We start from the raw sequence: 72,089 nt of genomic DNA on the forward strand, positions 1-72,089 counted from the left end.
AATCTCTAACATCTTCAACATACGGGACTCCTTTCAGGACACAGGAAAATGCGCCAATCGAATCATCCAGGGTAGTAATATGTGGATATCGCTTGAAAAAAGGCTTGGGATGGTCCATGACCTCAACAACAGTAGGATTTGTGATAAACATAGGTTCAGAAGATGATCCCGCTTCCATGATGAAAGAAAAATACCTTCCGATCGCTGGTGAAATTGCTCAAGATTATATCAATCGCTCTGAATCATCTTAGACTTCCTCTGAATCGCTTTGAATCGCTCTGAATGCAAAGTGATCAGAAATGAAGTGAATTCATCCTTTTAAATTTCAAGAAACCCTAATCCATCATTGATATAAATGACTTTCGGTGGAAGATACCATATCTCAACTAAACAACTCCATGCCGGATAAGCATCTCTAATGTCTAGAACATCTTCCAGAACCTCTTCCCGAGGCATATGCACTATCTTCATGAATTTTTCCTACCCCTAAGGCATTTGCCTTAGTTACCGGATGAGCTTCCTGTCGGTGCAAGAGCAAGCTCCTCTGTCAGTTGAGTAACTGATGCAATTCCATCTGCTGATTGTTCTTCTGACTTCGTTACCCATCTCTGGGTATGATCTTACCAGATTTCACTAACCTTCTCTTTCCATTTCTCATTTGATCCTTCATTACCAACCAGTGGATTTCCGCTTCTACAGAACTTAGCAATATGTCCAACCTCATTGCATGCATAGCATGTAGCATTGTTCTTTTGAATTGTTTTGCTAAAACTGGTATAATTGCTTGATCTGCACTGATTAGCCATATTTCCAAATTTTCCACATGCATAACATTTAACATTCATTCTGCAATCTTTTATCTTATGACCATACTTATTACATTTAGAACATTGACCGGGAGCAAAATCAGGGTTTTGATTTGCTCTATTTCTATACTACCTAGCCATGTGACCAAATTTATTACAAACAAAGCATCTACTATTAAATTTATAAGCATTAAACTTCCTTACCAGTGCCTTATGGTTTTGATCTTCATTTGTAGTACCGGAACTCTGACCTTGTTCAAATCCAAGTCCACTGGAATCTCCATTCTGCCTTTGTCTTTTCAATAACTCATCAAGCTATGCTGAACTAATCTTGAATTTTTCTTTATACTCACTTGCAATAGTCAGATCATGTATCAGAATTATTATTTGTCTCTCAAGCTCTTGTTCATTACCCTGGGATTGTACTAAATCAGTTCTCAACATATCATTTTTATGAACCAACCTTCCACATTCTTCAAATTTTTTCTTTAGAGATACATCGAGATTGTCTTCCTTTTTCTTTCGGTCCTCAATCTCTTTAGACATCCTCATAGTTATAGCTTGTATTTCATTCCTCATAACCATGTTCTCCTGACTCAGCTTTAGACATCTCTCATTATTTGCATCTTTCTCTTCATTATCCTTATTCTACAAATGTTCCTTCCGTCTAGCCTGAACAGGTGGCAGTATCTCCCGTAGGAGAAGAAAGAATTCCTGAGCAGAATTCAATCCATCTTGTAACTTCAAGTTCTTCAACCTTTCATCATCATAATCTTCAAGTGCCACCTCAAGTTGCTTCTCCAAACTCATATCCATGGATTTTGGATTTTGGATCTTCCTCAAGTTGTTAAACTTCCTCCTAGGCACAAGGCTCTAATACCAATTATTGGAATCCAAGAACACTGAGAGGGGGAGGTGAATTAGTGTTCTACTAGAATGTTCAATTTTAGCCTTATTAAAACATACATTCACCAACTGGTATATAGGTACATATAGAATTGAAAGAAGTAAAGCAACCAATAAGCCAGTCACATAAATGAATACCATAACATACAAGAACTATAAGTGGAAAACCTCAAAGAGGAAAAACCATGGTGGGGTTTGTGACCCACAATATTAATCCACTGGCCATATGAAGAGATATTACAAAATATAGGGGCTTGCACTTGTAGGAAGGCTTACAGCCTAGAGCACACTACTCAATCACAAAAGGAGCCTCACTGACTACATACAAATTCCAGACTACAATCTGGAGAAATGATTGAACTACTAAGATAGCATCTTCTATGCCTAAATATAGTTTCAGTTAAGCTCTGTCTGTTCTGGTCTAAAACCCTAAACCCTTACCGGAATACCCTCTTACATAAACTTCGCATTGCAAAACATTATCACATTCTCCTATCCTTTCATATTACAAAATGATCTAACCAGCTAAACTATATACCCTTTACAAATCATCATGCCTTATGTTAGCTTACAAAGATAATTACAATATCAATATACATGTTGGCTCAATATCATAAATACATGAATATGAAAAACAATTGTTGATGTCGGCCTCCAATACCGATAACCTGAATGTGAACCATGTTGGCCTGCAAATGCCGGTAACCAAAGAATTCCTTCCAACCTGTTGGTGCCAGTGTCGGTTCTAGTGAAGTGTCTATCGGTACATAACTAAACCAAAATATGAAGCCAGAACATGTTGCCATCAATGACAACATATTGAAACCAAAAAATTGAGTATCATTTGCTAACAATAACATGACACATTTATGCAAAACCTTGAGATAATAACCTGTCATGATTTTAATGAATATTATTTTTTAGAATGTGTATCTGACCAAATCATTTTTTAAATTTCCTTTTTAATATCTAGCTTGATGCCAATGTTGGTTAAATCTTAGCTTCTCCAAGAAATTATTGCTTCTTTATTATTAGCTCTACTTCTGTCTGGTCTTTAAATTTTAAATTATATGGTCTAGATAAGGATAACTATGAAATTAAAAGATATTTCATCTCTCAACATAATCTTCATACAATAATGAAAGAAGATATACTAGGGTGCTATAAAACCAAGGATTGAACATAAAAATATACATTCTAGGAAATATAGAGAAAGTACATGAAGTCTTAAGCATGGGCTAATTTCTACACAAAACAAAGTAAAATTACATACAAAGAGGAATACAGAAAAGTTGAACAAGCCTAACATAAGATAATGATAAAATAAAACATGAAGAACATAAACTGGCTAAATGTAGAGATTAGATGAATTATAAAGATCACATATAGGAAAAATATGAAATTTGCGTACCACATAAAAGATAGATCAAGCCAATTTTTATACTAGGTAAAGACATGGTACTAAAAAATTAAATTAGAACTTAGGTATATGATAATGAAAGAATGAAGAACACAACTCCCATTAAAATAAAGATTGAACCAATTTGCACAAAGAATAATGAGCCAAAAATGAATAACAAGAAATAAATCAACACACTAAACCAAATTTATTGACAAAACATTATTGACAAGATATTAGGAAAATATACACTAGGAACAAATTAGATTCTATTGAAAAGAGTATTGGCCAATTTCACTCTTACAACAACTCTTCATACACATTATTTAAATTCTCAATTACATGAACTACATAAATTTGATTAAGCCATTGTAGAACTGTGTGGATTTCAAATGAATCAAGCACCTCCACTAACCAGATCCTTGAATATCTAAAGTTGTGACTAGCAACAAATCAGTTCCTTGAATACCACCATCGGCCTTTTTAATAAAAATTTGTGGTCCACAATAAGAACTACCTTGACAATTTTTCCAAATTAATCCTTCTATGAAATGATTAATTGCAATTGCTTAATCTAGGTTGCACTCTAGAATCTCCTAGGCTAATACCATTTATGTGCCTTTCTTTAAAGAAAAGTAAGCTTTTGCAAATTTCTACCAAAGAATTTAATTTTTCAAACATACGAAGCCTTCATTTAATATATAAAAATAACACAATTTTAAAATGAAATAAAACACAACACACAATGATCTTGCCGCATACAGATTCCAAAAAAATACACTCATTGGAACCATGGCAAATGACTTACCTCAAGACTGTGAAAAAATCATGTTTGCTACCAACGATGTCGATGAGAAAAAATGAGTAGAGTTTAGTGGAAAAATATTATGATGAACCCTACCAAAGCAAGAATTATGAACCAAATATAAAGCATAAAGAAAATCTCTATACAACTACCTCAATCTATTTATAATAATCTTAAAGCAAATCTAAAAATGATTTGATTCTTGAGTTGGAGACAAGATGAGATTTGATTACCCAATCCAAATCCAATTTGATTTGATTAGATTTGATCTGCAGTGTGAGACAATATCCACCTATTTTAGGGTGAAGTTAACCATCAATGATAGAGGTTTTATGAGGCCTATTTTCTATGGAATTTTACTGGGAATGAGAGAGGTTTGGCAACGTGAGACATGTCTGAGTGAAAACTCCATGCTAAATCACCCATTAGCTAAAATATGAGATTGTTTGAATTTCAGATACATATAATAGTTATCTTTTATATTTAATTTTAGGGATCATTCTTTTAAAAGATTAAATTAGAGATCATACAACTTAAAGAGTTAAAAATATTTAAATTGTGTTCAAGGTAATAGGAAAAATGTGCAAGAGTAGTCATGAAATAGAAAAAAATACATAAATCAAATATAATTTTTTGAAAGAGATAATACATAATTACTAACATCACAATTTTTCCAATACATCACAACCAATAATATTTATTTCATATGAAATTAAACAAGAAACCCAATCTACACCATCACCGCCAATTGCTATTGATTTGGTATTAATGAAAGCGATGTCTCCAAAATTGGCCAAAGTAAGAAATTGAATATCATAAATTACTTCTTTCTTCTATTACACTTGAACTAGATAAAATCTACTTAGTGAAGGACAAATATAGGCATTATTTGTTTCCAACATATCCCTTTGTTGATCCACTAAGACATGCATTATCATCATTGATAGGCCACATCAAAAGTCTATTGAATCAACATCAAATACGAAAGTCATAGGGGTAATCACTTTTACAAACCACACCCAAACATTTATCAAACTACAATTCTATCAAACCCATATGCTTCTCAAACTAAACTAGGTACAATATTGCTCATCTACACACGTGGCCAATGGAATTTATAATTATAATTTCTCCTTAAAAATCATGTTCAATAGCCTAATTTTACTATGCACACAAATTAATTCATCCTTCTATTACACTTGAACTAGATGAAATCTACTTAGTGAAGGACAAATATAGGCATTATTTATTTCCAACATATATGTTTGATGATCCACTAAGACATGCATTATCATCATTGATAGGCCACATCAAAAGCCTATTGAATCAACATCAAATACGAAAGTCATAGGGGATAATCACTTTTACAAATCACACCCAAACATTTATCAAACTACAATTCTATCAGACCCATATCCTTCTCAAACTAAACTAGGTACAATATTGCTCATCTACACACATGGCCAATGGAATTTCTAGTTATAATTTCTCCTAAAAAATCATGTACAATAGCCTAATTTTAAATGAGTCAAAATTTATGTTATATTGATAATTACAACATACTATAGAAGAATGCAAACATATAGAGTCATGGATTATGATAGTAATATATAAGATATAGAAATGTAAATACCACAATTCACTTAAGGGTGGCATACTTTCCAATTTAGTAACCTTCAACCATACACAATGCACAGGTAGTAAGAGACTTTTCTTACATGATATAACTCATTACAAGGTTTAAAAATGGTTAGTGAAACATATCAAACTTATCCGATGACATTAACCAGGGGAGATAAGGTATTCCTTACCTATTGCATGATGCAATTAATTGATTGATTGCATAGCTCGAATGTAATGAAGAAAATGATTAAAGAGAATCATTCTAATCATTTAATTTAAAAAAGCATATATCTTGGTTGAAATATAGAGAGGTTAATATTTCATCCTTGATTTAACCTACATAAGAAAAGGATCACTAGGGAGGCTCACTAAATTACCTAGTTGACACAAGACACTCATAATTCCTACATAAAAATAATATAATTTTGATTTGAAATATGTTTTGATGAGGTAAATCGGGAGACAACTTGAACCCTTATATAATAGCTTACTAGAAAGGAAAGAGGGATATCACGAGTTGTGAGGCTACCAAATATAAAGCAAAGACAAATATTTTGGTGAGAGCTCTAAATGGTAGCAAATAGAGGTCTCAAGCTCAAACAAAAACTACTCTTAGTTACCTCAAGGAAAAGGGAGATAAGAGGACACATGACCTTCTCTTTGTCTATGGACCATATTCCAAGCAATATAATCATTTAGAATCCCACTAGCAATGTATTTATACTCACTTGGGCTTCAATTTAGTGTTCTATCTTTTATTCCCTAGTTATACCTAATTATGCTCACACCAATGCCAAATTTTTTATCTTTTCTCTCTACTTTGCCTCCTAGACCTTGTTTTAACCCAGATGGACTGGGCTATTGAAATCCTAGTGTTCTTTTCCTCATAAACTATGGCACTAGGTGTTGTAGTCCAAGCCAAAAGGGGCCAAATTTTAATACTCTCATGATTAAAAAAAAATTCAACATGTTTCATGAGGATAGGTATAAAAGGAAGTTTTATCCACTAATTTGAAACATCTATCATTAAGGAATTCACTCTACATTAAGCATTTGAAAGTGAAAAGGAAATCAAGCATCATTGAGGAGTGAAGGAGAGCTCAAGTATTTAGGTTTCAAGCATTCAAGATGGCATCCATGATCAAGTATTTATGAAGACATACATGAATTCTACATGACAACATCAACCTTTTTATGTATAGTTTAAGAAAAAGGAGATTCATAGTGGAAGGTATAACATTTAAAATTAGCATTCATTTCTAGATCTAGCCTCCGTCCTATAAGTGTAAGCTCTATTTTTCTATTTATTTCATCATAGGATTAATTTAGTTAATTATAATCTTGGTGTTTGAGCTAGGAAAACCCTTATCAACCCAACAACATTTTTCCTCTCTTGTGCATGCAAGTGATAGGTTTAGAGAAGAATGAATAGAAATCTAGAAATTACAAATTGAGACAAAGATATCCAAACTTTATAGAAGCAAAAAGGCCTAGACATTGGGTGCACCTAATGTTTGACACTTTATTGATAAAATTTTAGGAGGATATCTTGAGCGACATCCTAATCTAAAATCCATTTTCAGTATTTGCATTTTGATAACTTGACGACTAGGATGCCTATATAAATAGTCCAACACTTTTAGGCTCAAATTTCATATTTAGGTTCCTCTTTGACTCTCATTTCCAAATATGTACTTGAAGTTTGCATATCTAATTTCAAACCCTCTATATATGCTAATTACTCTCAAATTTGCATCTTTGGCCCTATTTCTTGATTTTGATTAATCTATCTTGTCTAATTACATCAATAATATAAAAGGAAACAATCAATCACTATGCCTACTCTTCCAACATGTCTGGAGTTGTGCTAGCTCTTCAATCATTGTTTCAAGCTCTTCCAAAAGGTCTAAATTTGTTCCTATTGGTTATTTCCAAAATGTGATGTTTTTGTGAATGGATTTGATTCTTAGTTTATATGTTTATACTAGTGAACCCTATTTTCACATACTTGCAAACAATATTACTATTCTTGTATGTTAGACTCAAGGGATTCATTTCATGTCAAAACCTATAGAAAATATTTCCTAAAATATGTTCAAGGTGATTTTGGATTAATTTATTTGGGTGATGATGAAACATGCAAAATTATTGGAAGGGGTAAGATATAGATATAATTACCAAAGGGTAACCAATGATTGCTAAAAGAGGTGAGACATGTTCGTGATTTAAGAAGAAATATAATTTTATCAAGATAATTGAGAAGTGAAGGTTGCATAATTATATTTAATCCTGAAGATAAATTTACATCCTTGAGAAAGGATGTGGAGAAAGAAAATAGCTAGTTGAAATTGAAATTTGGAAAGAGAACTGAGATCCTCGATAAGATCATAAGCAATCAAAGGTTGCCGCATTTCAAGCCCAATGCTATATTTGATAAAAGACGGAAGTGTAAGGAAATTGAGTATCCCATGAAGGAAACTACAAATAATCTAGATATGGTTGGCTCCAAATTTTAAAATATGAGGAGAGAAAAATGGTAGAGAACTTGGACAAAAAAAGATGATGGTTTCACTCAAGTTCAAAAATAAAACAAAAGATGAGAAGAAAAATTCTAGGAGGACAAGTGTACCATACCAAGTATAATTATTCTTTATATTCCTATGGTTTTAACTCTAATAATTTTTTTCATAAGGTGGTATATTGTAGAAGATTTCCAACAAGGAGAAATAATGGCACCTCTGTTTGATTTCAATGTTGTTTATTATAAGTGCAGTTCAATTTTGGACATATTACAAAATATTTTGGAAAATCTTTTTTGGATCCTCCTAAGGTGGATATAAAGGACAACAATTCAAAAGATTAGAAGGATGAAACTAAGAAAGTTTTATAAAGGAAACAAAAGGAACAGATATCAGTGACCTCAATGATTGCATAGACCATAATTCATGCTCAAAAGGAGAAGAATTTATTGATCATTCATAGCATGTGTTCCAATCACATGACCAAAAATAAATAAAAGTTTATGAATTTGAATCTTTTTATGGTGGAACTATAACTCTTAGGAAAAATATAGTTGCAAAGATTCTCAAAAAGAGTATCTTTAATCTTGATGGTAGAAGAACTAAACCTTATGATATTCTTTAAGTGGTGGGTTTGAAATATAATCTTTTGAGTATGAGCTAGATGTATGAAAAGGGTCATATTCTTTAATTCAATGCCAATGGGTGTGAGATCATAATTTAAGCTAGGACTAATGAGTTGGTTGTTGAAGGAAGCGAGATAATGAGTGATGTGTATAATCTTAATGAAGTCAATAAAAATAACTTCTTTGCAATACAAAGAGAATAAATTTGGCTATTGCATAGAGGGACAGATCTCATAAATTTAAATGATCTTGTGAGATCATCTTATAGGGAGAAAAAGATACATTTCTAACATCACAAAGCATTTTTCTACTAGCTTCAAACCATAGCATGAAGACAACTAGAAAAGTGTCATGTTTCCTTCCAAGGATTATTTGGCTACAAGAGTATTAGATTTGGTTCGTACAATTTTGTGCAAACAAATGAGGAAAAATAGTCTACAACGTGACAAATATTTTTTGATGATTTTCCTAAAATGTCTTGGATTACCTTTTTAAAAGAGAAAAATATTTTGAGAAATTGAAAATATTCAAGGATATAGTAGATGAAGTTGGCAAGACTATCAAATATTTTTGATCTAATAGAGGTTGGGAGTTTATTTCTGATAGGTTTAAAGAATATTGTAAGGATTAAGGAATCCAAAGGTATTAGTATACTCCTAGGGATCCTTAGTAAAATGGACTAGTAGAAAGAAAGAATAGAACAGTGTAGGAGATGGAAAAAATATGTTGAGCCAAGCTAAGCTACCTAACTAATATTGGAGAGAAGTTGTTCAAACTACAGTCTACAATTTGAACAAAGCACATATTAGAAGAAAAAACCACTAAGACACCATATGTAAGTGTGGAAAAGAATAGCAACATTAGTTAGGTATTTCAATATATTTGGAAGCAATTTCTATATCAATAAGGATAAAGATGACTAGGGTAAGTTTGACTCAAGATCTAATGAAGACATATTTCTTGGTTATTTTACAAGAAGCAAGTTGGATATATATGTTATTAAAAAAAGGTCATGGAGGATAGTTAAAAGTTCTAATGTGGGTATTGATGAGACAATGCAACCTAATGAAGCTTCAAGTGAATATGACAATGATGTATCACTCCATAATAGTGATGAGTCTACTAGAAGTGAATATGAGAATCTACTATTGCAAAGACTCTGCTTAAGTATATTAAAAAAATCACTCTAAAGATTAGATTATTGGAGAAAAAGACAATAGAGCTTAGACCAAGAGGAGTTTAGAAAAGGAAAATGAATATGTACACTTTGTTCAGTTATAAAAATTGAACAAAGTCCTTTTGTGGAAGATAGTAAAGATGAGAACGGGTTAGCAAAAATGGAAGAAGAGCTGAATCAAATTGACAAGAATGAGACCTCGGAATTTGTTCCAAGACCTAAGGACAAGAATTTAATTAGAACAAAATGGGTCTTCAAAAACAAATTGAATGAATATGGAAAAGTAATCAAAAATAAGGCTAGACTTGTATGTATAGGCTACATGAACAAGTGGAAGGAGTTTATTTTGAAGAGATATTTTCTCTAGTAACAAGAGTAGAAGCAATCATTATGTTTCTAATGCTATCAACATTTAAGAACTTCAAGGTATGTCACATGGATGTCAAATCAACAGTTTGAATGGAGAGCTAGAAGAATAAGTATACATTGAACAACCGTAACGTTTTCAATTGCCAGAGAATCCAAAATTTATATGTAGATTAAAGAGATTTATTTATATACTCAAAAAAACCCACATGGCATTCTATTCAAGGCTTGACAAGTATCTGCACCAGAAAGCCTTCAAGAAAGATGATACAAATAGTATTCTCTACATTAAAACTAAAGATGATCATTAGTATTATTGTTGTCTATGTTGATGATATTATTTTTAGAGGTAGTAGTAATAAAATGTGCATGGAATTTAGGGATGAAATACAAAAATAATTTGATATGTTAATGTTTTATGTGTTATCATTCTTTCTTGGTTTAAAAATCTTTCGGATAGATAAAGGCGTATTCATATCACAAACCAAGTATATCAAAGAGATGTTGAATTTTTTTTAAATGGAAGATTGATATCACAAACCAAGTCAAAAAGATGTTGAACAAGTTTCAAATGAAATATTGTAAACCTGTTAGCACACCTATTGTTATTAGGTTTAATTTGAGTAAAGATGGCGAATCTTCTCCAACAAATCAAACTTTATATAGATCAATAATTGGAAGTTTGTTGTATGTGAATTTCTAGACAAGATATAATGCAAGCAATTAATATGGTGGAAAGGTTTCAAGTATTTCTTACCTAATGAAACTCATGTAAATGATATAAAAAGAATATTCACATAATTGAAAGCTACATTCAATTTTGGTATGTGGTACCCCAAGAGGAAGAATATTAGTTTGAATTCATTTGCAAATGTGAATTGGGTTGGAAGTGTTGATCACCAAAAAAGCACAAATGGTAGAGAATTATTTCTTGGTTATATACTTGTGTCATGGTTGAACAAGAAGAAAGATTTAATGTCCCTATCTACTATAGAAGTGGGGTATATTGTAGAAATCTCTTGTTAAACTAAAGTTATATGGATGAAACAAACCCTAAAGGAGATGAAAATTGAGTTTGATGAGCCCATTCATATTCCTTATGAAAATACAAGTGTAATAAGAATCTTAAATAATATAGTAGTACATTCAAGGACAATGCATATTTCAATTAAGTATCATTTTCTAAGAGAGAATGTTATAGAAATTTGAAGAGAAAACGGAGTATGTTGAAATAAAAGAGTGTATATTGTTGATATTTTTATTAAAAAATTTGAACTTCTCAAGTAGAAGTTGGGAGTGTTAACTCCCTCCTCTTAGTTCAATAAGTAGTATAGGTTTAGGGGGAGTGTTTGTTGTTTTATTCGTTTGTTGAGATATCGCATCACACAAAGTGTATATATCTCAAGCTTCATGCAAATACTCCCAACAGATCATTCACAAAGATCGCAACTTATACCCGATCACATCTGGCAGAATAATCACCCAGGTTCCAGCAAATACGATTCTTCTTCTTCACCTTTCTAAGGCCCATGACTAGGAGGAGATTGTACCAAATCCTCTTCTTCCTCCATGACCTCTGTGTTCCCCAATGATAAATCCAATGCTCGTGCAAGATCATCATCTACTTGTGAGGCCTCCATGGTTGATCAGCCATTCCATTGCTAACTCAACACGATTGGACCGCACATGTCTAAGAGCTTCCTCTGCCCTTGAGCTTCCTCTGCCCTTGACCTTGAAAATACCATTTCAACAATCATTGCAATTGCTGATCTATAATATGAATGCCAAAGATAATTTAGAGATATCCTTCAACATAATCGAACATTCCAAATATTCACCGAAATAGTTGAATGTCGATCCTAAAGAATCACACTTGAGCATAAAATGAATGATAATGCCTCTTGCATATCCAAATTTTCGGTGGAAAACCTTATTCTTTGTTGAAACTATCACAAACTTATAATCTAGCGCTTGCATGCAAAGATTTGATTGAAGCGCTAACCTTAACATATGGTACGACCCATATATTAGACATATTACCCTCTTTGAAGATTTCACAGCTTCGGAACAATGATCACAACTAGTGAATATACTGCAAAGAGGTAGAGATCCTAGTGATAATGGTTAATCAAGAACTCACGACAAACTGGTGAAGAAGTCGCAGAGCTCGCACGACTCGATAAATCGAAGAACACAAGCCTGAGAAAAAAATTGTATGGACGTCGATTTACCAGCTACGAAGTACGATCTCTATAGAGGATGCACGGATCTAATCAAAAAATATGGATCTTGCCAAAATTATGTAATCATCCAATCATGTGGACCTGTTCATATGTGCTCTCCTTGGCGACTTGGGTGAAACAAGCATCTCTCATCTTATCAAGCCCTTCAAACACATCATTGCACAACCATTTTTCTCTGGCAAACAGGATCCGGATGCTGATTTTCACAGCGTAAATCCATTTCTTGATCTTTTCATCAAGAAACTTCCATTCCATTTTCCGAACATCTTGTCAGGTCACCTTCTCCATGTCTAGACTGTATAAACTCTCTTCCACCACGAACTTTCTGGTGATAACAGAGAATGCAATACATTCACTCGCATTACCCACTCTTCGCCATGAGCTTCGCTATACTCCGCAGATTCACTACAGCGTCCAGCGGAGCTATGTTCTGTCTATTGACAAGGAGCTAGAGCCCTGACGGCTGCTGCATTAGTGGTCGCTATTTTCTACTTCCTTCGAAGGTCAACTCTGTGATGCCTGCTCTGATACCATGTTGTTTTATTTGTTTGTTGATATATCGCATCAGACACACTGTATATATCTCAAGCTTCACGCAAATGCTCCTAGCAGACATTCATAGAGATCGCAGCTTATACCTGATCACATCTGGCAGAATAATCACCCAGGTTCCAGCAAATATGATTCTTCTTCTTCACCTTTCTAAGGCCCACGACTAGGAGATAAAATACCCGATAGGAGACGTGGACTAACATGTCCCAATCGGAGAGTCATAAGGAAAAGGGTCTGATTATTTATGTAAAACACCCTATACATAATGCACTTGATGAATATTAGTAATCTGCTAACTAAAGGTAACTTAGCAAAAATAAAACTATTGTTATAGTTTAAGAAATAACAGCAATTAAATTACTAACAGAGATCATAAGAAATAATTAAAGGTTGTGACAGTGGTCAGGAGAAAGATATCTCTTGTCGCTATAACATCAACAGTGTTGACTCCCTATTGCAAGAAAGACTTGATGGTCTTGAGGTAAAGTGAATAGTGAAAATACTACTTGATTTGTATCCATCAAGAGGGGAGATGGATCAATGCAAGGGACCCAGTGATTCTATTCCATTGATGTTAAAGGGGGCACTCAGGAAAGAGAATGTATTAAAACTAGATATGCTACATAGAGAATTTGATAGAATTTGGAGTGTTGTTCATATAGGGAGTACTTTCATAGTTTTTCATCAATGACAAAGAGGGAGATTGTTGAGCATTATGTTGTCATTGGTTTCAAAGGTGTATGCCAAATATGTTATCAATATTATCATTTTCTTCTCCTTGATTTCAAGGTATTCAGAAGGTTGTTGTAATTTTAATTAATTTTGTCATGCCATAATAGTTCATCTGAGTGTTGGAAGGGAAAAGTCAAGTTATATTAGATATCTATCTTGTAAAAGGTTATTGATATAATCATATACCGATCTCAATTGTTTATGTAGGTCCAAAAGTGCCTATGGTATGTTTCTAAAGATTTTTTCTTAGAGACTATATGTGCGCTAGCATGATGTTTGGTACCCCATTCTACCACAATAATGTTTCATGAATTATAGTTTAGGAGATAAATAAGGCTACATACAAAGACAAATCTATTCAATACTTAGAGGTGGAGCTCAAGAAAAAGGAAAGTTAAATTTTATAGAGTTGTCACAATACTAGCTCGCTAATTGTATTGATGTTCTTGATGGGCATACTAAAGGATTATAGCATGCACGAGCTTGAGGAAAAATGCAAAGGTTGGTTAGACTACTTTAAGCTCATGTTGGGTTATACACAACATTATCCAACTACTAGTTTAATGTGTTGGCTTTAGGACAGGGCCTATTACATTTTTGGTTTAAGGTATATTAATTTGGCCAACTTGCAGATGTTGTAAGTATGTTCTCATCAAAATTGGGGAAATAATTAATATTGAAGTGTATATATATTGTTCATCCATATTCATTTCAAATGTAGGTTGCATAAGTGAGTAAAAGATAACCATGGAAAAAGTTATGCAAGCTACCTACTCAATTTATGTATATGCGTGCGAATTGAAATAAAAATCTCATGCATACTATGAGAGTATTTTGAGGTAGAATAGATCAGAGAGATTTTGGAGGCTAATCTTTCATGATTTTCATCACATATCTTTCATATATCATATCAATTGAAATTGAGTTTTTTGCGTTATTATATAAGTTGGTTCTTAGTTCTTGGATTAGGGGATTTTTGTTTCATATAGGTTAGTGCCTAAAAATAAAACAAAGGGATTGGTGTCTCCTATAGGTTGAAACCTACAAATGTAATAGAGGATAGTTGCCTCCATATAAGGTTGTAATTCCTATGGGTTCCAATGCGTATAAAATATTGTGTGTTTTTTATCATATTTGTGAGGTTGTATTTGGATAGTAGATCCAAGTAGCCATTCTCACTGTTTTTTCCTTCCTTCTAGGTTTCCATGTATATTTGGTTTTCTTATATGTTGATGTGTGATTGTGTTTATTATTTTCTTAGCATCTTTAATGTTAAAGTAACATTTGGTTATGATCCTAATGATGTATTAGATTTGAAGTTGATATTTGGCATATATTGATTCAACCCCTCTCAATATATTAATGTTTCTAACAATTATATCCAAGGGAATTGTAGAAGCAATATCCCAATCTAGGGGTAGCAATATCACTTTTTTGTGTCGATTTGCTCTCTTCCTCTAGAGTGATTGTGCCAATGTTAAAGTTCACTTCTCTCATCACCTTATAGGCTACCTCCTCATGCTTAGAGGGTTTTAATTCTCCTTTGACGTTTTTTAAAATTTCCAGGTAAAAATTTTAACATGAGTGGTGATGTAAGCATGGCATGCCCTTTGATACCACATGAAACACTTTTGACCTAGAGCTATGAACTAGTGAGGTCACAAATTGGGGACCACAGTCCCACTAAATAATGTTGTGTCTCAAACCCACAAGCACATTGGATCAACAAAGACAAAAGCCTGCTATCATAATGGCCCAATGAGAGTTTTAACCTTGGTGGTCATAGCAACAACACCACCACTTAATCAACATGCTATGGGAAGAACCAAAATTATATGTAAAAAACTCATTTGGCTTTATTAATCCTTTGTTGAAATTGTTCATTTTTTACCCTTAAAATAAAATCTATGATTTCCTAGAGTTTTTTTAAAAGAAAAACATTATCTAAGGTGGACTATAAACAAGCCAAATCCATGATATTATTGTGTTATCATTGTTGTATTAAATATTGATTTTCATTCTACTTGCAAGCATGCTAGCAATATATACCCTTAGAAGTGAGGGCATGAGTTTATTATTATCCTCTTTAACTCCAATCACATTTTCTCTTAAATCCTTTAAATTTTCTACTTCCTCAATACCAGGGGTTCCTACTCAAGTTTTTTTTTTCTTTTGAGGTTGTTTCTAGGGAGAAACATTTTCTTTCTGTTTCTCTTGTTGAACACGTTCATTTATCGTAAGATTCCTTTCCAATTGGAGTGGTAATATGTAGTGGGGTAGGAACTAAAGCATCCCTTTTTGGCAAGTATATTGGTCTTTATAACACTATGAGAGGATCACCTACCAATGCCTCAATATTATATAAGATTTTCATTATACTAGTGATAGGATCTTTAATTTCTACAAAGTCTAGATAGAATAATTGGCACTTTGTCTTCTTCTTTATTCTTCTCCCCTCATCATAGTAACCAACTTGGCTCTTTTAATAGCCACATCATTGTCTATTAAATGATTTCTAATCACATCCTCTTCATACACACTTTCATAGAGGAAGGGTGACCTTTTTGTGCTCAATTTGATTTGATTTATAACCTTTTAAATAAAAAATCCTTATAGGTTCCAACCCTATCCTATAAGATTGTAGAATATGATAGGTCTTTTCTAATCTTTACTTATTTGCACCAGTGAAACCATAAAATTTAGTAGAAGAAAGAAACAAAGATCCCTTCTTTTGATTCCTTAAATAAATACAAATATGCTAATCTTATAGGAACATGTCTTGATAATATATGATTCCTCGCCCTACAACTATATATCCTAATTGTTATAGTATTCGGATGAAGATACCAATATCCCCAATTGTGTTGGATACCCTTCTTAGATACTCTATCTTTTAGTCTCTATAAATCCATTAATTTCATATGAAAATTGACCTCTTGTTCTCCCAAGAAGTTCTAGATTCTCTTGACAAAGCACTCTTCAAAGATTACATGATAAGTATTGTCACAATGTCTATCCCAAATATATGTCCAACACTAGATAGGAAGAGAGGCACCTAAATCCTCAAATATCCTTCACCTACAAGGCCTTATGTCAAACATTTCTTCCTCATATAGAAACATATGAAAAATTAAAAAATACCATTTGAAGTTAACGTCTTTACTATTTGCATTAATAATCATAGACTATTTATGTATATTATGTATTATGAATGTGGCTTAATCAAACTCACTATGTCCATTGCCATGTATATGAGGGGAATTTTCATATTTGTTCTGGCATCTACTTTGAATACTAGACATAATGTATAATAGGTTTTAATGATGTAACCCACACATGGGTCAATTTTCAAGGGCTCAACTTCATGTAGGGAATTTCGATAAGCTTCATACCAAGCCCTCTTAACCTATGTTTTGGAAGAAATGGAGTTTTGTAACTAATTGTGTTTTATTTATACAAGTATCTTTGAGAAACTCAAAATCGATGACCTTATTGGTAGCTAGGCTTAAACTAAATACCTAAAAAATACACTCCTTTGTAACATTTGTTATCTTACCATCATATTGAGCTTGAACTACCCTACTTTGTTCATCATAATGTTGCGTCACGTTTACAATAAAATCCACCTTGATGAACACATTTGTCACCATAACTTTTTCCAAGTCTAGAGTCCATGAATTTGAGATGGGACTACAAGACTATATCTTTATATAGCAATGCTCAAAAAGTGATGAACTAGGGATAGGATTATTTGTATATATATACTATTCAACATTATCAAGCAACCTATCAATCACACCTCTTGGGCCATGAACATGCATTGATCTCCTGAAATATCCTAGTAGTTGCTCTAAAAGGTCCTCATCCAATGGCCTCTTTGAAGAAGATGGATCTAAAAACTTGATTTACTTATTTTATATTTTTGAGGACTAGGGTTTCTAAGATATGCTAGGGTTTGATAATTATGAGTTTAATAACACTTTTTCCTTCTTCAAATTATCACTATAGAATCCTGAAGAAAAGTTTAGAATAAAAATTATGAATTAAAGCTTGAAAGATGCACTTACTTGCTTATAGCATGTAAACCCTAATCTCTTCGAAGCACACCAGAGATCTTAAATTCTGCCAAAAAAAATCATGCACTACAAAATAAACATTATGACAACAACATTGAACTATTTATTTGTTAAACCAATTAAGTGTCCGATAGATAGCAGTCAGTTCCACCATTACCACTCATTTGAGTGAACTAAACATTCGTAGCTAATCATTCCTATCTTTGAATATTGATTGTTGACTTGAATTTCCATAGGCTAGATCAAGAGTGATCACAAGCTTTGACTTGATTCAACTATCCTTAGCTTATAGGATGTGATGCATTAAGATCTATCAACCAATTAGGAGTCATCAAGCAATAGATCAATTTACAAGACATCATTGTAGGGGCCATGTAGAAAGTAACTTCATATGAGTAGCAGATCACATACCACCTTATTGCACCATTGTGGGTGTGGTTGGTGTTAGGATGAAGAAATCGAATTGAAAACAGCAGATAAACACAATTAAATATACACAACACAAACAACAAGAACACACAGATTTATCGTGGTTCGGCAATTGCCTACATCCACACTTGAAGCAGGGGAGTCACTATATTATTCACCAATCTGGTTTACATCTACATAGCTGCAATCAGCTCTGGCAATCAACTTTAGAAAATGAATTACAATCAACTCTTAAAGAGCTTCCAGGAAGAATATGAATAGCCAAGAGTTTTGGTAGCAAACAGGGAAGGAGTCCGTTGGACTTCAACTTCCAACAATCTCCCACTGAAGGCCAACGAACTGCTGCAATAAGTAAATTCCCCCACTTAGTTCTGCTATCAGTTATTGGAAAGGCCGAGAGAAGCTCGGCAAAAATCGAACTTCTCCCACTTAACTACTTTAGTGAGTACATCAGTTGGATTCAGATCGGTATGAATCTTGTCTATATGAAACTTGCCTTCTTCAACCATATGGCGAACATAATGACTGCGAACATCAACATGTTTTGACCTTGGCTGAGATGTTTGATGTTTAGTCATAAAAATTGCAATGTTGTTATCACAAAACAAAGCAAAATCTGATTGCTTCAAACCCAACTCGTTGAACAAGAGTTGCAACCATACCATCTCTTTTGCTCCTTCAAAAAGAGCTATATATTCAGCCTCCGCGGTTGATTGAGCAACTGTATGTTGCAATTTTGAAGCCCAACTAATCGCTGCCCCGACAAATGTGAAAGAATAACCAAAAGTAGACTTTCTTTTGTCTAAGTCACCAGCAAAATCTAAATTAGTAAACCCGTGCAAAACTGCCTTGTCCTTTCCAAACCATAAACAAAAATCAGAAGTGCCTTTGAGATACCTCAAGATATACTTAACTGCCTCCCAATGTGATTTTCCCGAATTAGCCATAAATCTGCTCACCAATCCCATAGCATGAGCAATGTCCGGTCGAGTAGACACCATAGCATACATGAGACTTCCAACTGCAGATTTGTATGGAATTTTATCCATAAACTCCTTATCTTCTTGTGTTTTAGGACACAAATGAGAAGACAACTGAAAATGAGAGGCTAAAGGTACACAAACAGATTTAGCATCTGCCATACCAAATCTGTCCAAGACTTTTTTAATGTAGTCTTGCTGAGATAGTTTGAGTTCTCTCTTTTTTCTATCCCAAAAAATAGTCATTCCTAAGATCTTCTTTGCTGCCCCTAAATCTTTCATGGCAAATTCCTTTGCTAAATGAGTCTTAAGTTCACTCACAATCCTCATGCTTGTGCCGGCTACGAGCATATCATCCACATAAAGGAGAAGAATGACAAATTTTCCATTAGAAAGCTTCTTGTAATAGATACAAGGATTAGACTCGCTGCGAGTAAACTTGTGATCAATCATGAATTTGTCAAATTTAAGATACCACTGTCGAGGGGCTTGCTTAAGCCCATACAAACTGCATTTCAATCTGCAATAAAGGTGTTCCTACCCCTTTTTAATGAACCCTTTCGGTTGATGCATAAATAATTCCTCATCAAGGTCGCCATGGAGAAATTTCGTCTTCACATCTAGTTGTTCAAGTTCAAGATCCCACGCTACAACTAATCCCAATACTACTCGGATGGTAGTCATTTTAACTACTGGTGAGAAAATTTCTTTGAAGTCGAGGTCTTGCTGCTGAGCATATCCCTTTACAACCAGTCTCACTCAAAATCATTTGTGACCATCAGCTTCATCTTTTAGTTTATACACCCATTTATTTCTCAATGCCTTTCTGTCAGGCGAAAGTGGCACCAAATCCCATGTCTGATTCCTCACTAGTGCGTCCATTTCTTCGCACATTGCAGTGTGCTAGTTTTCACTATCTACATTTTTACAAGCCTCTTTGTATGGTGTAGGCTCTGTTTGATCAAAGATGAGCAAAGAAGGTTCAGCCTCTTCACAGAACAATAAGTCATAATCAGAAAATTTTGCAGGAGGTCGCCTCTGTCTGGTTGATTTTCTTAATTGACTCTCTGTTTCAGTAGTTGAGTCATTCAATTTTTGTGTTCCTTGTTTAATCACATTAACATCACTCCCTCTGTTTGTGAGTCTGATAGTTTTACTGGCCTGTGGATTTTTATCCACATTAGATTCAGGCAATTCACGAGAATGTAGACCTTTCTCTACTTGCATTATGGGCGTGTGAAGAAGGTTGGGATCCGTGGCAACATTTTCCATTGCAGGGGGTTGTCGAATGTGTAGGGAGTGGGGAGCTATGGTGGCATCCTCCACGGTCTGCATTGGAGGATGACTCCATGGTGGGGTTGCAGAGGAAAAGTCTGCAGGGTCCCCGTGGATTGGTCTGCAGGCAGGGAGCGCACGGGAGTGGGTCTGCGTTGGAGAAGGAGAGGTTGGGGGGTCGCAGGGAGTCTACAAGGAGGGCCCATGGGGTAGGGAAGCAGGGAGGCCAATAGGGAGCTCGCTAGGAGAGGAGACTGCAGGAGACATGGAGGAAGCTGTGCGGTGTGAGGACTGCGGTGGGTGTGCAGTGTGGGGAAATTTCACAACATGCTGTGAGGAATGTGGGGTGCACAAACCACCATTATTTGCAGTATGCGATGGAGTTGTAAACCACCGTGTGGGTTGCCCAGCCAATTGGGAATAAAATGAGCCAACATCACCGTAAGCATAATCTTCCAAGTTTCCTCCAACATCAATGTTATTTTGAGGAAGGTTCGTTCTGTTTTGCAGACCCCTAAATTCTGAATTAAAAGCAGACCAAACATTTTCATCACTCCCTTCATCATTCTCAATCTGAGAATTATATTCAACATATGTAGATGTCATAGGAGCTCCCACTGAATGAGAGACCAGAGGCAGAGCGCTGGTAGTCGCATTCTGAAATAGAGACATAGGAACATATTCTGTCTCTGATTTTCTTGCATCTTGCAGTGTAGGAAAGGAGGGTTCATGAAAGACTACATCTCTGCTGTGAACAATATTTTTGTGAACTGGATCCCACAATCTGAAACCAAACTGTTCTTCTCCACACCCCACAAAGATACATTTCAACAACTTTGGATCCAATTTCATTTGCTTTTCCTTGGGTATATGCGAGAAGGCTTCGCATCCAAACACATGAAGTTGCGAATACGAAATCCTTTTCCCTTGCCATTCCTCTTCTGGAATACCAAAATCCAATTTAGATGATGGACTTCGGTTAATTAAATACACTGCTGTGTTACACGCTTCTGCCCAAAATTCTTTGCCTAAACCTGCATTAGACAACATACATCGTGCCTTCTCAAGGATTGTTCCATTCATCCTCTTGGCTGCACCGTTTTCTTGAGGAGTGAATGGAACAACCTTGATTCTTCTAATCCCATTATCAGCACAAAAATTATCAAATTCATGTGAACAAAATTCCCACCATTATCTGTTTGTAAGCATTTAATCCTATGCCCAATCTGATTTTCAACTAATGCCTTGAAAATTTTAAATTTTGAAAACACTTCTGATTTCCTGGAAAGCATATAAATCCATACTTTTCTTGTGCAATCATCAAGAAATGTTACAAAATAGTTAGCTCCTCCAATGGAGGTTACCTCGGTTGGTCCAAAAACATCTGAGTATACAAGGTCCAGCGGTGTTGTCTTTGTGTCACACCCACCTTTCAAAAAACTGACTCTCTTTTGTTTGCCATAGAGGCAATGTTCACAAAAGGCTAAGTCCACAAGCTTGAGGCCCAGTAGCTGATTTCTTGTATGCATAACATGGAGACCTTTCTTGCTAATGTGCCCAAGTCTTTGATGCCAAAGATCCGCTTTGCTGTCCTCAATCACCATTGCAGCGCCCACTTCACCATGAGTCTTAAAAATGTAAAGATTTCCCACTTTATTACCATTTGCAATCAGCATGGTACCATGTGTTACTTTCCATGTATCCGGAAGAAAATTGACATTTAGACCTTGACCAAAGAGCTGTCTAATGGATATCAAATTCCGTTTTAATTTTGGGACATGGCGAACATCTTTGAGCAGCCATGCTTTACCACCTTCTAATGGCAGCAATACATCCCCTTTGCCTGTAAATTCACGAGCTTTGTTATCTCCTAAAAAAACATTACCAAATTGCCCTTCATGGTAGTTGATGAATGCTTCAAGACATGAGGTAGCATGATAGGAGGCACCGGAATCAAGCACCCATGAATTCGAAGTAGTGTCGGTTGTTGAAAGGATTAAGACGTTATCATCTTTATTATAAACGGTATTTGCTTCGCTATCCCGCACTCTCTCTTGTGCTCTTTTGAAATTTCTGCAATCCTTTTTCACATGACCCGCTTTGCCACAAAACCAACATTCACCATTTCTGTTTCTAGACTTCGATCTCTTTGCTGATTTTGAACGTCTATGGTAATTATTTCTGCCTCTGTTATGACTTCTACCTCTATTATTGGTGCTGACCACCGTTAAAGCTTCACCGGATGAAGGTTCATCATTCTTTCTTCTCAAATCTTCGCTGAGAAGAGTAGCTGCTACATCATTAAAAACTAATTTATTTTTACCAGATATAGATGTGCTAACTGTTGTTACAACACCATCCCAGCTGCTTGGTAAAGAACACAATAACAAAACAGCCTTGCTTTCATCATCTTGTGTCATCCCCACCGAAGTCGCTTGACTAATCAATGTATTGAATTCATTGATGTGGTTTGCCATAGCACAACCTTCCTTCATTTTTAGTTTGTACAAGCGCTTCATAATAAAGACTTTATTTGCAGTCGATGCCATTTCATACATGGCTGAAAGTCTATCCCATACTTCTTTTGTTGTTGCATCACCTGTGACATTGAAGAGAACATTATTGGACAGCGAGAGAAAAATTGTCGCTCTCGCCTTCTTGTCCAATTTTACAAAATCTTCATCAGCCATCCCAACTGGTTTCTTTGCTATTCCTTCAAGCGCGATTGAAAGGTCTTGCTTTATCAACAAAGCCTCCATCTGCACTTTCCATAATCCGAAGCTCTGACCAGAGAACTTCTCTATCTTCGATTCTTCCATGATTCTGGAAATTCAAACACCAGAATCTAAACAGCGATCTAACCTCGCTCTGATACCAATTGTTAGGATGAAGAAATCAAATTGAAAACAGCAGATAAACACAATTAAATATACACAACACAAACAACAAGAACACATAGATTTATCGTGGTTCGGCAATTGCCTACATCCACACTTGAAGCAAGGGAATCACTATATTATTCACCAATCTGGTTTACATCTACACAACTGCAATCAGCTCTGGCAATCAACTTTAGAAAATGAATTACAATCAGCTCTTAAAGAGCTTCCAAGAAGAATATGAATAGCCAAGAGTTTTGGCGGCAAACAAGGAAGGAGTCTGTTGGACTTCAACTTCCAACAGTTGAGCCCTCTTTTTATATCACTGGATAAATACATCGCCTTGTGGATTGTGCTATCGAAATCCTTTATTCGAACAAGCTTGAGCATATTGGCAAGCATAGTACATGTTGATTGTACTATCGAAATCCTTTATATAAACCCTGAATCCCTTGTTTTCAACTCCAAACCTGTTGCTACAGCAAAGCCTCTTCTTTTTCTTTTCTTGGGTATGACCACAAAAAGAGTCGAAACAAAAAACTATTAAAAATCTAGCGGATACAATTGTGCATGGATTTTAATTTAAATATGTCCTCAAAACAGAGAATGTGAAGGTAGAAGAAATGATGTTTTAATGGAGCACTGAATGCACATATTTCAACTGAAGGGAGAAGACATGGTGATGATGGGAGAGTATAAGAGCTACGGAGGAGTAAAAGTGGTCGTTGGGATTATTTCCAACATGAGGGATGTGACGGGTTCGAAATGATGCCCCATGACTGTCACCCTAGCAGCAACTTGCGAGTGTCCTGAATAACATGCATGCGAAATGTAAAACCGTAGAAAGTGCCACATAATTTGCATCACAGAAATATGGTCTCTAGATTGCAATGATTGCAGGATGTCCATAACATAAGCTTAATAAATAAATTTTAGGAACCTTCAAGCGATGTGATCTAAAGATATGCATGTAGGAATTCATTGATACAGTTTTAGAAACTTAAAGGCCAATACAATCGATAGGTTTAAAACCAAATTCAAGATCGAAAAAAATAAACAAATCGAACGAACCACGTATAGGTAGAGCTAAGAATGAAAGCACAGATTTATTACTCAAAATGAACCATGTATAGATCGAGCTAATTCTGTGTACATACTACTTTTCTTATATCTTAAATTCAGAAACCCTTATACACTCACCCTACCCATTTATGTATTACTCTTATGCTCACACTTAAACTCATATTTTATCAACCAAGATCTCACCCCTTTTTGATGTAATAATAGCATCATCCCACTCTAATTTTAAATTTTATACTCAAATTTTATTGACTTCCATCTTCTAGATTCCTTCTAAGACTAACTAAACACAAAGTTTCATAATATATTACAGATTCAATACATTATTAATCAACAGTTCTTGAATACTTACAATCAACAGCCCCCGTTAAACCACTATTCATGTAGTTCATGCAGTAGCTTGCACCCCCGAGCAAACGGTATGCTCAAGTCAATATAATTTCTGTCGCAGCAATCTGTCCAAATTTTGTAAATCCCTTTCCAATCAGCCAAAGGGAGGGTTTCAATCACATTACTCACTCCCCTGCAAAGCTGGGTCTTTAACACATCCTCCTCCTTGATTTTGATGCGTCCAGGCAGACGTCTACCAGAGTGAATTAATTGTGCCATTACTGGTAACCATGCTGTAAGAAAACTAACACGAAGTTTTCGTTCAACAATTATCTTCCCCTTTCCCAGAACCTCCAGACACCACAACAGAATAGGCAGCATAATTTTCCTGTGTCTGATTGCAGCAGAATACTGGCGCTCTTGCATTTTTATGTCGGCCAGTTTCACTTCTTCACATAATATCTTCACAGCGCCTTCCATTGTCATCCCATCACAGCGTTCAATTAGAGTAAAGGGCCACAGCAGGACAAAACTAATATGCTCCTCATCTGTTGGATTGTTTTCCATATTAGAAGACACAGCGATCGCAATGTTAGCTCTAAACTCATCTAAAATTATATGCCTGCATAGATCTGCAACGCCTGAAGATGCATCTCCCTGCAAATTGTCTACTATAAATTTGCCCACTGCTTCTCGAATATTTGGTTGTTTCTCATCGGGGCGGTCTTCATTGGAAAGAAAATAGATCATTGATTTGACATTCTCTCCGATAAAATCTATATAGCTACTACTCTGTTTATTAAGCCTTGCATTCAAATCGGGCAATATGCTCAAATTTAGAGAAGACAGAAGATTTCTAATTTTAGACTCTTGCTCCGAATTCCAAGGAACAGCCTCCAGATATTCCATGCATTGCTGCATAAGCTTATCCACCAACAATTCCGAAGCAACTGATAAAATTGCTAGGCATTCATCCACATCAGAGAAACGAGCAGGAGAAGAAGAACACATCATCTCAATGCATTTTAAATAGTTTTCAAAGGATTGAGAAGTAGTTACCTCAATTTCCAAGGGTCGGATATCCAAAGACCAGCGATCTGATAACAAAGTCTTAAAGAACTCCGACTTTTGAAGAGTTTGAGAATGAAGATGAAGGGGATTTCCCTCATACTCTTCTCCGTTTGGGCCACATATTTGTAATTTTACATCAGCAGAGTTTGTGACCCCAAATTGACGCCCCTGGTTCGCCATTGCACAACCATTCAAATCCATTGTTGCAAAACTTAATTTGTTCATTAGGTTTTCAATCCAGGTCCTCGCTATAGCCTAAAATGTGATTGGATTATTCTGTTTGGAATCATTGCAACAGCACAAGCACTAACTTCCCCACTTGTAAAGTGATTGACGTATAAATCTTACGATAAACTGGAAATAAATAATGACAAAATGTCGTTGTATGATTGTGAATAATTTGTTAATAGCCGGCAAGGTACATCTTTTCCTTTGCCCCACTTTGTAAAATTCAAGGAAATCGTGACTCATACCATATTTAGTTAAAAATGAGATTGTTTGAATTTTCAGATATACATAAGAGCTATCTTTATATAATTTGAGAGGGATCTGTGGATTATATTATAGATCATATAAAATATATTTAAATTATCTTATAGGTAAAGGTTATAAGAAAAATGTATAAGAATATTAAGGAAATAAAAAACATAAATTAGATTTAAATTTTCAAAGAGAGAATTTACAATTATCAACTTTACAATTCTTGAAATATGCCACAATTAATATTATCTATTTGATATGAAGTTAAACAACCAATCCAACCTACACCACCAACTACTATTAATTTGGTATTAATAAGTGTTGTCTTCAAAATTGGCCAATCTTAAAAATTGAATACCATAAATTTTAGTTGCTCCCAACATAGCCCTTTGATGAGCCATTGATAAATTCATTACCATCTTTCATAGCTCGCAACAAAATCTTTGTTGAATCATCTTTAAATGTGAAGGTCATAGGGGATAATCACTTTGAGAAACTAGACCCAAACATTCATCCAATAGCACCACTTGTTTATGCTTAGTAGAATTGTCAAATTCCATCAAACCTATCTCCTTCTAAAACTAAACTAGGCACAATACTAATCATCTACACACATGGCCAATGGAACTACTAATTCTAATTTCTCCCACAAAAAGCATGTGTCATACACAAAGTTAACTTTGCATATCATGTGTTTGAATTCTTTAAATTGATTCTGGTGATTGGAAACATGTTTGGGCTGATATGTGAGACCTATAGGAAGCATGTGATCTTGTATTTTGGGTCCGGATTATGGTTCGGTGAAATATCTAAGCCGACTTGCAGTTCCACATTTCACATTTTGATAATTGGTGAAGCCAACTTGTGGAAGATTAATTTTTGTATGTGCAGATATATAAGACCAATTTGGATGATGCATTTGGTGTGATGTATGATGTGATAGACTATTTTGAAGCGATTGAGCGCAGTTTCATGTGCACATCTTGATTTTGGCTGATCCGGTAAGCAATTGTAGAGCAAAACGGAGCAGATAAATAGATCAATTACAATGGATAATTTTGCACTTAACCAGAATTGATTTTTGGCATAATCAGATGCTATGTTCCAGTTCACTACTTATTGTAATTAGTTTGTAATCTCTTGTAAGGCAGTTAGCCTTCCTCCAGGGTTGTTGCGCCTTGTTCTTGTAATTGAGCAGTGAGCTCTAGGCAGTTTGCCTGAATGCAAGTGCATTCCCCTTATGTAATATTGTTTTGCTATTGGCCATAGTGGAATAATATTGTGGGTTCAAATCCCACCATGGTTTTTTCCTTTTGGGTTTCCACATAACAATATTGGTGTTATGGTTGCATGGTTATTTGTGTTGTGTTGTTGCACTTTACTTTCTTTCTTATGCATCTGGTGGTTAAAGAATCAAAATAACAAGTTTAAAATCTGCAGAACATTGATTCACCCCCTCTCAGTATTCATTGATTCTAACAATATATACATACATACATAAATAAACAAATAAATTAAATAATATTACCAATAATTTATGTACTTGCTAATTACCTATTCTATAAATTATTACCACTACTTAAAAGTATTGGTTTTTAATAAATTTAGTAGTTGTTAATGGTAGAGAAAACTGACGCATGTTAGATTTGGTCTGCCACTATCATGAAATATAATACATATTTCACTCGATGTAAGTATTGTCATTCAAATTCTGCATAAAGACATTATCGGGCTTCATCTATTAAACATATTTATTAGTTCCTGCCGACAGGCAGGATACTAACGCATCCGTTGGATACATTTTGTTAGTTCCGCGGACCAATCGTATTAAAATATTTTTTTGGCTCTTCTCCTATTTTCTAATGTTTGCTATTTTAATAGAATTAATAATTAAAATGAAATTATTTTTTTCTTTTATCATTGGGTGTTGCCGCTAATTTATTTTTTTTCCCAAAAAAAACTAATTTCAAAATAGTGATAGTTTTATTATATGGATATCAGTCGTAAAGGCAATATCCTCGGGCGGTTTCTCGAATGTTCGACGGTAAAAACAGTTTCTCGAATGTCAACGATAAAAGCAGTTTCTGGAAAGCATAGCCAAATCTGAATAAAGCTTCCCCATTGTCGTGAATCAGATAAGGAAGCCCCAATGCAACAGACAGATGAATTAGGATTAAATGTATTACTAACTTGACCATTGTGATGAATTGTTACTAATATCTTCTCTCTGTTGGTTTTTGTGTGAGGTGCACTCTGAGATCAGAGAAAGGTTATCGTGCAAGAGGGCAAGTTTCCATAAGACATGATGAAAGAGGTAGAAAATTGACAGCAAAACCATTTTCACACACCACCTAGACTTATCCATGCATTGCTAATTTCTATGTCATTTTGGTACCTATCTTTGTTTTGTAATATGCTGATTGACATAATGTTGGTAACGTGCCTTGATTGTGTAGCACCCAAAATGTGCTATCAGAAAACATAATTTTTTCATGGTGTTAAGAATCTAAAGATTTAGATTTATACATATTATCTGCATAAGAGGAATGTGGTTTTACAAAAGCAACAAATAATAAGGAATCCGATAAATAGGGCATCGTCCTGTAATGCCTTTTGCCCTAATCAAAATAATAGAACACGACCCAATGCTCTTCTTTTCCAAATGCTTTCAATATGCTGCTAGGACCATTTTCTGACAGTAGATACACTGAGCTACAAAGAAAATAAAATTTCAATACTTGTAAGCAAAAAGAAGAGACATCAATATCAAAAGTTGTGTATACATAAATAAGAGTATTAAAGAATGAAACTTTGGTTAATTGGCATTATTGATTCAGAATACCCCAAACTGAAATCTGTGCATATTTTCAATTAGAAACAGTGAATAGAATTTGGTCAATTGGGCACAGTTGGCCTGTAATATGCCAAAATTCAAAAACTAGCTCTATATTACATTACAGAATTGGAGAATGAAATTTGTTCAGTTGGGCACACTAAAACTGTAATGGCCTGCAAAATTATACCACAAACAGCTTACAAATCAAAAGAAACATATATATTACATTACAAAATAAAGAATAAAATTGAATTCTTCAATTTGAGACTTGACCTGCAACGCCCTCCTCCCTATTAAATTAGAGGAACAGATTCCAACCAAGTCTTTGAACATTCTAAGCCACGTTTGTGGAAGCACAATGAACTATCTTTATATGATACAACACAAAAAAACTTTCCTTATCCAACACTGAAACTGAATTTTTTTCTCAAACAAGACTGTTACTTGCAGCCTTTGATCTCAAACTATCCCACACTTCAACACCTTGCAAACCCTTCCTAGCAACAAATAGTGTGTTCCCTCCTGCGGTCATTCTTGTTATCCTCTCGCTGCCCTGCTTATTATCCACGATATTTTTCCTTAGAATCTTTGACTTCTCCCTCAGATCCACTTCACACCATGCCTCTATATCCCCTCCCCTGCTAACAAAAACCCGCTTTCCATACCCCAAAATCCTATTTTGTGCCCCTCCAACACCTGGAATTGTATCCCCCAATGCCACCCATGGATTACTGTTGTTGAGCTACCTCAAATCCACCATAAAAGGGCCCCCATTCCTCGCACCTAATTTAAATATGCTACCAAATTTCTCATTAACTGTCACATCAGCAAAACAATCGGAAAGAGAGTCTGATTTTGCCTGATGAACGACAGGTCCCGGGTTTGACTCTCGGCACTCCCAGACAATTTTCTGTGACCTGATGTCCCACAACTTCACATCTGACCTGTAACCGAATGGGCCAACACTAACACTACTATACATCAGTAAATTGTGTGAACCTATCCACTCCAACTTAGTGGCAGGTGATGATTTTGAGCCTCCAAATCCTATCTGACGTCCCAATTCTGCCATGGGGCGGAAGAATTCAACATCAATTAACAGAATCGTGTGAGCATTCTTCCTGCTGGATTCATAACTGCTAAAAATCACATTATTGGAGGGACAAAATTTTGTGCAAATTGTTTCATGTTGTCAGTGATGCCGATGAGAAAAAAAACATAGGCACAGTTTGCAGGTAAAATTTAAGAAACCATGCGGCAACAAAGGCGAAAACTTAGCCTTCCTCACTGCAAAGCCTCAAAAATCCGATGCATGGAATCAAACTGCAATGTCAAACACAAACTTGCATACGCTACAACTTCACCATAAATGAATTAGGATTTTATGTGGAGGGTGAAAAACAATGTATGAATGCAAAATGTGGAAGCATTGACCAGCCACGTGAGCTATCCTAGAAGATGCCATGCACCACAACTACCACCCACGTGCCATCCCTCCAACCAAAGACAGAAAAATTCCTTTCTTGCATGCATACTGACTAAAAAAATTTATTTACAGCTTGATTTACCTCGATTTTATAAATGTTGTATTTCAAGGGTGTTTTATAAAGCAATTTGAACATTTGGGCGACTTAAAGTATGAGAGCCTTTGATCCCACGACCATTATTGATCTGCTTTGTTCCACAGTAAACAACTATATTTGGAAGTGGCACAAACAAAATTTCTATTGTACAAGATTTGTTTTCACCTTGGGTGGGGTCATCTTCATTATAATTCAAATTTAAATAGCTTTTAATATTATAATATTGTTTATTTGTAATATTGAAAACTTAAATCAAAACAAGTTACATATTAATTAGATATTTAATTATGAATTAATATTATTCTAATGAACTTTTTATTAAATTTGTCAAGTTTTATTTTTCTTTTGTCATTATTACTCTTTAATTTGTTGTTTGAATACTATATAAATACATAAAAGAAATATTGTTTTGATGCATATATATAATTTATCCTATTATTGTTAATTTAATCTATATATATTTCAATTTTGTATTTTTCCCTTCACCTTCCAAGGAACACACAATTTGTATAAGTTAAATGCAAATACCTAATTATGACATGAATTATGATAATATTCATATGCAAATGTCTTCTATTTATATAGTCAAATTTGTTACTAAATTTTGTATCCATGTTTCATTTTGTTAGTATTTCATTTGCATCTCATTATTCAACATACAACATATTTGTAAGTGTTACATGCTTTGAGATACATGATCCTCCTAAGATTCACATGCGCCTTAACATGCTCACAAAATGCAATGGTCAAATTGACATATTGTGTTGATTTGGCAATTGTCCTAAATTTAGTTTAATTGCCTCATAAACGACATTGTTGTTCTTTACCGTTATACCTAGCATGTACATAAATCCAAGTTCAAACAATATCAACTTTTCTATTCTATTTTCCATACCTACTGTTTCAATGAACTATATCAAAAAATTGTAAAGCGTTACTTGCCAAAAGCCACCTCGACCTTGCCTTTTCTCTTCTACCTTCCACATTTCTAACTCTCAGTTCCAAAATACATTAATCTTCAGAAATGCTCTCAAATTTATATCATTAATTTTCTATAGTTTATTGACAGATTAATGGTTTGGTGATACTTGTATATATCCAGAAAATGCTAGATTCTCTAGTATCTTTACTGCTGGTACTATATTTTAATCTCCTCGTTAAGTAGCATGAAGTCCACACATGAATTCACATAAGAAGTATATATATGAATGCACATGGTGCATATAAATTCACTTAAGTCATTGAGCATACAAAGCATGAAAAACATATGAATCATATATGGAAAAATATGTAAATCATCCACAAGAATACACCCAAGGCATATTTCATTCATAAGGCATGCAAGCATATACATGCTTGTAAGGCACGAAGTATACATGTTACCTGGGTGAAGCAATAAATACACATCAAACACGTAAAGCATGAAGCAATACTCTACATATCAAACATGTAGTGCAAAAGCATGAAGTTTGAAGCAGTACAAATGTAAACATTAAGTAATATACATAAGGCATGCAACATAGATAGAGCATACATAAAGCACAAGACAATATACCAATGCATTAAGGCATGAAGTATGCACATAAGACATGTAAGGCTTGAAACAATATACCAATACACATAAGGTACAAAAAATATATATAAGGAAGGCAGTCATGGAGTGGACATGCTAAAGACACATTAGTCATGAGATACACATAAAGACACAAGGCATACATGTCAAAAAACATATCAAACATAAAGCAATCACATGAATACACACATGACGTATACCTTAGGAAGGTGCAGGATGTAATCATGTTGAAAACATGACAATGTTAAGCAATCTCATAAGAATTCATAGAAACATACATATATAATGGAGCAATCACGTTGAAGACACATCAGGCATATAGTAAACACATAAATATCTGTAGGTCATGAGTATATATTAGAAAGAAATATACATAAGGCACATTAATACACTTAAAGTGTGAAGTATAAACTTAAGGAAATAAGAACAGACGTAAAACATAAAGTATACACATAGGACATAGAGAATACGCATGAGTATACTTAAGGCAAGAAGCAACACATGAAGTATACATTGTAATATCCCTCTTCCTAGATGGCTCTTATTCTGTCCTAAGTCACAATTCCTTAATTATCAAGAAAGGCTTCTCTTCTTCCTTTGTGGAAGGAGGAACAAAAGAAGCCTCGATAGGTTGAGAGATACAATATGTCGGGTGTGTCATGCCCAAAATTTTACGCTTAGGTAAAAATGCATCCAACAATTATTTTTTTGTAAAAACATTACTATTTAACAAAACCTTAATCTTATTTCCAATGAACTCATACCACATTATAAATTAAAAATATTTTAACATCATTTTTTTTAAACTAAATTACAGGGTAAAATAAAACAAGATAAACCTTCTCTCAATTTTATTTTAGGAAATAAATCATAATATAAAATGTAAATATCTTTAATATCACTTCTTTATTAGTACTTGTTGTTAGACTAGTACTATTGCAATCTGTTGCTATCAATTTTTTTTAACTGATTATTATTCAATCAGTTGTCCACCAATTAGAAACATGAGTTTTTTGTTTGAATATATTTTTTTAATTTTTATAAAGTTAAAATGCATGATGTTTAAGTTTTCAAATTATAGAAATTATTTTTCTGCTGCACAATATTTATTACCCTGCTGGGCAAGTCATACTCCATGGCTTGAAATATGCCAGCATTCTAGAAACAAATGAGTTAATGTTTGTCAGATCTAGACCAGACATATGTTATTTTGGATGCGTCTATTCTGGTTCCAAAAAGACAGTACGGATTGACTAACATGCGTGTTAGTAACGCGTCTTACACCGTCGATTTTGCAATTAACGGCTGCGATTGACTAACCTGTCACTAACATGCTGTACGAAAGATCTGTTTTGAAGCTAGAATAGCCACGACCTATTATTTTACTCTCACCTACTAAAGCATTAATATTATAGTGACTAACTTGATGTCTTTCTCATCTATTTATATTTCTTTTGGCCAGGTGCGAACCATTTATTTTAAGGCTTTATTCAATGTTATGCCTACACACCAGATTTGACACGCCATAGCATTAACCTGACTATCGACCTTATTGGTATCTAAGGGTTTGGTAATTTTTCAAAGCTAAATTGTTTACTGTTTACACATGTAAAATTGATAGACCAAATATATGAGAAGGGTGTCGAATTGTTTCTTATTCTCCTTCAAAAGAAATACAATATAGCTAACAGTTTATATGTTTAGCTATTTCATTACAAAGAAAATTCGATTTACCTTATATGATTCAGGGTAATGTTCAGTTCAGCAGTTATAGCTGTTCATGTTTGCATCCATTTATTTAATTTTTTATTTTTTATTTTTTTTGGGTTCACTCAGAAGTACAAAGTAGCTCGTTACTTGTTCTGGGAACACCACATTTCCATCAACTATATATCATCAAATAAATAAGGTGCTATCTGGGTAATATTAATTTTGATATATTTCATTATATTTGATGTTCCTTCTTAACTATAGCAATTATCTTCCATCCTATATTCTAGTTTTTCTTTTGTTTTCTCTTCATATACTTATTTATTTCTTTTAAGGATATCAGATTTAGCTTGCAAATATTTATTTGTTTCTTCATCCTATTGGAGCTTAGATAAATAGGATCTCTTGGAAATAAATTGGCCTAATTGTTAATATCTATTGTTCAGCTGTACCTTAAAATTGACAACTTATTTAGGCTTATGGGTTGGGTGATTATTCCCCATGCCGCTGAGTGTCTCATATACTAATTAGTAAACTTAGTATTAATTCATCCTATGTCCTCTAGCTGCCTAAACAAAAGGAAAGTATACTTCCATAACGTTTACTAATGCGAACCTTAATTCTACAATTTCAGTGATGAACAATTTAAATTATGTATACATGTCATATTTCTGCAGCCACTGCAACTAGGGCTCAATGTATTTCATTTGGCCTTTATTTATAGGAATACAAGGTAAAGTAAAAGAAAATAAATACGTTTCCGTTAATGCAAGCAAGATATACGAGTGAATCTGAAATGAAATACAACTACGTACCATATATTCTAAGGAGGCTTTCTTATAGATAGTTTTTTTACTACTTTATTCAGTTATTCATACACTAAGCACCATATTTACATTTACTTTGCCTCTGTGCTCTTCTACCTTCTAAGGAGGATTTTCACATGTACAGGAGGAATGAGCCTTTCCATTCCTCTCTCTATATATATATTATATTGTAACTTCAGATGTTAAACACAATGTTGTTTTGTTTTGTTTGTTTTATTTTTGGTTTAATGAACATAAAATTTCAATTATCTCTCATTCCTCTCTTTCCAATAACAATATTTCAAACAATCATTCGAGGAAATCTAAAGCTCTCAAGCTTTCTTCAAAACTTTGTTAACAATAGGATTTATGTCAAACCAATGGAATAGAGCTTACTCGTCTATTACACAATGAAACTCTTAACCAAAATATAATTTAATATCTTTTTACGCAATCACCTCAAAACAACCATAAGATTATCATTAGAGATATGTCAAAGGAAAGAAACAACAAAATGTCTTGATCTTACTCAATAAATTTTCTCATCCAAAACACCATAAACTAGCAGTTGCAGGGGGAGTGCTTGCAACAGGAGGCCGATAGGTGGGTTTGTAAAAGCATCATAGAGAAAGAAAGTGATTAAAGGAAAAGATGCAAGGAATTAAAGGAATAGAAAAGTGTGGTGGCTTTGTAGAAGCATCATAGAGAAAGAATTCAATTAAAGGAAAATATGCAATGAATGAAAGGAATAGAAAAGTGCAATCTTTATATATATGTAAATATGTAACTGTACACAACCCAACCAATATTTTTCAGTTGTTCCCAAAATCTGAAGTTAACCACCCACCAACCCCCATGCTGCTAAAGGCAGCATGATGTACAGTATGAAAGAGCAAAATAAAGTAGTTATTACAAATGTTTTTTATTTTTTTTAATTGTAAGAGCTATCAGTATGGGGATAGCGCCCTTGTATTGCTTTAAAAGAAAATATTACAGGCATCTTCACTGCCCACAAGCAGGTTCATATACAAAAACTGCTATTTGTAGTGATTACTATTACCTACCCACCCTATTGAACAATAGATACTAGTAGTGGCATACTTGGTTATGCATATTAGTGATCCCCATTGAGGGTCTGCATGATAACCCCAACAAATTCCCTGATGTTGATTACATTGGTAGTAGCTCCAGCCGCGAACCTCCATGTTTCTGAGTTAGTTACTCTGTGAAAAGAGGTCATGTTCCCGTTCTGCATGGCACACCTAAACACTTCCCAAGCGTTTTCCCCAAATGTTCTCATCATCTCCTTTAACTCTTCCCTTTCAACAAGTCTACACTCTGCTCGGATTTTTTCACTGTCATCTGATTCATTGCTCCCATCATTTTCACTCTCCTCTTCTTCCTCTTTAGAGTCTGATGGCAGAAAGTAACTCGGCTAGAAGTAAGTCTTGAGAATGCTAATCCATTCATTCTCTGGCAGACTCGGGATGGAGTTTGCGATGCTGTTACCGTTGACTGGCTTGACAAAGCCGCTCAGGATCTCCACCTCGCTTTCCCTACACTCAATGATGTCGACCAAGGGCATAAGAACAGCTTCATAAACTGTGGCATCACACCAGTGGCGATCAAAGTTAAGTGTGATCCCTACGAGCCCTTTTATAGCATCATAAACATATTCCTCTATGACAAACAAGATGCGAAGCTGTGCATCCAGTGTCTCTTCACAGTTCATGCATCCAATATTGCCAAAGTAGGCCATAGATTGGTCGTACTCCAGCTCTTGCACTATGCGATATGTGAAATCCTTTAGAGCTCCTTACTCATCTTGTATTTTGCCTTTGCAGAAGACCAATAAAAGGCCTACAAAGCTCTAGAAGATTCCTCCTTCCTAATCAACCTAGATCCCACAATCTGCTAGAATCTGTCATTTCGTCACTTCTGCCTACCCTTTGTAAATCAGACCACTGTCACTACATCTTTCGATGAATCAACTTGTTTGAGGTGCATAAGACCTCTACCATCTGTCCTACCTCTGCAGGCCTAGTACAAGGGCCATCATCCCACTCCGTCGCATTTTCTTATCAATAAGTCTTTTCTGCACAAGTTTGTAATCTCTGAACTCAATGCCTTGGGATCTACTGACACTTTTGCAGCATGTGAATTGACTCCTAGATTAGCTAACAGGTTTGCTACTCGATTTCCCTCCCTATGAATATGTGATATTTCATATGGCTTAATTGCTTGAAGTAAGGACCGAATGCGAGGCAGCCATTTAGCTAGTTTCCAATTAATTAATCTATTGGTAGTCACCCCGTTTATAATTATCTGAGAATCACCTTCAATCTATACATTGGTTAAACCATTATCTTTGCAGAGTAAAATCCCAACCTCAAGGGCTCTTATTTATGCTTCATTGTTTGTAGCGCAGCCAATATTTCCATACGTACCAAACACCATATTCCCATCCTCATTTCGAATGACTGCTCCAAAGCCAGCCTATCCCGGATTGCCTCTGTAGGCCCCATCAAAGTTGAGTTTTACCCAATTGTTATGAGGCTTCTCCCATCTGACTTCCTTCCTATTGATTCTTCTCTTGGGATAATGAAATAAAGAATTTTTGAAGGACCAGTTCCTTTCCATATCCATATCCCAATCATTGAATTTGAATTTTCTGACATTTCATGACTTACCGTAAATGACTTCTTTTATTCCTGCCTTAAGATTGTCTATGACAAATTCCACTGGCTTGGCTGATTCTTTGAATATCCGCTTATTTCTCTCTTTCCAGATAGACCAAACAATCATTGTTGGGTCGATCAACCATAAGACGCCCCATTTTGACTGACTGGATCATGGCCATGCAACAAAGAATTCTTTTAGAGTCATACTTCTAGCTGTATATAGGCTAAACATTCCAAGGAACCAGTCCCAACACCTACGAGCAAACCTACAATTGAAGAGTAAATAATCCACTGTTTCTTCCTTAATGTTACATAACACGCACCAGCTTGGCCCTTGTATACCTATGGTTTTCAGCTTGTCACTAGTGAGTATCCTCTCATTCAGTGCTATCCATAGGAATGCCCCTGCCTTGGGTAACACCCACCTGTTCCAGCACAGCTTACTAGGCTAGTTCAGATTGAAAGCTTTATGCCTTTGGACTTCATATCCCCACTTAACACTGTACTCCCCTAACTTTGCTACACACCAGAATAAACTATCTTCTTCATCTGATGCTAATATTGATATGTTGCTAAGTATTTCTTCGAGTTTTTTACACATTTGTGAATTGTCGATAGTTACCCTTTTCCAAGACCTCATACCATGGTGCTCAGTATTCTCAAAATAGTTGGCTACTTGTGTTCCTATAGCATTTTCGATGGACCCAATCTTGGTCTTCGAAAGATTCTGATAGCGGCATCTCCCCATCCCATGAGTCCCGCCAGAACTTGGCCCTAGTTCCATTGCCAATCTTCCAAGAGATGTGGTTTGTTATTATGTCCCTGTTGTTCTAGAGGAAATTCTAGGTGGGAGAGCCCCTCTCTGCGTCTGCAATTGTGAAGATACGTTCAAAATCGTCAGAGTCCAAATACTTTTTCTGAAAGATCCTGCACCACAGTTTGTTGGGGCTTTTGTACATTTTCCAAGATAGCTTCGCTCCTAGTGCCCTGTTCTGTATACTCATTTTTCTCAGCTAGGCTCCCCCATCCTCTTTCCACATGCACATTGTATCCCAATTTATCAAAGGTATCTTCTTATGATCTTTGGCCTCGTCCCAAACAAACTTTTTTAGAAGCCCATCTAATTTTGCTCTAACTGAACTGGACATTTGAAAGCATTGCATACTATAGATTGGAACAGCTGATAGCACAGATTTTATCATTAGTAGCTGTCTAGCTTGAGTAAGCCATCTATTCTTCCATTGCTCCGATTTTACCTTACAAGAGTTAAGTACATCTTCCCAAATTTGAGATTGCCTACTGCCCATGTTAATTCTGATCCCCAGATACTTGATGGGAAGATCAGCAATTTTGAAGCCAAGCAATTGCGAAATGCGGTTTTGTATCAACCTTCCTGTGTTAAAAAAGAATATTTGCGATTTATCCACATTCATTACCTGACCTGACAGCTTCGAATATTCATCTAATACCTCTTTAATTCCTTTGGCTTCTTTCATCATTGCTTCACCAAACAGGATTGTGTCATTAGCAAATTGTGAATGGGTGAAGGGCTCTATCAATCTGTAAACTCATACACCATTCCAATGCCTAGCAGATTTCTTAGTTTTTATTAAATTGTTGAGGACTTCTGCCATGAGAACAAAGAGAGTCAGGGATAAAGGGTCCCCTTGCCTTAATGCATTGGTAGCTTTGAAGAAGCCACAAACGGCACCATTGACAAGCAAAGAAAAACTAACCGTGGAAATGCAAAAACTAACACAGTCAATCCATTCCTTTGGAAAGCCATAACAACTAAGAACCTTAACCAAGAATTGTTATACCACCTTGTCATAATCTTTTGCAACATCAAGCTTTATGATCATGCCTTTTGATTTCTCTTTATGAATGGAGTTCATGACTTCAGACACTAAAATAATATTGTCTGCTAACTCTCTTTCGGGGGTAAACCCATTCTGATTTTTTAAGATGAGGTGAGATAAAAGCTTCTTCAGTATGTTGGCCATTGCTTTCAAGATGATTTTGTATATGGTATCGCACGGCGATATGGATCTAAGGTCGTGCATTGAAGTGCATTCCTGTTTTTGGGGAATTAAAGCAATGACTGTATTATTCATTTCTCTTACGAACTTCCCTTTTTTTCTGAATTCTTCTACAACCAACCAAACATCATATCCCAGAAAGTCCCAACACTTCTGATAGAACTCAGCAGTCATACCATCCGGGCCCAGAGCCTTGTGAGGGTGAAGCTCGAAAGTGGCCTTTTTAACTTCTTCTAGAGAGTATGGTTCACAGAGCATTTTAGCCTCCTCCACATCTACCAACTTATGCACTAAATCAGAGAGCCTATTATCCGACATCTCTCCTGTCTGACAATAATTTCCCAATAATTTAATAAAATGGTCAAGTGTCTCTTGTTCTAACTCTACCTCAGTATTTCTCAAGATCCCTTCTCCATCCAAGATTGCAATAATTTTATTCTTGTTCCTTCTGACTCTTGAAGTTGTATGGAAAAATTTTGTATTACAGTATCCCTCAGCAATCCATAATGCTCTCGATTTGTCTCGCCAATAGACTTCTTCTCTGCTTAGCAGCTCCGCATACTACTCCTTAAGGATTTTTTCCTTTAGATATTCTTCCCTAACCATCCCTACTAGCATAACTCGATTATTGATTTCTTCCAATTCCTCTTCTATTCGGAGTTTTTCAGAGAATATATTCTTGAATGAGGTCTTGTTCCAATGCTTAATTTTGTTTTTGAAATATTGAATTCTTTTTACAAAACAAAAGCTAGGGGAGCCCGAAAAGGTATTGCTTTCCAGCCACCATGATTTAAGTAGATCAATGAATTTACGGTCCCTCCACCACATACTCTGAAATTTGAAGTAATTTTTGTTCTTAGGAGCCTCATGATTAATAGACAAAGTAACCGAGAGATGATCCGATCTAACTTGCGGGATGATTTTAGTGTTAATGGAGAAGCTACCATTGATCCACCATTCCCCCACAAAGAAGCGATCCAATCTTTCAGAGATTTTTGAGAAGTTAAGTCTTTTGTTGGTCCAAGTGAACTTACCATTCTTCGGAATAACATCCACCACTTGACACTTCGATATGAACTCTTTGAAGTCTTCCATTACTCTTGTACTCTTTCTCAGCCCTCCTTCCTTGTCATGAATGTCTAGGATTACATTGAAGTCCCCAGCCAAGATTACCTTATGCATTTCTAATAATTGCAATTGCTCATATATCTCTGTCCATACTCTTAGCTTTTCATCTATCTTAAACGGCCCAAAGATATTAAATAGGGGAAAACTGATACCTCCTGGTTTGTAAACAATGTTGCAAGCCATCCAAAACTCATTGGACTCTAATGGGATCACCTCAAAAACCTCTGAGTTCCACAAAATTCCAAGGCCTCTAGCAAATCCTCTAGCGTCTTGAAATAATCCCTCCCACTTATTGCATAATTTGATGAATTCGGTCACCTTATGGCCATTTAATTTAGTTTCTTGAAGTAAGATCATTTTGAACTCTAACTTGGTCAAATATCTTTTGACCAAACGTCTTTTGTCAGGGGTTGCTAAGCCCCTGACATTCCATGATGTGATTCTCATCTCTGTCCAAGGGAGGGGTTGCCTCCCTTGGAGTTCTTCATGTATTCCAGAACGCTAACAATACCTTTTTCTGGCGCTTTTTCTTCTCTGATCTATTTATTGCTCTTCCTGCCTTTTACCCCTTTTGCTCTGCCAGGGAGGGTATTGGCTGATTGGCTAATGCATCTAGGATCTAGAGGTTGTCCAAGATGTCATCTTCATCCTCTTGGTCTGAACTACTCATTTCAGTGTCACTTGTACATTCCTCAATAGTGTTTACGGCCTGAGAACCTGGTATAGGGGACAGATCTTGGCTTGGTATAGCCACTCTTTCTTCATTATTAATTTCTGATTCCAACTAACAGGGTTGGGAGTTAGTTTCAGGAAACGTCCTTGTCTTTGGCAATGATTTATTTATTGCAAGAGGCTTCTGGCTCTTCTCATTCATTCTCTTTAACCACATTGCTTTTTCCTTATCTTTTGATCTCTGCTAAGTATTATATGCCCTTCGCACAAAAATTCTACAATTTTTGGCTTGATGGGTTCTACTTCCACATCTTTGGCAAACATAAAGTTCTTTCTCAATTTCAATGCCTTGTTTCCAAATTCCATTAGCCGTTCTAAGATTTATATGGGAAGGAATTTGTTCGACCGCTGCAATTTTCATCCTAGCATAAACATATGAATCTTTTTCAATGATTTCTTCATCTATCTCCAAAAGAGTACCGAGCGTTCGACCAATTTTCTCAAGGCACGGGTCCCCCCAATATTCAATTGGGAGATTAAACAGTCTGATCCATATCGGAGTTTCATAAATTGTAAGCTTGAGGGGGTTAAAATTGGGTGTCCAAGGCTGGATGTAAAGTGGTAAATTATCGAAAAACCAATTTTTTGAATTTAATATTTGATCCCTGGTTCCTTTCTCTGTGAAGATAGCCACGAAAAAACCTTTTGGCAAAAATTTCACCACAACTTGACTGCCCCAATAATCTTTTATCCAAGGGTTAATGCTTCACCTAGGTTTCTTCAGGCCAATGATTCTAGCAATAATTATGAGATCCTCCCACATACATTTGTCATCAACAACTTCTTCTGTTAAATCGATCTCTACCATCCTCGACGCATTACTTTCTTCTATGGAATTCTGATTTGGGGCATCATCCTTCTCCTCTGAGAATTCATCGTTATTATGGAGTGTGTGTTTTGGTCCCTGATTATCCTAGTCGACTTCTAATATTCGCCACTTTGCCTTCCTATCTGTTGGTTGTTCCTTTCCTTTCCCATCGACTATACCCCGTAGACAGTCATTAGCCTGCTGTTGGTAATTTCCCTCCAACTAGCGACCCCCAAAAACTTCCTTCTGTGCTTTGCATTCTGTCCTCTGCTTTTTGCACTCAATCTACCATGCCTCGCTCGCCATTTTTCAAATGTTTTTTATTTTAGACTGTATAAAACCCAACCAATTTAATGTGTTGGTCCCAGAAAATATAAGTTAGCCACCCTCCAACCCCCATGCTGGCATTGCCAACATGTTATACATCCATTTGATGTATATATTTGTGAAGTACAGAATTGATGTTATGTAAAATGGTGGTTGCAAAATTGAATCAAAACATTGAGTAGTTGTTGATGTTGTATTGTACTGTATGTCTTTGCTTGGTTTTGTAGATTGATTTTAAGTTGCCATTGTGTACCTATGAGAAATAACATTCTATTAGAACATTGTAGGTGCATTAAATAATTAAAAGTGATAAAACTTGGAGATTGAAAATAATAGGAAAGGAAGGTACTTACAATTGTTTAAAGTATGGTGGACGATATGTTTGGTAAAACTTTATGGTGGTTGTGAAATTTGCAAACAAGATGGACAGTACAAACAGAAGTTAGCATCATTGAATGCAAAGGTCAACGAGATTGAGATACCCTCGTAGCATGTGTGGTTTAAAATGATGTCTTCTTTGATGGCTTGCAAGTAGAAGAACACGAGAGAAGTTTTAGTAAGATATGAGATACTATAATTGTAGGGAGTAACCATTAGAAGGGGGGTAAATGGAAGCAAGGAAAATAGTGTGAAGTGTTAGTGGATGTGATGTGCGAACCTGTATTTTTTGGAATGTGAACAGCAATGAGAAAGACAAGTTCTTGCTACGATGCAACCTTTTACATTTCTTGTTGACCCTACAAGATTCAAGAGTTATAATGTGTGGCAATGAATGAAAGAAGATATATGGTATGCAAAAGGGTATAGACGTTGTGGTTGTAGTACCTGTGTTGGATTTTTTTGTAAGTAATTTTCTTTTGTGATCTGAGAAAGCTTCAGCAAACAAGCTTCTTCATTCTTTCTTGAAATGGTTGATGGACCACCTTGCAATTTTGAGTACCTCTAGTAAGTGAAAGGTGGGTGAATTCGAAGGTGTTCAATTGATTTTACTCAAGACAGTGTTGTAAACGTAAGACCTTGTTTCTTTGTTTTACCAATGTCAATTGTAGCAAAGTCTAGTGTCAGACCCTATGATTTGTAAATAGTAATACCCCATGCCATCGTTAGTGGAATCTGTGTGCGGTTTCCTCTAGCAATTGGTGGAATGGGAACATATTTAGGTAAATCTGGTGGTTTAGAACCTGCATCATAGACAATCATTTTGATTTGTCCCAAAGAACCATTCACAAGACCAAATTCTATCCATAAATTTGCAATGAGCGTGACTTGTTGGTCTATAGAAAGAAGAATTTCAAATGAGAATTGCTCATCTTGGTGAGTTTGTTTTTCTTTGTGATGTGCAATGATTTTTGTTGCAAGTGCAATGGGTGAGTGCAATTACTTTAACATTTTAATATTGTGTGAGTTTGAAGTTGCATTGGTTGCAAACAAATATTTTTTTGGGGTCGAAGTGGTTGTTTTCATCAAGTGTCAAACCATGGGTTGAGCACAATTGTAGACTTTCCCAGTCTATTTGCAATGGTGTTGTGTTGCGTACATTTAGCAAAAGCTCAAAGAACTGCATCTGTGATGGGGACGTACCTTGTTGGCAGAAAGAAACATCTAAGGTGACAACATCAGTGAAGGAGTGTCATAAAGCAAGTGTTGTTGAGTGGGATGCATACAATGGTTTGTCCATAACTGGGGGTAGCTGTGTAAGGTCACCAACCAACACAACTGAGAGGCCTACAAATGGTTCATGTTGTCTAGTGGTAAATGCTTGTCACAATCTGGTATCACACTTGATGAGTAATTATGGACCAAGGAAGCTCATTTCATCAATCAAAATGTACCATAAATGTTTGCATTGATCTTGAAACATTAATAAGGAATGTCCTATTAAAGGATGGTATTCTTGAATAGGTATGCGAAGGGCGGCATGGATTGTGGTAGATTGAATGTTTTATATGGATACACCTGTTGGTACAAGCACAAGCAATGGGTATTACTTTGGATCTAAATGGAAAATTAACTTTTTTTTGTATACAGTCAATAAGAAACAATTTCCTAGTACCTGCTATGCCTTGAATAATTAATCATAATGGTGAGGTATTCATATTTTGTGCAGTGTGGGAGGTTATAATATCAAGTGCAATTTTTTTATTTACTGCAAGCTCAAAATTATTAGGGGTACTTGAGTGAATGTTGCCAAGGGTGCCAACTGATTGGCTTTTTTTCGTTGAAATGAATTGAGGGGCTATTCTATGCAGGAATTCATTAGGTACGGATTCACTCCAATTAAAGTGGAGGTCATAATCACGTCTACCAAGCATTTGAAGAGTAGCAATAACAAATTTGTTTGAAGCTCCCATTTGTGATAAGAACTCCCACTCGTAAAGTTCCTAATCAATAGATTGTGGAATATCTTGCAAGTGCAAGTCTTTGTTATTTTCAGTAGTTAATCGTTCTTCAATTCCATTTGCATGCCATCGGGTGTAATGAGTTCTTTGAAGTTGTTTCCAATTCAATATAACTTCATCACTTGATGTACCTATGTGTAGAGGAATGTTGCGGAAAGGCTTGTACAAAAGCAATTCACTCCAACATAAAGATTCAAAAGTACTGTCATCTTCTACGGGTAAGGATTTGAACTAGGGGAAGACATTTACAATCAATGTTAGTTTTCTTTTTTGTCATTTACTCATTTTGTGTTGTTGGTTGTATGTATATTGTTGGGCTGGATGAAGCAAAGTTAGGTTTGATAACTCAGATGGTCTTTTCATGTAACTGGAAATGAAAGAAATGCATGGATGAGAAGCTTCATCACAATTTATTATACGCTAGAAGATTTTTTTGCCAACATTGAGGGTGACAAATTGAAGTGTGCAAGAGATCAAGGGGAGTTTCAGCAGCTTATGGCAAGTTTCCTGAGCACTAATGTCCCTATCAGTAATAATGCCCATCATAAATTTATGATATGCTAAGAGAATTGTATATTTTGTATTTGTTGATGCAACAATTCGTTTTAACATGTCAGTATAGCTCTCTTATTTGCGTTCAGTTTTCTATGTGTATTTAGAAATATATCTGAGAACTGCTTTTTTTTAGCAGACAACCTGGCAATCAACATTAGCCCTCCATATGGCTAGCACGGTTGGGTTATGAACATTGAGATGAATATCATTCCTTGTTGGTTTGTAGGAAGGGCTATTATTATGGTCTATTGTCAATTTTGAGTTTTGTTGTTCAGTCCAAGGTGCTTTGTAACGACATTCAAGAGTTGAGTTGTTCTTTTTCAAGCAAGTAAATTCTGAACACTCTGTATGACGTTGAACAACATTCACCAATTCGGTGTAGTCTGTGGAAGGATCAGATCTAAAAATGACATCTGTGTTTGAGAGGCATGGATCTTGAAATTGCAGGTGTATACTGCCTATTTGATCGCTCTACTTCACTGTGTGGATTCCATGCTATGATGTATTGGTCAAAGAAGGTTTTAACTGATTGAATGCTTTCATGATCTATCCAATCAAGGTTGTCAATATTAGGTGCATGTGGCAACCATAGAAAGCCATGAATGTGTACAAACCCTCGATGTTGCCATTCATATATGTACCAATAGTTGATTGCATGCAACAGGTTGATAATTACTTCATCACGAAAGATCTGAAATCTTAGATGCAAGTATAAAGCTATTATATGCGGGTTATTGACTAAATTATCAATAGATTGTTTTCTAGTGGGTTGTAAAGTATTTGAGGGAGTGTTTGGAAACATTTTATGCAGGTCAGGCCATTTTGTATCAGTTGAGCTTAACGTAAAGAAAAGTGTTGGTGGTCCTAACTGTTTTATCATTGTGGTAAGGTCCCTACAGGATTTGCTCTAAAATGTGTGTGTGTCATGCAAGGAGGCAACATATTGCATGATGTGGTTAGGCAATTCATTTGAAGGTGTGTTCTTTAAGTGCTCCCTCAGTGCATGAACATTGGTTGGAAGAGAATCTTCTAAATTTGTCTTTATGAAAACAATAGTTGATTGTTGAGATCGATGCCTCATCATAAGATTGTAGATATAATATCTGAAATGGACATGCTGGCCAAATCTTTGATCATATATTTTATCAAGTGCAAAGCATGTTCATGCAAATGTACATGTTTTGTTTTGGCTTGAAGTGGTAAATCCAATCCATTAGGAAAAAATGTTCGGAATGCCATTGTAAGTAAACCTTTTGTATTGTATTCATTGATAGGTGATTAATTGATTTGTGGCCAAGGGATAACATTGTTGTCGGTACTATCCAGATGTAAGATTATCCTAATTGCATCTAGTTCAAGCATTGAGGATGGAAGTCGTGGAATAAATGAAGAAGTGTTTTCTATTACTTCTTTGGCATGGTTCATAGTGGCTACATTGTCATTATTTTGTAAAGGTTGTTCTTGAGGTGTATCTACTAAATATAACAGTTCTAAAATGTTAGTACTAGATTCAGGCAATAGTTGTAGTGCGGCTAGATCAATGACTACATCTTTATAATATTGGTCATGCTGAATTTTGTAAGTCAATGCATTCATGACGTGATACCTATTAACGTAACAGTCATAAGTTAACCCTTCCAAATTAGTTCTACGGACAATAAGGATTTCTAAATCTTGAATTTTTCATGGCAAGGAAATAATAATTTCTGAAGTATCCTGTGGGAAGTTAATTGGGTGGCCTGAATATTTATATTGGTCTCCCCTTGCATTAGTAACTTGAAAAACAAGAGCAATCCTTGCTATGAGCATTTATTCTACTTGAGAAAGACACTTTAAAATATAAGGTTGCTCACCTGGGTCCATATTGTTTGATGAAGAGAAACAGTGAATACCTCTTTCAGTAGAGCATCTCATGCAAACAACTGCATGGTCTGCATGTTTAATAATCATGCCCACATAGTTTTCTCTACAAACAGAACGTGCCTCTATGAGCTCCAACTTGTCAAAAAAAATTCGGAAGTTAGACAATGTGTGTTGGAATGTAGGAGTCTGTGGGATGAGCTCAAGAGCAGTACAATGTGTTCGGGGAACATTATTTGATTGAGGGTCATTGTTTTGCATTTCTAATAGTGTGTGGAAGTCACTATCAAATTCTTGGTGTGCACGTTGTTTCATTTGCCGTTTGTTGGAGATATTGGCCCTATTCTTTGCATAGTAAGTTCTATTTGTTTGCTTCCTCTTGGATTTGATGGCATCGCCTTGTTGTGTAAAAGGTTGAATAGATATCTAGTAGTTGTAAGAGAACACAAGTGTGTTATAATTCTAACAATTGAAGAGAGAAGGCATTGAAGCATGTATGACAACAAGGATACAGTTACATTGTCTTATATTAATGAAACTGCAAGAAAATCAAGGCATATGCATAGGCATATAATATATATCTCTATAGTTACATATTTCTATATAGATAAATACGTGTGTATATATATGTACATGAAAATACATATACATACATACATATGTACATAAATATACGTATGTATGTAAATACATATATAATTGTACTGAGGCATATACATATATATAAATGCATGTGTATCTATATAAAAGTATATAAGAACAAATATATGTTTTTTGTGGATATTTTTAGGTGTATATAGATGTTTTTGGATTGTGACGTGTGTCCTTTGCTCGAATCTTGGTGAAGTGGCAAACAAAAAGTGATGGGAACTGAAAACCGGTTAATCCTAATTTGTAATCTTTTTCTCTTTTTTTTTTTTTGGTCCTCATTTTCTTGTGAATTGTATTTACTCTGCAAGATTTCAGTTGATTAGTGTTTACTTTGGTGAGTACACACTTTAGCTATGAGATCCTTTGTTGAAGTCATTATATATATATATATATATATATATATATATATATATATATATATATATATATATATATATATATATATATATATATATATATATATATATATATATATACATATACATATATATATATACATATATATATATATATATACATATATATATATACATATATATATATATACACATATACGTATATACATATACATATATATACGTATATGTATATACGTATATGTGTATATATGTATATATATATATATATATGTATATATATATATATATATGTATATATATATATATATATGTATATATATGTATGTATATATATATATATATGTATGTATGTATATATATACACATGTATATATACATATCAATAAAATATGTGTATATTCATATAAATAGATATGCACATATATAAATACATGTATATGTATATATAACGGTATAACTATGTATAAATATTTATTTGGACATATGTGTATATATATACATATCTATATATGGTATTTTTTATATAGCTTTGGCTGCGAGAACATTTGGAGAAAGTGATTGTGTGTGTGTGTGTGTGTGTGTGTGTGTGTGTGTCTAATATTGTATTTTTTATATAGAAGTGTACATGTCTATGTTTATATACAAAACTATATATACATATTGTAGTCACAGAAATCTATCCAGCTTAACTAAATAAATATTCGCTATTTATTTGATTAAAAATCCACTAGCCATCAGTTAATTAAATTAATATTTAATTAATTCATTCCCAAACATTCTTCTATTAATTAAATAAATTATTCAATTTATTTTAATTAATTCATTAAATCAAATTCACAATCAATTGAATAAATAAAATCTATTTATTTAATTAAATCCCCCTATTCCTCTTTTAAATAAATTAAATAAAAACATTTATTTAAATCATTATCCCCCCCCCCCCACTTGCATTTTCCTACAAATGCAACTTGCACACATTTATTGAAATAAATAAATTTTTATTTTAATAAAATCCTATTTTCCCTCACCCACCAAATCCACTTGCAAAATCTAATCCCCTTCTAGATTCTTCTAACCCCTTCCTAATTAGCCTAATCCATCCCCTAATTATTGTCACATTCCTAAGCAAAATGAAGTCGCTTCTCAAAGACTTCAAAAGTCTTTGAAAAGCATTTAATGCTTTGTGTGTTCAACAAATTAACCCCCAAAGTCTTCCAAGACCACTAATGGCTCTTACATGACCATTTATGGCTCTTACATAACCATTTATGGTTATTTCAAACTTGTCCCCCCAAACATTTATTGTTTTGACCATATTCATCCATTTCACATTTGCACAAGAATCTATCCATTGGATAAAAGCTTTATTCTTTGAATAAAGAGTTTATTCATTCAATTAACCTTGACTTTAACTCCCAAAGTCATGTCAAGCATTTAATGCTTATTCCCTCTCCTCTCAACCTATCTCACATTAACACTTGTCATCTTGGGATTGGGTTGAAAGCCTTCACATGGATTTGAAATCATTCAATCCTGACCCTTGTTGAGATTGCTCAAACTCAACCATCCATTGCTCCATTTTCCCTATAAATAGAGCCCATTTCTTCATAAACCAGATCCTGAAAACTTGTATGCATTTAACCTATAGGCATTTTAGAGAGCATTTAGCATAGCAAACTCCTATATTGTCATTTTGGTTAAAATAAATCATTTTAGTATCAATAGCTTAATATTAACTTCTTTATTAACATTTAGAACAATATTTCAATCTCAATCTTCCATAAGCATCCATAGTGCAAAAAGCTGCTGAGAGCTACACTATTTTGGAACTTGGAGAGGAGAGGAACAAGGGAGAAGGAGCTAAAAACATGCTAAGAGGCATTTGGAGATGCCTCATTATCTTTGTTTCATTAGTTAGATATATTAGCATGATTTTAGTGTCTCTCTTGATATGTCTGTTTCGATTAGTTTTTGATTGAATAACACTAACGGTTTCTTGTGTGTTTTGTGTTGTTTCTCTTAGACTAACCTTGTCCGTTTTGCAGAGCATCACATATGTACATATGTAAATATAGATTACTTAAAATGAGGTAACTGTAATCTGTAATTTTGTTTTGTTTTGTTTTCTGGTCCTCACTTTCCCATGAATTGTTTTTGCTTTGTAAGGTTTCAGATTATTAGTATTTAGTTTGTTGAGTTTATGGTTTTGCTGCGAGAGCATTTCGAGAAAGCGATTATGAATAAAAATATATATATATATGGTATTTTCTATATAGAAATGTACATGACTATGTTTATATAGAAGTTTATAAATAGATATATACATATATATGTATGCATATATATAAATAAATATGTATGTGTATATTAGTTTTCATAAAAAGATTAATTTTTTATGTTTTCTATGTATATGAACAATCAGTACTTATATATAGAAGAAATCAAATTTATTCTGCAAGGCAACTAACCAACATAGATGAGTATGTAGTCAAACACATTATGCAATGCAACAATGAGTGCTTTAGGAGAAGTTAAACACCTTGTATATTTAGAAGTACATGTACATATGTGTTTATCTATATGCAGAGATGCACATTCTTAGCATGCAATATGTGAGTGCAGACATAGATATGCACATGGGTGTATGCATATAAAAACATGTAAGCATAGATGCATGTTCTAGATATTCTTATTGGAGACATTGATATAAAGAAGTTACTTATTTAATAAAGAAGTAGAAGCATTTTTCTATTACAATATGTATGTGTACATAAATGAACTAATTTAATTGTAATATGATGTGCAAAACTAATAAGCATGACAGAAGGAAAGCATATGACAGAAGGAAAGTATTTGCAAAGAAATAACATTCAATTATTTAATGCATGCACAACAGGGTGGCAATACCGGCATGGAGGTTTCATATTTGTTAGATAGAGTAGATTATACTGGCATAGGAGCAAGTACATATAAATGTAAGAAATATATATATAGGTGCTTGACCATTTAGAGAAAGAAACTAGACATATATGGAAATACAATTATGTAAACATATAAACAAAGGTGTAGACAACGTAGGATTGAAAGAAAAAGTGATAAGCTTATACAAACATTCAAATGTATAGCTAACTATAGGATTGTACATATATAAAATATGTAAAACTGGAAATGGAATAAGTGTTGTATGAAGCGAAATTATTGTAATTAGGCAAGAGGTCTAGTATAGGGCTAAGGTTGTGCAGAGAGGCAAGCAATCTCTGCAAGTAAAGCATCGCACTCAGCTTTATAATCAACAACACAAATTTTGTTAATTTTAACCTTCATCTTAGGTTTTGTTGGTCTCAATTTATGATTGCTTTGTTTTCTCTACTGGAATTTCAAACCTTTGTCGCTTATGGAGAGAACAACAAGAAATGGAAACAAAAGACAACAATTGACAAGGTTTAAATAGAAACCTTCTACACTTTAAGCTTCCACTTAGCTTAGGTGGGTATACCTTTAGGATCACTCTTTGCAATTGAATATTTACAAAAGACCTATGCCGACTTCTGCAAACTCTACAACTTTAAACATAATTAGACATAAAAGAAAGACTCGTATTCATTTTCATTGATCAACAAGAAGGTCATGAGCTTCAACAAGCTATACCAGTGCCTTATTCAGGCTTTGGAGTCATTCAGAATTGGACAAGAACTGACAGAAGAAATTCACATACATGCCATTACATTCATTTCACCAAATCTATATATGCCTGACATATATAAACTCTCACCATATGCTAAACCCAGTCATCGAATTCAAGTAGGAATCACTGATTTCCAACGAAAAAGGATTTAAGTATATCTAATTTCCCTCCTTGAGGGAACAACCTAAACACATTCTCGTAAATTGCTTTGGAAATCATTCAATTAAACAATCCTATATCATCTAATCAAAATGATAACCAATCACACAGACATGAAGACAATAGGAATCAAGACTTAAAATGTTTTGGTCTGTATATCAATATTCTCCATCAAATTCTACATAACTCAAAATGATTTTCCAAACACCAGAAAAAAAAAACCTAAATACATTTTGCCATAGCTTTCTTAGAGAATTCTTGTGATGATTTTATAAGTAGTCCTGGTATCCATTTATAGAGATATGGATGCAACAAGCTTCGGACTTTCCTAGAAATATTTTGTTATAACCATGATTCCCCCTCAAAGAAGGGTTACATTATTCAAAGATGAAGAAACAGCCTACCAGACAAGGTAGACAGCTGGAAACAAGTCAATTGACTGTCTCAATATATTGCAAATTGAATGCCTCATGTCTTTGATTCTTCAAAACTAATAGTCCCCAAACATGCCTGTTGTAACAACTAACCGCTTCCAATTGCCTTGGGGTCACCAACTATTGGAGTATTAGTTGATTCTTTTTGTGCCTCTGCTCCTTTCATCACATATTTATCTTCCCATTCTTTAAAGGTGTCATCACTAGGCCAGGAAAAGCTAACAATTTTCTTCTTCAGCTTATTTAATCTTTTCCATTTATTCCTTAATTGTTTAACTTCCTTTTCCAAAAAACCAAAATGTGACTTTATCTTTTCAATCTCCTCAATTGTCTGAATGAACAAAGATGTATCATCTGAATTTATGATGTCATTTATCCATTGTGATAATTTATGGCCTAACTCACCAAGCCACACCTCTTTAGCTTTCAACTTGTTGGTGCCAATAAAACCCCCAAGAAATAGTTCAAACTTCTGATCAGCATACTCTTTTCTATACAGGTTTTATTTTCTTTCTAGATTAACTCTTTCCTCTGTCAACCTAGACATACCCTTTACCAACTCATAAGTGGATTTAACAGTGACATCAACACCTTCCTCTTCATGGGATAAGTACATAAGTTCCAAATCCACCTCCCTAGCAATCCATTTATCCAAAACTAGCTCCAAAATGGCCTTATCCTCCTTCAAAGAATTCAAAAGTTTCACAACTCTATTCATATTTATGTACACAATTGAAGCCCCAATCGTATCAGCAAATTTCAAACTTGTTCCCCTGATCTTCTCCTCGTATTTATTTGCGAAAATGGCCTGAGTCTGCTTTAACTTTTCCATCTCATCTTGAATACTCTCAGTAGATTGAAAACCAAGAGTCATAGGAGAAAGAGAGAATTCAATGATTGGGCTAGTAGGTGGAGGGCGGGCTGGAGAAGAGGCAATCATCAAATTAGAAGATTCACCTTTTTGTTGTTTCCCTCCTATCTGGCTCTTTAACTTTGCAATTGTATTGTCTTTACAAGCTATCTCAAGCTTGGCTTTGTTGTAGGCTTTTAGGATTACCTCCAACTTCACCTAGAGATGAGCCTTTTCCTTGGCTTCTTTCTCAACCACTGCCATACTGAATTTTACAGATTCTAAAGTTGTACTAGAAGCCTCTACCAGTCATGTGTCCTTCACCCTCTTAACAATCATGCCTCCTGAATAGATGGATTCCAAGGAGTCTTTCCTCTTTTTTCTTTCCTTTCTTCTTAATGACCACATAACCAGGGCTGCATGATCATTACTATAAGTAACTCCTTCCAGAGGCTTTGTCTCTTTTATGACTGCATCAAGAATCAGTGCATCAACTATATCCCACTCGGGGAGAATCAAAACTCTAGCTTCTGCAATCATTTTCCTCCCCTTCTCAGGGGTAATGGCCTCAAATTCTATTAACATTTCCCTTTTTACATCTGCCTCAACCACAGATGTATCTTTGTGAGGACATTCCACCTTTCTTTTCTCACACCTTTCTTTGAATTGCTCTAAATTCTTTCTCCAAACAAATTGCAAGAATGATCCCATTTTAACAAAATTATTATCTGCCAGAAACTCATCACTGGCCTTCTTAATGATAGGGTCCAATTCCTTACCTGCAAACGCTTCAACCATCAAGTCCGTTTTGGCACTTGCTGGTTCTTCTAGCATTCCTGCCTGCATCTCTTCATATGTGTGGGCAATTTATCCAAGACTTCCTAATTGCAACAACTTCTCAGCTACTTCATGCTCATCTCCCATGTGAATTGGGGATTGGGAAGGAGAATATAAGGGCTCATTTTTTTGGACTTCTTTCCCTACCCCTTGCCTTTTTGGAGAGTCCTGGATTTCAACGAGATCTTCTGGCGGCCTTTTTCCCTTTGACGTGGAGGGCTCATCCCTTTTGGGCACTAATACACTATACCCTACTCTTCTGTGCATTACATACTCACCTGGGGGAACCACCTTGGCATAAGAAGGCTTAGCTAAAACTATTTTAGCTTTCTCAGGATCAACTCTCATTACAACCTCTTTTTTCTCTTTTAAGGTCTGCATTAGATCCCCAAAATAAACCACCAAAAACTTAATATTTTCCTCAAAAGGGGTAAAACTAGCCAAGGGATCATAATTGCTATCAAAATGTTGGATAAAGTCTAGAGTTTTCCTGAATGCTATCCATTTTTCCTTCTTTACTTCTTGTTCCTCTAGATTAAACTCATTCCTTATCTATTCTTTAGGAAAGTGAAATTGATGGGCCCTACCTACACATCTGACCTTCTCCCTAACATACCGTTGATGAAGTCCTCTGGATCAACAAACCTCACAAGTGCAATGGATAACCTGTATGGCTGGAGAAAATTGTCAAAATGTACCCAACCACCCTTAGTGATTACAAATTGATGTGCTAAGGTGATTGTTGGGAAAATTGTTCCCCTTCCTTTATTTGTCAACTATGTTTCTTGCAGCCCTCTGATTTGTCTTAAGATTTCAGCAATGCCTATCTTCAAAGGGACTTGGTAGGGGAGGAGATAAGGAGTTCCCCTAAAACCATAAACTCTAAAAACAGTAGAGATTGGGTACAAAAATATGTTGCCCCAATTGTGCACAACCTTGATATCTTCAATGAACTCCTTAGGTCTAATGAATTCTAGGAGGGCTTTAGGGATCCTAGGGTTCTTCCGGCATAGAAGGATTCTAAGCCTAGATACAAAACATTTATCAAACTTCAAATAACTTTCATCCTCTTTGTCCCAAGACAAAATTGTGCTCCATAGCTGAACAGGTATATCCTCTCCATCTTTTTTCTTTAGCAAGTCCATCTCATTCGCAAAATATTTAACACCTTTAAATAAAAACATGTGCATAAGGAGGGAATACCACCCAAAAGGTTTATCTACCTTAGCATTTTTTATCCCAATCGGGCCCTCATGAATGACATCAGTAAGGTAGGGTGCAAAATCAAAGGTTGCTGCCAGAGATGGATTCAAAATATGTGCCATCATAAACATGTAGTGGGTCAGCATGGTAGTTTCTGCATCTTCCCCAAAAATATGACACAAAGACCAGTACATTCCTTTAGCCCTCAGAGTAAAGAAATTCAAAGGGAAAGGCTCCATTGTGCTTGGGCTTACTAATACCAATCCCCCTATTTTTGTAAACAATTCTTTCAATGGACCATTCCTGAGGTGATCCCTCTGTGCCTCATTAACCTTCTCAAGCAATTCAAAATTAATGGGCTCAAAATAATTTGAAACCTCACTGAGTCAGAAAACTCTTCTGAATTCATCATCAATGATTTCAATTAAGACCCCACCATTTAGATTCCTTATAGTCTTAGTAATGGGATCATAGTTTTTTGCAATTTGGGTCAATAGATCAACATCCATGAAAACTCCAGGTACTACAAGCTTCCCGACATCTAATTCCCATATATAGTTCATTAGAGTAGGGGAACTTCATTGACTGAAACCCACTTTGAAAAGTCCTAAACCTGCCATTCCTATCTGGGCATCTCTCAGCCAGTACCCCTTATCATCAAAAACTGTCACCAATTCTCAAGCGAGGAGATTTAGGCACAAGCTCCTTCATTTTTACTGCACTATTGGTAGATTGGGACAATTGCTCTAAGAAATTGTCACAAATTGCTCTTTCCTGATAGTCTACCTTCCCTCTGAATTCCCTTCGTGGTGCCATCTCAGAATTACCCATATTTTAATATCAATTCAAACAACCTCTCTGAAAATTCAAGCACTCAATAATCAAGCAATATGTAATTATAAAACACAGTTGCAATAAAACTTACTCACTGCCTAAGAAAATTGACCCGCGCACTTGTTCCTCTGCAACATTTCCTTGAATGCTTTCTGTAATTCAAAAATCATAGCTCGTGGAGGGATTATAACGACAACTAAGCATTTATGAGGATCAATTAAGCGACACACTTCAACAATTAATCTTCATAAATGTTTCAAAAATTTGGCTCCAACGGATCAGAAGAGAAATTCTTTGAGTATTTTTTCATTAGTCGTTGATCCGCGATGACTAACGGTCGAGCTTCTCTACATAGCGGATTAGCGACAGTCATGAGATGAAAAAAACTAGCACACCTTTTAACTTACCTGAGCCATGCATTTTAGAGCGGGTCCCACCATCTAGTTGCTGGTCCGCAAAGGGTAAACTTTGGGCACTTCCGCATAGCGGATTAGCAACAGCCGTCGAATGATACAAAACTGACCAATCTTTAAAAAACTTTAAGAGTTTAGCTACTACCTATATACACCTAAATATGGTTTGAAGATAATTAATTAAATAAGCAATTATTTAATTAATCTCCCCTTCCCCATTAAATTGAATTCACTAAGCATTTTGATTAAATCTCTCATTCATCTACTTATTAATAAATCTAAGGATTTATTAAATAGGTTCATTTCATCCCCTTTAATTAATTAATTCCTCCATCCAAATTTATTTCTTCTAATCCCTAATTAATTAAAACAAATCAAATCAATGAGTTGTTGAGATTAATTATCATTTTCCTATTATTTGAATTTTTAAATTCAAATTCTCCTAACTTCTACCACTCCTAAACCTAACCCATTCTACCTACCACCATGTCCCCTTTCATCCAACATCTTCTAGAACCTTTGTGACACTTGTCACTAAGTGTTCCCTTTAATCCAACTCCCTTTGCCAACCTCCTCCAATTTAACCATTGATATCTTCAGATCAATCTCAACCGTTGATTCATGCCAACTTGCCCCTAGCCTTGAAAAATCCTATAAATAGACCTCATTTTGAGCAATATGGATCCCATCTCATTCATAGCTTAAGCATTATTATTATAGGCATCTAGTTTCTAGTTTATCAGTTTTAGCAATGTTATCATGCTCATTTTAGCTTAATTGCATCTTCATTCTAGTTCATTTTCTAGATCAATCATGAACTCATATAGCTTAATCATGCTATTCTTGCTAAGATCATGCATTTTCATCTTTCAAATCCTCCATCTAAGTGTAGTCAAGTCACTAGAATTCGCATAATAAGATCTGAGAGCAAAATTCATACTCGCATTTACTAGTAGGCAATAAGTCGATTAGTTATGGTTTTACATTTCATTGTTTTAAATCTTCTAACCATGCTTGTAATGATTTATTGAGTGCATTGTGTTTGCAGGTATAGGTACACTTCACAGAGCATGACATTTTGGCACCCACCGTGGGGCCGAAATCATCATTTTCAACCTCCCAAACTTCCTCAAACTTCATCTCTATTGGATCAGAATCAGAATGTCGTACGAGTTGCCTTTCTGGCTCGTATGAACTTCCTTTTAGTCTCGTACGATACCTCATCCTGACTCGTACTAGGTATAATCTTGACTCGTACGATATTTTAAACTGCAAATTCTTGTCTTGTACTATGTTGATCCTCTGTCGTACGAGTTTATTTTCACTGTCGTACGATAGCTAAATTCTTTTCGTACGAGTTTCTGCTTTGAAAATTGTTTACTCGTACTAGGCTGATTCTGTCTCATACGAGTCTGTTTTTCTCTCTATGTGAAGTTTAATCCTTTGTCGTGCTAATTGCAAATTTGTGTCGTACGAGTCTCTAGTTCTGTGATTTTTTTGAAAAAACTACAAATTAGAAATTTCAAATTTGTCTATACGTCGGTAATCTGCGTTTTTGAAGGCTTTCTGGTCATTTTAGCCCCTGAGAGGCCATACTCCTTGAAAATTGCATCTAGAACTCTTGGAGACCTTTCCAACTAGGTAAACGGCTGGTAATTTTGAGTCCCAAGCAGAAAGTTATGCCTATCTGAAGTTAGGATAAAATTTCATGTAATTTTTTTTTTTAATTTCGTAATTCGGATCACTAATGCTAACTTTGATCTGTTTATGAGATTTTGGTAGCCTAACTCTTTCTTGCAGATACGCTTGTCAAAGAAAAATTCAAAACACAGTCATGACTACTAATGGATCTATTTTGCAGGTTGCCTAAGGATTCAACAAAAACTTTGTGTATTCTTTAAGATTTTTAGGCACACTTCAATTTGGGCTTAAAGAAATGAACTATCATGTCTTATGTGCTTGTGATGATAGGCGAGTATGCTCTCACCTTTCTTAGGTGATCAGAAAGCTAGACTCATCTTTTTGCTTTCATTAGTGCATCTCTTTAGCAGGCCTGCCCTCCCGAGGAGTTATTAACTCTTAGCCCTTAAGGTCGGTGAGAGGGGAATGACCTAAGTGGGAACGGCTAACGCTAAGTAATCCAACCCACTATAAAATAAATGTGTTTTTGATGAAAATCAAAGCAACGACAGTGCTCGAGAATAGCTCTCCTTCATACCTTTGGGTATATCAAACCTTGGTTTTCAAGGCTGGGAGACCTCTTAATTGAGTTTATACCCCGACACGCCGAACGGATCCCTTACTAGTGTTGGTTAAAATAGAAGCTACCCGATTCACCTCCGAAAGGGTGATAATCTTTGTGTAAGAGAGATAGTAACTCTCCCAAGACACTTGCCATATCATGCCCCCATTAGCGTTTGGAGTCGGATAATACGGCGTTGAGAATCCATTGCGTGAGACTCAACGGCCATATTCTGATTAGCTATTGGGTGTGTACCTAAGTTAGCAAGCAAAGGTTTTCATTCTCAGCCAACTTCCTTAGGGTTTGGCTTGATTGAGAGTCATGTATCACATCATGTGTTTGCTGTGTATTCATCACTAAATTGAAATCAGACACTTAAAACTGGAAAACCAAAGTAAAACATCAAAATTCAGTGATCCAAACTCAAACAAGCAAACAATTTTTATCACTGTTCAAATATCTGTCGTATGAGTCAGAAGTCTTTGTCATATTTCTTGATCCTCTGTCGTACGAGTCAAGATATTCGATCGTACTACTTGATCTTTTGTCGTACGAGTCAAGGTTCTATGTCGTACGAAACACTACTTTTCACATGAAGTCACTAGTCTATCATTCTATCTTGTATCTCTTGTCATTCTATGCTGCATAATCTATCATACAAAACTCTGCATTTGTTAGTCCAGAACTGTGTCTTGCATGCCTGTTTCAGATTTATCATTTCTGCCAGATCAATTTGCAGTAAGCATAAACACCTGTTATCTGTCAATCCATGCTTAGATTGTCTTCTTGGTTTGCTTGGTCAAGTATCATCCGTCAAAATCAGACTCTAGAAAATATACACCTCAAGATTTTCAAGTGCTCACCCCCAACAAGTTCAAGATCTAAACATCTCAAAGTGCACTATCACCCTTTTGATAAACTGATCACTCAAACATAGTTTCTCATCAGGATCAATCATCCTTTATCATGAAAATGAAACGTTTGGTCAGGATAATCTTGCCCCACATCATAGGATATATCATTCCTAATGGACTTGGTTCTTATCAAATCATCACCATTGCACTCTTAAACCGAAGATCAAAAAACTTGCAAACCTTTAAACACTTGAATCATTTTATCATGTCATATCACTCTATGGACTTGAAATTGACTATTGATCACTTACCCAAAACAACTTTTAGACAATCAAACCCCTGAAATGGAAACAAAAACATTTGCAATAGCTGAAAATCATATCGACATGACATACCAAATCAAAACACAAGAAGAAAACATGACAAACCAACACATCAGAGAAATCGAACTATGTTAAAACCTCACAAGGATTTAAATACATCTCAAAAGAAAGGTGGCTCTTTTATGCACCTCTTAAAGAGATCCCTAAAGGATTTGGCTAAAGAAGATCAAAATTGTACACCTATATCTAACAATGATCCATCCATCCATAAGAAAATGGACTCTCCAAAGGCATCTATTCCTACACCGCTTAAAATCTTGCAAGAACCTTCCATAACATCCTTGGCAAATAATGCATCCAAAGATAAAGTTCCCCAAGCGATATCCAGGATTGCCATCAAACCTATTTCAGAAGATCCTATTAAAATCTCATCTCCTTCATATCCAAGCATTGATTCATTGCAAAATCCCCATAACGCTTCCTTGCAAATTGAAGTCCTCATTCATAAAATGCTTGTTAAACGTGTCCTGATAGATGGGGGAGCTAGCTTGAACATTTGCTCGATCTTGTCCATGCTCTAGGCTATTCAGAAGATGCAGCTGATCCCCAGAAAAGGATAAAAATCAAAACATCTGGTAAAGAAGAACATTACTCCAAAGGAATTGTGATACTACCAATCACAGTGGGACCTTTACAAAAGGACACAACATGACAAGTTTTAGACTTGGACCTACCATACAACATACTCTTGGGGAGATCATGGATTCAGGACATGCAGGCTATTACATCAACATATCATCAATGTGTCAAATTTCCCTACGAGGGATAGGAAATCACAATAGCAACAGACTCAAATCCAGTGTAGTGTTGTAATAATATGAAATCAGCTCAAGAAGTAATTGTTTCACATAACATAGAGGTAGCAACTTCAAGCACACAATCCAAGGAACAATCAGTTGAATCAATTTTGTCAAACATGGAAGAACAAATGCAGCTAAGAGATCAAGGGAACGAAGATTATTTTCTATCATGGAAAAACAAGCAAGAGCAACTTCAAATGGAGAAGGATGAAGAAGCAGATATAGTAGTCGATGTAGTTCACATGTATGTAGAACAAATGTTAGGAACTAGCCTACTTGAATTAGAATCACATTTGGCTAATGTTAAGATATAGCCCTCATGAATCTAACTGATGGTAAATCGGTTATTATCTGGAGAGTGATATATTAACAGAGCATACAGTTCAGAAATTAAACATAAACAAACTAATTGTTATGAATTATTGCCTCCATGGGAGCTCGTGAAGCGGTATGGCTAAGAAAGTTATTATTTGAATTATTTGGAAAAACTTTGAATTCAACAATAATTCACTGTGATAATCAGAGTTGTATCAAGCTCTCAATAAATCTAGTTTTTCACAATCGATCCAAACATATTAAGATCCCTTATCACTACATAAGAGATATGGTAGATCGAAACGTCATAAAACTAGTGTACATTAGTACTGAAGAACAAAATGTTGATATCTTCACCAAGCCACTTGCAAGATTGAAGATAGAATACTTCAGAAGTAAACTTGGTATGACTAGATTATAATTGAGATTATTAGGATGAAATTCCTACCATGTGTAATTTGTTCATGAATAAATAAATAAAATGTATATTGCAATATTCTAACTATGTTCAAGAAGATGATGATCTTCTTATGTTTAAGGGTACTATTTCAAGGTGACGATCTTGACAATAGTTGACCAAGTGTCAAGATTGACTACATTAAGTTGTTGTCCTGGACTGTGCCAGATATCTTGATCCTAAAGTATGTGATCATCTCATGATTGACTTCTTAAGTGATTGTCCCGGACTGAGCCAGATATCATGATATTGAGTTTCTTGTCATGACAAGACTATATTAAATGTTGTCCCGAATTGTGTCGAAAGTCATGACAGAATATGCTCCCAAGAAAATTACTTAGATCCACTCCCGCTAAGAGGGAGTGTTAAGATATAGCCCTCGTGAATCTAACTGATGGTAAATCGATTATTATCTAGAGAGTGCTATATTAAAGAGCATATAGTTCGGAAATTAAACATAAACAAACTAATTGTTATGAACGGTTGCCTCCGTAGGGGCATGTCCATACGTGGCAACTGCCATGTATGGACATGTCCCTACGTAGGCAACCTTTCCTCTTGTATTTAAACCAGATTCAATGATGGAGACAATCAATAACTCATGACAATCAGTCTTCCAGAATCGTTGTCATTATTCTTCGATTCATATTTCACAACAGCTAACTTGGACTTAACCGAGGACAATCAGGAACTTCTTACGCGAGATCATTCTAATGTGAGTACCATTCTAGACATCAAAACACATTTTGAAAACTTTGATACCTCCATCATGACCCTTGAAACCCTTGAAACATACCAACTTGAAGATCCCTTACCTCTAATCCACCCCGAGCTTATTGATTGGGAAAATGAAGGACATACCGCCATTGATACCTTTCCAAACGACCATGCCATATTTGTATATCTTAACGCAATCAAACCTGTAACAACTTTCACCAGGAATTTCAGCAACGCATCTTCCAATCAAGTGGGTGCCAAATCTCCTAGTCACAAAATTGAAAATCAAGAAAACAATATCACGTTTAATGTTGAAAACCATTTATTGGCAACATTATATAGAGAAAAAGTAAAAATAAAGGATGCATCTAACGGTGAAAACCTCCTCGAGGCACCGGAAGATGGGAGATTTAACACTTTACCTTAGCACTATCAAGAAAGATCATCCATTTTGATCGAACCAACAGAGGCAGTTAACATTGGCACAAAAGAGCAACCAAAGATTCTTCATCCAACAACTTCTCTATCAGAGATAGAAATGCAACAATATGTGGAATTCTTCAAACGATGACAAATCAATTTTGACTATTCATATGCAAACATGCCAAGGTTAGATCCAGAGCTTATTATGCATCACTTGAATGTTAATCCAAGAGATAAACTAGTCAAACAAAAATTAAGAAAAATGCATTCTCATATTGCTCTTCTAGTCAAAGCAGAACTAAAGAAATTACTGGATGTCAGATTCATCGGACCTATAGCATATCCTCAATGGGTATCTAACATTGTTCTTGTTTCAAAACCAGATAAAAGCATCAGAATATGCAAAGACTTCAAAGATCTTAATAACGCATGTCCAAAGGATGACTTTCCTTTGCCTAACATCAACATCATTGTAGATTTAACTGCAGGACACTCCATGTTTTCTCTAATGGATGGTTTCTTTGGATACAATCAGATCAAAATAGCACCCAAAGATCAAGAAAAGACATCCTTTACATGCCCATGGGGTACTTTGTGTTGGAACATCATGCCTTTTGGATTAAAGAACGCAAGTGCTACATATCAAAGAGCTATGACAACTATATTTCATGACATGATGCATACATTCATGGAAGATTATGTGGATGACATATTAGCTAAATCATACAACAGAGAAGAACATATAGAGATACTAGAAAATATCTTTGACAGGTTAGAGCAATACAAGGTAAGGCTAAACCCTAAGAAATGTGCCTTTGGTGTTACTTCAGGAAAGCTATTGGGATACATTGTTTCAGCAACAGGAATCGAAGTAGATCCAGTTAAAGTAAAAGCAATCATGGAAATGGCATCTCCCAAGAATATTAGTCAACTAAGATCACTACAAGGAAGACTCCAGTCAATCAAAAGATTTGTGGCTCAGTTAGCAGATAAATGTCAACCATTCACTCACCTATTGCACAAACATGTTAATTTCAAATGGGAACATCAATGTGAAGAAGCATTCAACAAGATCAAGGCATATCTCATGCAACCACCTATTCTAATGTCACCAATTTCAGGAAAACCATTATTACTCTATGTATCAACTACCAAAGCATCATTGGGAGTTTTGCTCGTACAAGAGGATAATGAAGGAAAAGAACGAGCCATCTACTATATCAGCAGAACACTAGTGGGATATGAGGCTAACTATTCATCAACAGAAAAAGAATGATTGGCAGTAGTTTTTGCTTCTCAAAAACTACAACACTATCTACTATCTCACTCCATCAAGTTGATAGCTAAAATTGATCCTCTGAAGTATTTGCTCAGCAAAGCCACATTGACAGGACGACTAGCAAAATGGATCATGATTCTAAGCGAGTTTGATATCAAATATGTTGACAGAAAATCTATCAAGGGACAAATCATCGCAGATCAACTAGCAGAGACACCACTTCAAGATAATCATCCTCTATAGATTGAATTTCTTGATGCTAATATCTTAACAGTTACAACAAAAGCATGGCAACTATACTTTGATGGTTCATATACACAACACGGATCAGGAGCAGGAATTCTTTTCATCACGCCACAAGGGCATACAATCTCGAAAGCATACAAATTAAGCTTTCCGTGCACAAACAATATAGCAGAGTATGAAGCATTGGTAACAGGTATCAAAATGGCTGTAGAATGGAATATTAAACAACTTCAAGTCTTTGGAGACTCTCAACTTGTCATTAATCAAATCAATGATGGCTATCAAATAAAAGATAACAAACTCATGCCTTACAAAAAGATGGTAGATGATATCAAGAAGTACTTTGTAGAAATAACTTTTGAACAGATTCTAAGAAATGATAATAAAGCAGCAGACGCCATGGCTACACTTGCTTCTCTATTGCAGACATAGGAAAATCAACAGCGTTATGAATTCCTGGTTGAAGAGTTGTTTCATCCCGCCTATAATTGTCCTGATTCCCAAACCATTTGTCAACTTATTGGACACGATTCCTCCCGCTATGGCCAAACTTACACATACTTGAAAGACAATATCTTACCTCCTGACTTATCAAAAAACCAAAAGAGAAACTTTATTCGCCAATCCTCTCATTATACTCTTGTCGCGGATACCCTGTATAAACGAGGTCTAGACGGTACTATCTTAAGATGTCTTGAACAAGAAGAATCTAAGAAGGCTTTACATGAAGTCCATAATGGTATTTGTGGCACTCATTTAAGTGGTCTTACCCTTTCGAAAAAACTCATACGCTTGGGCTATTATTGGCTGACTATGGAACGATATTCTTTGAAGATAGCAAGAACATGAAAACAATGTCAGATCCATGGGAATTTGATCCATGCACCAGCACAAGAACTACATGCTTTAGCAACATCTTGGCCTTTTTGTCAATGGGGACTTGATCTAGTAGGAAAGATAAATCCTTCCTCATCTAATGGACACAAATTCATCCTGGTAGCTACTGAATATTTTACAAAATGGATTGAGGCGATACCTCTCATAAACATCACAGGAAAACAAATTGCTTCATTTATCTTGAATTATATCATCTGTCACTATGGAATACCAATGACCATTATCACTGATAATGGGTGACCATTCAAGAATCAAGATGTACAAGAGCTATGTGAGAAGTTCAAAATCTAGCACAGATTCTCCACACCATATTATCCACAAGGAAATGGGCAGGCAGAAGAATCTAACAAAACTATCCTGAAAATTCTTAAAAAGACAGTGAACGATGTTGGGAAAGATTGGCATATCCAACTAAACCTTGCTCTATGGGCCTACCACACCAGTATCCGCACACCGACAGGTGCCACACCTTTCTCTCTTGTATATGGATCAGAAGCCATATAGCCAATCGAAGTAGAGATACCCTCTCTACATGTATCACTAAAAGGTCTCATCCCAGATGAAGAACAAAGAGTATCTAGACTACAAGAGTTAGAACTGATCTCTCAACGCAGATACAATGCCTTTGATCATCTAAAGGTATATCAGCAAAGAACGTGCCAGAGCTATAATCATAAGGTTAAACCAAGAATCTTTCAAGTTGGAGAACTAGTGCTCAAGGAAAATCCACGCAACCAGGCAAATCGAGAAAAGAAAGGAAAATTTGAACCAAACTGGTTAGGTTCGTTTGTGGTCACAACAGTATTTGGGTCAGGAGCATATTAGTTATCAACACAATACGAAGATCAGCTCGAAGAACCTATCAATAGCATGCACCTGAAGAAGTTCTATGTCTGAAAATCAGAAAAATCAAAAACAGTGAAAAATCAGAAAAATCAAAAATAGTTAAAGATCAAAAAAAAATCAAAAATAGTGAAAAATCAAAAAAATCAAAAAAAGGGAAAAATAAAAAAAATCCTAAAAAGTGAAAAAGAGAAAAAGAAAAGAAAGAAAAAAAATCAAATATAGGAAAAAGTGCAATAAAAACAGATGGTGAAAACCTGGCAAACAGGCGCTATCTGTCTGCTAGCTCTTCCATCTATTAGTTCATGCATTCATTCGTCTATCAGCACTATACATAACCATCATAAAGTCTTTATACATATGCAAGCACCGTAGCTAATCTTCTTACCATGGTTTGGATCATTGGATATATCACAAACGAATTTGTTTCTAGGCTTGGGGCAAAATCCTACACCTAGCTGGGGGCAAACTCTAGATCAATTTTGAGCTTAACCAAACAAGTAGAACAAACAGTTAGACAAATCTTATCAAGCGAAAACTAAGACACATCCAACATTGAACACAAGATCAAACTATCAACTATCAAGCTATCATGAAATCAATCTAAGCACATCACACACTTTTTAGTGGATAATATCTTTTTGGATAATGATTTTAACATGATTGTTCAACTTTTCTATATTGCTTTTCGCTATCATGATTTTTGAATGACTCCGGGATGTCATTGACTAGAGGAACAAGGAAGAAACATGATATTTTTCTTGTCTACTGTCTGAAAATTAATCATTAATATGTGCAAATTTGTCTCGGGACATGATCATCAGAATATCATTGAAGACATTTCCGATTTGCTTATTGAAATGATTAATACTACCTGTTCTACACAAGCAACACTCAGGTCATCTCGATTCGATTATACCTCGATGCTTGTGTTAACTTGCTATATCAAAATCTAGGAAAGAAGTGCTCAGGTCATCATGGTTTAATTATACCATCGATGTTTGCACTCACTTCCCACATTTCAAAAGCTCAATGATGACCAAAACACAAAATAATCCAGTGACTGGTCCGGTCATAGCTTTGCATTCTGTTGCATTTTCATTTGCATTCTAGCTTGCATTTCATTCTTGCATGGGATCCTACAAGCTCCTTTTATCCAAGGCTAAATATATCGCAAGAATCATCAAAGTATCATCACAAGTCTATACGCAATCAGAATGATGACTCATCTCTTTCATGATATTATCAACCTAGCTCAAATCTTATGCTATCTTCCTCAACAGAATCAGCAATCAGCATATCCAAATATTTCTGCAACTTGATATCAACAAACTGTTAGTTCTTTATCTAATCAACCTTATCAAATCAAATCAATCAATCAAACCAAATCAATTCTATCATGTCTCATACAGGATGTATCCTTCCTGAAACCAGATGTTTTGATCATGTCTTATACATGATGAATCCTTCCTGAAACCAGACACTTTGATCATCATTGTCTTATAAGGATGAATCCTTCCTAAAACCAGACTGAATCTAATCAATCAAGATTTTTCAATCTTACCCATCTAAGCAATCAAGCCAATTGAAGAACTCGCATTTTCATCAAACCACAATTGCAAAAATCAAATCAAATCTATCGGGATATCAATCTTGCAAAAACTCCAAAGATCAATTATCTCAATTGATCTCCCGAGGGGGCATCATCATACCAGAATTTAGAAATCAAGAGCCGGGGCATCCTATCAAATCAATATAATCATCAAAATGAGATTATTCTTTAAATCAACGCGTTATGACACCTCGCTTCAAAGAGGGGCAAAATATATACACCTAAAAATGGTCTAAAGATAATTAATTAAATAAGCAATTATTTAATTAATCTCTCCTTCCCCATTAAATTGAATTCACTAAGCAATTTGATTAAATCTCTCATTCATCTACTTATTAATAAATCTAAGGATTTATTAAATAGGTTCATTTCATCCCCTTTAATTAATTAATTCAAATTAATTAATTCCTCCATCCAAATTTATTTCTTCTAGTCCCTAATTAATTAAAACAAATCAAATCAATGAGTTGTTGAGATTAATTATCCTTTTCCTATTATTTGAATTTTTAAATTCAAATTCTCCTAACTTCTACCACTCCTAAACCTAACCATTCCTAAACCTAACCCATTCTACCTACCACCATGTTCCCTTTCATCCAACATCTTCTAGAACCTTTGTGACACTTGTCACTAAGTGTTCCCTTTAATCCAACTCCCTTTGCCAACCTCCTCCAATTTAACCATTGATATCTTCAGATCAATCTCAACCGTTGATTCATGCCAACTCACCCCTAGCCTTGGAAGATCCTATAAATAGACCTCATTTTGAGCAATATGGATCCCATCTCATTCATAGCTTAAGCATTGTTATTATAGGCATCTAACTTCTAGTTTATCAGTTTTAGCAATGTTATCATGCTCATTTTAGCTTAATTGCATCTTCATTCTAGTTCATTTTCTAGATCAATCATGAACTCATATAGCTTAATCATGCTATTCTTGCTAAGATCATGCATTTTCATCTTTCAAATCCTCCATCTAAGAGTAGTCAAGTCACTGGAATTTGCATAATAAGATCTGAGAGCAAAATTCATACTCGCATTTACTAGGAGGCAATAAGTTGATTAGTTATGGTTTTACATTTCATTGTTTTAAATCTTCTAACCATGCTTGTAATGATTTATTGAGTGTATTGTGTTTGCAGGTACAGGTACACTTCACAGAGCACGACACTATCATTTTATTTTCCACCGTAACCGTTTGCATTAACTATTGGCTTGAACCATTGCCGCTAGTGGCTTGTCGTTGATCCGCGAAGACTAACTTTCGGGCAACTTCCCTTTGCAGCATAGTGACCACCCTTGATGTTCTCGGAACATGTGAACCTGTTAACAGACTGAAACCACTTTCTTTTCACGGGCTCCACCACTTAGTCGCTGATCCACAAAGACTAAAGGTCGTGCAACTTCACATAGCGGATTAGCGACAACCATGAGATTTGATCTAACTTGCTCGACCTTTAAGAATCCCAAACACTTAACCGCCAACCATACATTGTGTGTTGTAGCCGCTTGATGTAGCCACTTGCTGCTAGTGGTTTGTCGCCATGTCGATGCTGATATCCATCGTACAAATTTTTGTTACAGTATAGCGACAGACGTTCGATCTTCCCAGACTTGCTCGCCTGTTAACTCGCTTGAGCTGCTCTTTTGTCAGGCCCCACCACTTGGTCGCCAAGCCGCAATGGTTAAAGTTCGAGCATTTTTGCACTGTGATATAGCGATAGCCGTGAGATCAAATAGGAACATACCCAATTTTTGAGGACCCAACACATATATAATCAAAGGCATAGGACTTGCGAAATACTTCAAGATTGATAGACCCCGCCTAAGCCTAGAACACAAAGCTGCCCCCTTTCGACGATAGGATGACCCTTCCACTTAATTGGAAAAAGCAACAAGCTGAAATAAAAGATTTGAAGATAAAGAAACACAAGGGTTTATGCTTTGAAATATTTTGAAATTTAATATCAAACCCTAAAACCTTTTGGCCATGGACTCGCAAATAAGGACCAAAATAAAAAAATTCCAATAGATTTTCATAATAAAAGGCAATACTTCCAACAAATTTAAAATAGTGATAACAGGTTCAGAATTGTATGTGTTAGTAGAAACTAGTAGAGTGAACATGTAGCAATGTGAAACAAGTGTATTAATGACAACACAAGGTATTTGTGTTGTGGTGGCATCATTTTGCAGTATGTAAAGTTCTTTTGCAGTTTTCTTTATCAAATCAGTTCCCACCTCATCAAAAGCAGTTGCCCAAATAGTTTTTGTTGCATCTTGAAATTTCATTGGTAAAAGGTAATTGTAATTGCATTCTGCCATGGTCATTTGACATCTAGGACAAAACCATGAATCGTCAACCTGCTGAGTGCATTTTTTTTTACAAGGTTTACCATTAACTTTCAGTGGACAAGTTGTGTAATAAAAATTATTATTTGTTACGTTCACAAATCTCAGAACAAAAATTATGGTTGTTTGAATTGTTTCTCATTTGACTCTCATGTGTTCATGGATTGATTCAATAGTCATCCTAGTGTATCTTCTATCAATATGAGTAAATCCTAAAGACAAATTATGAGAATGCAATGGAAGACGTCCTCTTAGCATGAGGGGTTCTGCCTCTGGGAAAGCTAGATTAATATGTAATGTTGTCATTGATGTCATATTGACAACCTTCCCATTAAAGTACCCTACACGAGCATTGCGTACAACAAGTATAAGTACAACATCAGGGGTTAACATATTTTTTAAGTCATGGCCTCTTTGTTCTGATGTTGAACCCCACAAATTGACATGTTAGTTGTTGAACTAGAGAGATCATTAATTTTAACAGTTTCACTGCCATCCTTCCTATGGATTGGGATGACATCTCCAACATATACAAAAACACCAATGATGTCAACCAATGTATTATTAGTCAGCTGAACCACTTTGCTAATTGGGGTGAAAGGGGAGCGGGTCTAAGCAGGATCATCATCATGGGGGCAACGTTTCAATATTGAACCATCAGATAGGAAGATCTCTAAATGGCTATTTAATTTATTGTATCTTGTGTTTGCCTCCTTGATGGACCCCTTAAAAATGACATAGTGAGCACCTACCTCCACACGACACAATGTAGTTGAGCTATTTGATCAAAACATGTAACCCTAACTTCACAACCCTCAGTGTCTACAATGTTAAAGCTGAAGACTTGTCCATTCTTGGTAGGTGTACTATGTGATCATATTGGTCATTTGTTAGTGACTTTTCCTTTGATTGTCCATTTGTTTTGGTAGGGATTTAAACTTTTGATAGGGCTTATATTATCAGAGGTCGTAATTTGTGGGGATGGTAGTTCAACAACAAACTGAAGAGAACGTTTAGAGGATGATGGTGTTTCTTGCCCCAAAATTTCTAGTTGTTGTTCTTTGAACAGGTATGTAGGTTTACCAAAGAATTGACAGTCGCTTTGTTTGATCTGTAAACTAAGTATTATAATAGTCTTGTAAAAGGAAAATAGTTTTGTTTAAGTTTTTATGGATTGTTGCTGGAAACGATTGAGTATCAAAGAAGGATATTTTAATAAACATATTATCTTTCCTACCTTGTGTTCCATACATATCTGCAAGTATAACTTGTCAATATAACTATATAACCTATTTTTAGAGCCTCTAAATCTATCAGATCTGCATACTTAGAAGGCAGAATTACCAGCTGCATGTATGTGCCATCAGACAACACAAATTTATATCTGTCTGTGTCATCTTTGACACCCTGCATTTTTTGGAATGACAAAACTTGGAGCAATGTTGAAGGAAGCCCATCCCCAACATTGATAGATTGAATTGTACATGGAGTGGGGGCACAATCTTGGACAAGTTCCTACAAAAATATAATATCAACACTAAGGACTTAATGTGAAGGGGTACTAAGACATATATATGACAATCCCTTCACGTATAGTTTAGTGTTTTGGAGTGCATGCAATTAAAGAATTTTGAACCATTAAATGTGGCAAGGATATAAAAATGCATCAATTACAGAATACTTAACTATATTTGTGTATGTTAAAAAATAGGGAGCATGTCGAAATGGAAGGCATGAAATCAATTTAAAATGTATTATGAATGAGGGATATTATGAAAGTAATGACGACAAAGTTGCAGTTTTGAAAAGGTAGGACGTATTAGCTTACCGAAGTATCCATTGTGGATTGTT

The 72,089-nt window shown here is 35.2% G+C and overlaps 1 protein-coding gene and 1 pseudogene across 1 annotated transcript; both read right to left on the minus strand.

Moving 5' to 3' along the window:
• Positions 1-24,848: 24,848 nt before the first annotated feature.
• LOC131859111 (BTB/POZ domain-containing protein At1g63850-like) lies at positions 24,849-26,075 on the minus strand. Its single transcript, XM_059212651.1, has one exon. The coding sequence runs from the start codon at positions 26,073-26,075 to the stop codon at positions 24,849-24,851; it is 1,227 nt and encodes a 408-aa protein (XP_059068634.1).
• Positions 26,076-29,259: 3,184 nt separating this feature from the next.
• Positions 29,260-30,505, minus strand: LOC131071156 (BTB/POZ domain-containing protein At5g41330-like; annotated as a pseudogene).
• Between the last annotated feature and the right edge of the window lie 41,584 nt (positions 30,506-72,089).

Source organism: Cryptomeria japonica, chromosome 10, assembly GCF_030272615.1.
Source record: "Cryptomeria japonica chromosome 10, Sugi_1.0, whole genome shotgun sequence".
Taxonomy (NCBI): Eukaryota; Viridiplantae; Streptophyta; class Pinopsida; order Cupressales; family Cupressaceae; genus Cryptomeria; species Cryptomeria japonica.

Coding starts and splice junctions, on each gene's coding strand:
- LOC131859111 (XM_059212651.1), bottom strand. CDS start 26,075: ATGGATTTGAATGGTTGTGCAATGGCGAACCAGGGGCGTCAATTTGGG.